Below are 71732 nucleotides of genomic sequence, written 5' to 3'. Positions count from 1 at the left end.
GCTTAATCGATACTTAATCGATGGCATTCGAATGATATCGGAACGCGATTTAAGACATGATAATTGCATGATAATTAAGGCCTAATTGAGTAATAATAGTTACGCAATTAGCCTAATTCATCAGTCAGACCAAATAAATAAATAAAACCGAGTAGGAAATTGATCGAGTTGGGGAATCGAACCAGGGTCTCCGACGAGCACGCTATCCACTCTGTCACGCCAGCTCGGTTGTTTAGAATGAACAAAGGCGCGTCTAGTGAATACGGTGTCTTCGTTCACTCCAATCTTCCTCCCTTCCCGTTACGGCGAGGTTCAGGTGTCAACCGAGATATCCGGTACAGATACATTTCCTTCCCTCAAAAACCGACGAGCACGGTGTACAGCCGAATGGGCGATGGCGTTCTGTGGACTCCCTGGCAGCGTTGCAATACGCGGTCGCGTTCCACTCTTAGAGGCGAAGCTTAACATAACCACACATCAGTGACACAAGCAGCAACACCGCGTTTAAGGCTTTCGCCTCACCGCACTTTAGGTCAGCAAAGTGCCGCTCTGAATTTTTTTTTTTTTTTTAGGATAGAAGTCTCTCTGTTCCAGCCTGCTACACTATAGTGGCGCAGGATAACAATAAATTATTTTTATTTTTTTCTTCTAAGCCTCACCATAACTTCGTGTACAACGACGAATAGGTGCGTTTCCTTCGGCCAATCTCCGCACTCTGGAGCAGGATTCCGCAATATTCGCCGAATCCGTCAGCAATCGATCCAGAGGGAACTCGACCACTCGGCTGTATAAACAAGTGAAACAACTGGACGCGACGGATGTTCCCGCCCTGAGTGCTCAATATGTCGTGCTTTTCCGGGTTCGACTGTCTGTACCTCAAGCCAGCTTGCGATCGATCCCGCACTTACGTCCGCAGCAGTAGAAAGCAAATTAGCGGAGAGCCTTTTTACCTTTGGCTCTGCACGTCACTTACCGACGTGTATAGGCTAATGCGGATCCTCCGTGAGCTGGTCACAGGGCATTGACGTTGAGCTGTGTATTCTGTCGGGGATAACATAAACTCGAATGTCACGGTTCGTGAACGGCGGATTTCGGGAATTTTCGGGTGATACAGTATAGATGGATGAAAATAAATCAACGTCGTTCTTTCGCCGTTTGTCCGCCAGATATTCGTTACAGCTCTTCACAAAATGCATACTCACTTGCTGCCGAGGACGACACGGATCGACGATGTCTGCTTATGCAAATCGGGGCTCGAAAAAGCCTGTACTGCGGCATTCTGTGGAATGGAAAGTTGGCGAGCATTTCTGCAAGTGCAGCATGATGACTTGCAGCATGACGTTTGCAAGATGGACGATTAAATGAATTGCAACGCGAAAAAAAAAAAACATGAACAAAGACCAAGTAGAACAGTAATTGAACATCAGCAGCTTCAAATCAATTCATGTGATCTCATATGATCAGTTACATCTTCCGTATTGTGTAAGGCAGAGTGATAGGTAAGATACTTTTCGTTGCAGTCCGATCGTATCAGAAGCAGAGCGCGATGTTAGACGGAAAGCAGTAAAATGCAACGCGAAAAGAAAAAAACAGGAACAAAGACCAAGTAGAACGTTCTTGGGAGCTAGTTGGTTCATTGCAGAAAAGATTAGAACTGCGCGAATGGGACATGACAGGAGAACGAGGTGTTTGTTTGTGTGTTTGTCGAGGTGTGTTGTTTGAACGAGGTGTGTTTGTCGTCCGTGTTCCTCGTTCTCCTGTCCTGTCCCACTCGCGCAGTTCTTATCTTTTCTGCAAGGAACAAAGACGTTTAGTCTTCCTGTGGCACCGTTTTCTGCTGTGCCGCATACGTTGTCGGTTGCAGCATCGCTGCTATGTACAGTCTTTGTCAAAAGTAATCAGGCTGCGTGGTTTGTTTCTAGCTCGTACAGTGGAGCCCTTATAGCTTCCCTGAAGCTGAAATGGTCGTTAAAGGTAAGGACTGGGGGTCTTCTTACCTTCCAACACCTTTTGATCTTTAGGAAAGCCACAAGGGCTCCACTGTACTAGCTAGAAGCAAACCATGCAGCCTGGTTACTTTTGACAAATACCGTACCTTCTCCACCATCACCCTCGCATCCACCGGTCTGGACGCGGCCGACCAGGCCGACCCACGGGTTACACGAGGCATACTGAATGCACCCGTGCGCAAGAAAAATGAGGGGGTGTTAAAGCGCGTCCAGCGGCGGCAGGAGAGGGAAAAAGAAGAGAGAAGGTAGAGGAGCAGCCGCTCGGACCGCGGGAACCGGTTCTTCTCCGGACGGCCGACTGCTGCTGCGCCCGGGCAACGGGACCGGGGTAGGCCGCCAAGTGGGACAGCGGCGACTGGCGCCCATACCTGCACCGGTCGAGCTTCTCCCCCGTGTGTACTCTAATCATCTCCGTAGCTGCGGGCACGCGTTGTTATGGAACAACACTCTAATCACTCTCTCTATCTCGCCATTTAAAACCGAGCGAAGGACGCGCGGAGGTTAGGGGAGAAGGAGAGGGTACACAAACAGACCCCGTTTGCTTCACCGACCGTGTTCGTCTCTGCGCTGTTTGAAGACGCCCCAAAAAGCACCAACTCGCTCTCATTTCCGCTCTGTCGCCCATCCCGACGTACTATCAGCAAGAAATGAAACGCGAACAAGACAACTGAGACACGAACAGGAGAATGAGAAGTTCCTAACCAGGCTACGCTCAATATTAGCTCGGGTTACAACAAATTCGAAGGCGCGAAGACTCTTCTTCGCAAGAAGTGTTAATCAACCTCCCGTGTATTTCCTCTCCAGGAGCTAATGTGTTGGTGTTTTGTGCTGCAACCTCAGGTTTCTTGTTCGCGTTTCATTCGTTGCTACAGCCACGCACTGTGCAGTGGACAAGCGTATACGGTTGGCTGCAAAAATGCGACACAATAAATGAAGACCAAATACTGAATTACCTCGCGGCCTTGCAGCACGCATTGTGGAATTCTAAGCAGCGTTGGTGGCGCCAGAATGCAGACTGCACGATTCAACTCTCCGGGACGGATGCGTGTAGCCTGAGTGGGCGTGAAGTTTTCTCGCGTGTGGCTTCAACGTTCCGTAAAGTTTCGCAGACGACTGATACTGTATGCATGGGCGTGGCTGGAAGCACGAGACGACGTTAAGTGACGCGGAGGAGTTGAAGTGGTGGCCGTGACCATGTCTCGAATGTGCTACACCGGCTCGACCAGACACAGACAGAAAAAAAAAAAAAGAAGAAGCAATCAGGCATGCACGGCGCGGACCTGCCTACGCGGAGGGCAGGTTTTGGTTGGCTCTGCCCGATCGATTGCGGCTAGGGCTTTCAAGATGGCCTTGCACACGCACTGATCTGGCAACGTGGGTCACCTAAATGCATGACTGCATTCGTGACGATATGAATCCGCGCCGTGCACACATTGTGCATGTTAGCCGACCAGCCGACGAAGAGTTGACGTAAGTGGTAAAAAATGACAGCGAAAAAATGACAGCAGTTGTCAACGCTATAGTTGGTTCGGATGATTGACGCAACGACGTAATGCATAACGAGATTTGTGGCGGTTGCTGGGATGGTGATGATGTGTTCACGGTTAACTATTAAACGACCAGAATGCGTTTTATTGCGTTTTGCCACTATGCGTTCGTTCAATCTGCGCCGTTTATATTTCTGGGACGCATCCGGATTGTACAGTCGGGGACAAAAGTCTCCGGACCACCTGTACCTCTAACGAAGCCGATAGCTCTGCTATTAGTCGGCTGCTGGAGACCACACTTGTGGAGGTAAAAGTTAAATTTTTGTTCTTTCATCTCCACAAGTGCGGTCTCCAGCCGCTGTCTGATAGTAGAGCTATAAGCTTCGTTTGAGGAACACGTGGTCCGGAGACTTTTGTCCCCGACTGTACCTGCTTTGTGGTCAGGGCATCTATCTCCGTGGGTCAGGGTAAAGGCGTGAGTGTAGTCGTAATCGGCTTTGTCCCTACACTTCCTGCTGAACTCCAGATCGACGCACATGTCGACTTCATAGGAAGGGTTTCGGTAGTGAATGGCACCCATTGAAACCGACGGGGAAGTGCTGGATGGATTTCAGGGTGTTTCCCGATAGGCGTTTCGAGGCATCGGACGGCGTATTGTTGAGAGCGCGCGCCCTCGCCGATGTTGACGAAGGTAGCACGAGGCACGCTATGCTTAGGGGACAAACCGACAAATACATAAAACGCTAGAGAACGAAGCTAAGACAGCTAATGTTTTAAAAGTAAAAAACTCTTTCGGGGCTTGCCAGCACTCTATACAAAAGAAAAAGGAAACTCTCTGTAAACAAATTACAGCAATAAGTAAGGAGGAATTTTCAATACAAAGTTAAGCATGCGCATAATTTATTCAAAAGTACCTGTCTGACGGCAAACAGTTTATTTTTTCTTTTCTTTTTCTTTGCCGCCGCGGTGGCTAAGTGGTTATGGTGCTCGGCTGCTGACCCGAAAGACGCAGGTTCGGCCGCGGCGGTTGAATAAATTTCTTTGGAGGAGAAATTCTAGAGGCCCGTGTACTGTGCGATGTCAGCGCACGTTAAAGAACCCCAGGTGGTCGAAATTTCCGGAGCCCTTCACTACGGCGTCCCTCATAGCCTGAGTCGCTTTGGGACATTAAACCCCATAAACCAACCAGTTCGTTTTGGTGTGCGTTCCTTCTTTTTTTCTTTCATCTGTAGGTATAGTAGTTTGAACGAAGAAATCTGCGGCTCCGTCACGTTGCCGAAACTACGCGTGAGAAGCATGAAACGCTTAGCTTCTCTTGATTTGGTTTGGTTAATGGGGGTTTACCGTCCCAAAGCGACTCAGGCTATGAAGGACGCCGTAGTGAAGGGCTCCGGAAATTTCGACCACCTGGGGTTCTTTAACCTACTGACATCGCACAGTACACGGACCACTAGAATTTCGCCTGCATCGAAATTCGACCACCGCGGCCGGGATCAAACCCGTGTCTCTTGGGTCAGCAGTCGAGCGCCATAACCACTGAGCCACCGCGGCGGCCCACTTAGCTTCTCTTCAAAGCGTAGTTGGATGCGCAGTGACGTCACAGCAGCGACGTCCGACGCGGAGCACATGCACCAGGCGGTCGCCGCTCGTAGCTGAACGGGTCATTCACAATAGCTTCCTCTTGAGTTTCTCATCTGGCGCCACAGGGAAAGCGGTGCCGTCTCTGATGGTCTCCGGTTTTCCTGCGCATACGCGTCGCTGTGTATGGGCATGTATACCCCTACGGAGGCTGGGCAAGATGGGCCCAGACCGTCGCACTCGGTGTGTTGAACATTGTCACATACTGAGCTCTCTTTGAAAGCACTTTTGAAAAAAAGAATACGACGTGACCAATTTATTTGTTTATTCGTTTATTAATGCTTGTTTTTTTATTATTGCGTTTCTTTATTCACGTTTGTTTGTTAATTAATAATTTGTCGCAAAGTTCCGCAATGGCAGGGCTAAGGGCGCATATCCCTTCAGCGTTTACCCGCCTTCCCGCTACGGAGCCTTGAGACATGTTTTTTTTATAAGGCCGGCCGACATGGGCGTCGTGGGGTTCGAGAGAAAGAGTTCATGAACTCAGTGTGCAGACATAGAAAAAGCAGAATATTTATACAAGACGAAAATTTACAATTTTAAAATAGCATAATGCTCCGGCGCGAAGGTCAAAGGTTTAGGGGAATCTCCCAAGGTGGAGATCAATTCGCTCTCGCCCTACCATAAGCTTGCCGTCCCGGTTAGCTCAATTGGTAGAGCGACTGCTCCGGTGAAGCGGTGGTCCCGGGTTCGAACCCCGGACCAGGATGAATTTTTCTTTAACTGCGAAGTTTCTGCGCTTGGGTGGATGTCAATGAGTAATTACTCCCTTATAACTCCGGCACGAACTACTAGCACTGAGCACACAGGAATAATTACAATTAACATCACGCATAGATGCGGGCGGATTCAAGTAGTGATGGTATATACAGAGGCGAAAGGGAGAGCAAAACAAAGGTTCAATAAAACTTCGGCGCAAGAAAACTTCACACGTCCCGGCGTCACCGAGGCGATCGGGGTTAACGGCAAGGCGGTTGCAGAGTCGCGCGTATGAAGGGCCGCGGATGACTAGTTCCGCGGGAGACTCCCCGAAGCGCACTGCCTTGACGGGACGGAGCTCGCCTTTTTTTCCCTTTCGTCCGGGTTGCACGAACGCCATGGACGAGCCTCCGGGTCAGTGCTCCGAGGAGCCCGTCGGAACATGCCCAAACATCCGGGTGGCCCTCCCGTATTTTCCGGTGTTTAGGAGGCGGCTTGTGACGACGTTCGTTTATTCCTTCGCTTGTTTATTTTTTTTGTGCGTGTGTTTGTTTGGTTGTTTGACTCTGCCAACGGCATTTTGACGGCGCTGGCAGAGGCGAGTACAGGGATGAAAATCAAATAATTTCCATTATAAAGCAAAAGAAGCAAGAAAAATGCCCGAAACAGGCAGTCACGAAATAATGAGCATTAATACATACCATTGTACCGTGACATCGTGAACACGATAAGCACACAATCATATAAATGCTCAGCAAACAAACAAAAGAAAGGAAATAGCGACGCAAGGAACAACGCGCTTCGTTACAGATAAGCTATTTTTATTCTTTCTTTTATTTTATTTTTCATTTCTTACAAGACACTTATGATACGGCTTGAACACGTTCAGGAGTGAAGTTGCAGACTGAAGTCAGTCTCGAGCATCCGATGAGCGGCCTGACGAAGTAGTTACTCCTGCACTCTATAGGCACGAATATGGTTTGGTTTGGTTTATGGGGTTTAACGTCTCAAAGCGACTGAGGCTATGAGAGACGCCGTAGTGAAGGGCTGCGGAAATTTCGGCCACCTGGGGTTCTTTAACGTGCACTTACATTGCACAAGTAATTTGAATATCCTTGCTAAAGAGAGATAACAGCAGCTAGATAACAAGAGGGAAAAAAAATTAGGCATTTTTATTGCTTATGATATCGAGCACTGTGTCAAAGATACGAATCACAGTTGAACACCGTTTGGTTTAGTTTGGTTTGATTTATGGGGTTTAACGTCCCAAAGCGACTCAGGCTATGAGAGACGCCGTAGCGAAGAGCTTCGGAAATTTGCAGCACCTGGGGTTCTTCAACGTGCACTGACATCGCGCAGCACACGGGCCTCTAGAATTTCGCCTTCATCGAAATTCGGCCGCCGCGGCCGGGATCGAACCCGCGTCTTTCGGGTCAGCAGCCGAGCGCCGTAACCACTGAGCCACCGCGGCGGGAACAAGACTGATAGGGATAGGCGTCTCCAACGCAAGACTGATATGGATAGTGCGATAAACAGAGACGCCTGCTATCGAGGAGTTTTCCTTGCGAGTTAGTTGGTACAAATTCGTTCACCTTCAAAAACTGCGCCATCTATCTTCAGGCATATGGAGGGCAGGGGGTTTCAGTATCGCAAGTGTCCAGTCACCGTACCACTGGACTGTTTTGAAAACAGAATTCAATTTGCGTCTTCAGTCTTAAATCGAACGTGCCCTACGTATCGCTGCTCGTGTGCCAGGCAGGACTGACACAGTGCGAATGGAGGCGACCCGGGGAGTTCCTGCACCCGCTGGAGACAGAGGGCGGTTTCTCGTCGGCCGATGTAAAATTTATTCCTCCGTCGTATAGCGTAGCAACAACGCCTTGAACGGGCGCTCGGTCGACGTGCCCGCTGGCCACAGAGAAGCTGTTAACGGACGAGGCAGCATATCCGCGTATTAAATATAAATGAGGCCAGCGGCAACTCCTGAGGTGTCGCGGGAGAGAAGGAAATTGAGCGCCATGAACGCGGAAAAGGCAATGTAAACACTGTATAAGCCTCCTTCATGAAATATTCAGAGCGAGGAAAAGTAGCAAACAATACTCAGAAAAGATTGGCTATTATACGTTCTCACAAATCACGCAAGCCTTTGGTCAAATATCATAGCATATTAGCTAGACGCAGAAATGATTCAGCCGTCATTATTTGGGGTTCATGACGAGCTCAACTCAAAGCTCATCCTTCGGAGCTTTTATTTGCGCAGGCCTTTAAGAGGCCTGTTTTTAACATCGTTTTTTTTTTAATGCAGGCAGAAAGATATTTAAGATCCTGGTATTGTTTTCATCATAGCGAAGTTTTTGATTACGCTAATAATGGTTCTAAAATTGCCTTTAACTTCAGATTTGAACCCACCTTCTGTAGTTTACATGCCAGCATGCCCCTAAAATGTAGTGCTTTCATTGCACTGAATTTTGGAAAGCAGTAAAGGATTCTGCTTGCTGCGATGTATTGCTAGAAGGAGTGCATTTGCAGCACGCACGCACGCACGCATACACGCACACACACACATGCACGCACGCGCGTACACACACACACACACGCGCGCGCGCGCGCGCGCGCGCACGCACGCACGCACACACATACACACACGCCGCGGTGGCTCAATGGTTACGGTGCTCGGCTGCTTGCCCGAAAGACGCGGGTTCGATCCCGGCCGCGGCGGCCGAATTTCGATGGAGGCGAAATTCTAGAGGCCCGTGTGCTGTGCGATGTCAGTGCACGTTAAAGAACCGCAGGTGGTCGAAATTTCCGGAGCCCTTCACTACGGCGTCCCTCATAGCCTGAGTCACTTTGGGACGTTAAACACCAATAAACCAACACACACACACACACACACACACACACACACACACACACACACACACACACACACACACACACACACACACACACACACACACACACACACACACACACACACACACACACACACACACACACACTTTTTTATGTCATACAAATTCCTTCTGTCCGCCTCAGTGCGCGCGCCTATGGACGCGGCGGATATAAACCCACCATCGGGCACATTCAAGTTCAGGGCATCAACTTGGCAAGTAACAGGCAACAGAGGCTCACGGGATGCCCACTAAGCTGACTCCCTGAAGCGCGAACACGAAGCAGCCCAAATATCTGCCGTTCTGCGAAGGGGGCAGATTCTGAGTAACTGCCCGCGCGGCGAGCGCATGCACGGCCTTTTACGACTCGGATCGATCAACGCTCCCGCATGGTCCCCCCCTCCCCTTCCTTCCCCCCTCCTTCTCCCCTGTTCGAGTGTTTCCCGCTGTCGTCACGAAAGGTGCCCAACATGTACTATCAGCAAGGAATGAAACGCGAACAAGAAAACTGAGGTGGCAGCACAAAAACACCAACATATTAGCTCCTAGAGAGAAACTACAAGCAAGATTGGTTAACATTTCTCAAGAAGACTGTTAGCGCTTTCGAAATTGAAATAACCTGAGCTTGTATTGAGCTTCCCGTGGCTCGGAACTTGTTATTTAGCTGTCCTTGGCTCAGTTGTCTTGTTCGCGTTTCATTTCTTGCTGATGGTACGTGCGCCTTACACAGCCAAAGCTCGGGACGTGATGGTAATTTCTGTGCAAATTTATTGACGCTAACTCTGTACAAAAGGTGATCCTTTTGTTGAAAAAATTAAGCGATAAACGTGTGAGAATGCAAATTACTGGCAAACATTCAAATACTTTATTTTTTTATTTTTTTCCTCTCTCATCTTTATTGCGGGCCTTTGATTTGTATGGGGGAAGGGTCCTGAAGAAACCCGAAGCGTGTTTATAGGGTAGTTTACTTTTCTGAACGAGTTGGTAAAAAAAAGGGGGGGGGGGGGGGGGGATTTTGGGGGAAGGGGGCATGCACACATTTTTTTATGTGTTTTATCCGTGACAAAGAATGGTTTGGTTCATTGGGGTTCTCGAAGCAATTCAGGCTATGAGAGACGCCGTAGTGAAGGGCTCCGGAAATTTCGACCACCTGGGGTTCTTTAACGTGCACTGACATTGCACAGCACACGGGCCTCTAGAATTTCGCCTCCATAGAAATTCGGGCACCGCGGCCGGGATCGAACCCGCGTCTTTCGGGTCAGCAGAGCGCCGTAACCCCTGAGCCACCGCGGCGGGGCTGACAAAAATTGTCTTCTCACTGGGCGTATCCGCATATCGCCCCTCGCAGTGAATCTGTGTCTATGGTGTTTCCCAGCTGAGCTCAAGGTGACGGGTTCTGTCCTGGTCGTCGCAGCTGCGCTTCGATCCAGGCGAAATGCATCAGTGGTCTGTACTTAGACTCCGGTAACCGTTATAAAGATGCATGATGCAGCAATTCGTAGCCCACCACTACGACTTGCTCATACAGTGCTGGTTTGGCACACACGAACAAGTCAATCAACAAACCAGTTTTTTTTTTTTTGGTCTAGCCGACATTTATTTGAAATTTGAAATTTATTTTCTTTCTTTTTCAACAGAAAGAGGGAGCCGGGGCAAAAGGCCAATTGGCCTGACGAGGTCCCGGCACCTGAAGCAGGGGCAGCGGTGCGCAGCACATACAAGCATGATAACATCACGGCAACAAGATACAAAGAATTGGTGACATTGTGTACACAAAACGAGATGGAGAAGCACTGTATTAGAAAATGTGGCCACAGTATATAACACACAGGAGATATAATCTATATATATATATATATTGTTGTGTCCCCTTATTGCTTTTGTGTGTGTGCGCCCCCGCGTCCTCCTCCTAACGACCACTCGCATCCTCCTCCTAACGACCGCTTGCCCCTCGTCGCTCGCTGTCACCGGATGCCCCCCCCACGGTGCGCCCCCGCGCCCTCCTCCTGTTCTGGGAAGCCACTCCCTCCCGTGGACGCTTCTCGGCTCCCCCCTTTCTTCGGGCGGCCAGTTCGGCTCCTGCCTCGGTCGACGCTGGTCGCACCCTCATCGGCTTTAAATAAACGAAGTCTTAAAGTACCGTGTGCGTCTTTCGCTGCATTCAACACAGCGACCGGACACGACATATATATATATATATATATATATATATATATATATATATATATATATATATATATATATATATATATATATATATATATATGCAATGGCATAACAAAAATGCAAGTAAAGAAGCACTGCAAGCATTAGACACAGCGTCAATAGAACACAAGATAGTCAATAATTATACAAAAGAGGTGCACAGGCATTGCACGGGAAATATAAACCGTGTAAACATTGATTTTTTACCAAAGACTAAAAGCGTAGTAATTTAATAAAGCAACATGATGTGCAGTAAAAAAGTAAAAATAACAATATGTACGCCAAGAACGAGACAACCTTAAGAAATTTTCATGTTAATAAAGGGTCAGTTTCACACGGTTACGAAGAAAACTATATTTCGCAATGTGGAAAGCGAGCTTTGTTGCTGAATAGAAACTAAGCTCACTGTCCTGGCTTCGAAGCCGGCACCAGAGCCAGAATGAGGACAGTGAGAACTTGATCGTAACGGGAACATCGGGCTTCCAGTCAATTCAGCGCCAGCGTCACACCAAGCCCAGCTGCAGTCCATCGGATGGTACGTCCGGCGCCAGCAAGTCCCGCAACGTCGGGGGAAGAGGGTAGGGATAATTGGATGACCAAATGACAGACGGCGCTGGAAAGAGCAGGCAGGGGTGAGGAATGTTTCTCTTTTGTTTCCTTAGGTTATTAATGCACTGTATAGATTTATTTCTTTTTTATCATGGTCATATGTTCCCTTTTGTTTTCTCTGGTTTTAATGCACTGTATTATATTTTTTTTTCGCCCCCCTTACACAATGCCCAATGGGCCTGTAAGGTATTTCAAATAAATAAATAAATGTATTTTCATGGAGGCTGTGGTGAACGCGTCCACATCCGCCACCCCGACGCAGTGACACCAACATCATCAGTTGAAGGGATCCCCTACAAGCAAGAAATGAGTTCTCACTACGAACATATTAGAGAACCTCTCCGTATACCTTCCCTGCTCTTGACAAATACCTCTCGAAATCGCGCTCGATATACTAGCGGGGAACGGAGTAAAGGGCAGAAGCAGGCGGAGCGGTCCGAGCCGACATTGATCGGAAACCCGGGGAGTAATAAAAGAGCGCGTATTAGCCAAACGAGTTAGAGGAAATCCGTCTGCGGGGGCCAGATTTTCGCTTCGACGAAACGTTCTCCACCACGCGCTTTTTTCGCCGAATTCATTTCGCCAGGAACACTCAACTTTCTCTCACTGGTAGTTTTTTTGACGATGTTACGCAACACGGGCGAAAGTTACAAGCGCCGCACGCAAAAAACGGCTGCTCGGTCACGACTTCCGTGACGTTGCGCTGGCAGCGCCCTCTATTCCTCGCTTTCTTTTCTTTCCGATCTGTTTTTGTTTTTCTGTCTGGATTACTCGCAACGAAAAGAGCCGCAAAGGGGCTCTTAAACCCAGAAGATATCAAAATCAAATCAAGTTTATCAAGTAAACCATTTACCTTCAACTTACAGCTGTAGCTGATAGCCTCACTATAGAAAAAGGTTGCCACCTTGACAAGGCCAGAAAGGCACTTTGACAACGGCGACGTTATAGAAAGGCAACTCAGATGATGTCAAATGTTTGGCATCCGCATGCGATTTTGATAGTACAGACAAAAAAAAAACTAAAACAATTCTCGTTGACGCTAGGAATTTCTCCTTTACAGATTTGTCAATTAAAGTAATCGATCCATGGTAAGCGCCGCAATCGAAAATAATTCAGTATCATTATAAAATGACATAAAATAAAAGTAGTTTCACACACTACAAGTAATGCAGCGCAAAAATTAACATACAACAGCATACAGAGCGTATGAAATGCCGCAGTGCGCGATAAGCAGAATTAAAATCTCAACTTCATTTAAAGGAAGAAACAGCACGACGAAACACGGACACACGAAGAAACGACACACACACGAGCGCTGACAGAACTGAAATTTTATTCTGGTGGAAAGACCCTTAAATAGAAAACATGAGGGGGTGGGTAACAGGGCTGCTGCAGCGATAACCGGCAGTCAGTGTGGTCGCGTCACAAGATGACAAAAATGCATTACCCACTAGCCCGGAACCTTGCTCTTCTCAACTTCATCCCACATACATACGCTGCTTTGCGCAAGGTGTGCTGCTTGCACAGTGTATCAGATTGCGTGCACATCGCCGAAAGAAGATAACGAGATGCGATTCGATGGGGAGAACATTCGATGCGCGCCGCTCTCTGTCACGCGACCCGAGTCGCCCTCATGTGAGCCGCGGTGGATAAGGTGCGCGGATCCTCGGCTGAGCCGCGCCCACTCCGACCGGTTGCGCAAGGCGACTCTTTCACCATAAAGACGGCGACGCACTCGAAGATGGAACCGTGCCAGAGCTCTCTCTCGCAGAAACAACCTCGCTTTACCTCCCCGATTTCCGTGCCCCAGATACGCGCTCCGGCGGCAGACGGGTGCATGCAACGCTGTGTTGGCGTTTAATGGTCTCAGAGCTGCACATGGTCTTATAAAAAAAAAAAATATACAGCCACCGCGGCTGTTGATGGCGATGAATGGTTGTGCACGTGAGCACTTGAGAAGGATACATCGACGACTGGACCCTCGTGGATATGGCTTCCGAATTATCGCTGAGCGAACTCTTGTCGTCAATACGTACTCCGTCCCTAACACAGTATGACTGGTGAAGTTTCGCTCAGAGAGAGAGAGAGAACTTTATTTACAAAGGAATTCGGGGCACGCCCCAGGGTCCCCGCACGACCCCACTGCACTCAAGTGTTTATGTTCCTGAGGTCCATAACACTGGCAGCACGGCCGGTGGCGATGGTCTGCACGGCCGGGTCCTCCGAATGCAGCAGGGTCTCCCAGTCCTCCCAGGTCTTGAGGTTCTCTAGGTCCCGCGGGGGAGGGTCCGCCGGGCAGAGGGAAAGGATGTGGAGGGAAGAAGCGAAGGGTTCTGGGCATAGGGCGCAAGCAGGAGTGGGGAAGGAGGGATGATAGTGGGTTAGGGTAAGGGGCGAGGGGAGAGTATGTGTTTGTAATCTGCGCCAGAGTGTTGCGTGTCTGTTATCTAGGGAGGGGTGGGGCGGGGGGTAGAGCTGGCGAGAGGCTCTGTATGCCTGGGTCAGCTCACTGAATGAGTGCATGCGATCCTTCGTGAATCCCCGATCCGAGGCCACCTGAGCCCGGTTTAAAGAACCTCGGGCTAAAAGGTTGGCGGCCTCGTTTCCGGGATTCCCGGAGTGCGAAGGCACCCATATCAGCTCCACTTGGCGGGGCGGGGGTGCATCGGGCGAGTCCAGTATGCCAAAAGCAGGGACATGAACTCGGCCTCGAGCAAAATTTAGAATCGCAGTTTTAGAGTCAGTTAAAATATACCGGGCTTCCGTGCGGGTTATAGCAAGTGCAATGGCGGCTTCCTCTGCAGCCTCTGGGGACGTATCTGGAGGGAGAGGTAGTGTGAAGAGGGTGGATGAAGAGGAGTCCACCGCAGCTGCTGTCGCTTCATCACCCGTGCAGGCAGCGTCCACCCATACGGCGTCCGGCTGGGGGCCGTACGCTCGATGGAGTGCCTTCGCACGGGCTCTGCGGCGCTGCTCATGGTGGGACGGGTGCATATTCCTCGGGAGCGGCCTGATGAGAAGCTCTCGGTGAAGGGATCGTGGGATGGCGAGAAGGGTTGGGTCGTTGGCCGGTATTTTGATTCCCAGGGAGTCCAGGATATACCGACCTGTGGAAGTTTTTGTGAGCCTGATGTATTGGGCCTGTCGGTGGGCCTCCACCAGTTCCCCGATCGTGTTGTGGAGGCCCAGGCCTAGTAATCTGTCTGTGGGTGTGTTGAGGGGAAGATGAAGTGCTACCTTGAATGCCTTGCGAATCAAAGCATCCAAAGCGTTTATGTCATGTTTGGATAGGGGTAAGTATGGGGTAGTGTACAGTACACGGCTGAGGACAAAGGCATGAATGAGGCGACATAGGTCGCGCTCCTTCATGCCTCTATGATGTCCCGAAACCCTGCGGATGAGGTGCGATATCGCGCCTGCAACCTGCTTGAGTTTCTTGAGGGTAGTGGTGTTTTTGCCATCGTTCTGGATGTGCAAGCCCAATACACGGAGGGTGCCAACCTCAGGTACCGGGTAACCATTCAATTCAATGGCAATGGGGGAGCGGGGACAGCGGTGGTTCTTAGGCCGGATGAGGAGCAGTTCGGACTTCTCTGGGGAGCAAGACAGTCCGATGGTCCGTGCGTAATTTTGGGTGAGGGTGGCTGCTTCCTGTAAGGTGTTCTCTATGTCGCCGTCACTGCCGTGGGTGGTCCACAGGGTGATATCGTCGGCATAAAGAGTGTGCTTGAGGTGGGGAATAGTTGCCAATTTCCGGGCGAGGGGTATGAGGGTTATGTTAAAGAGAAAGGGGGAAAGGACGGACCCTTGAGGGGTGCCGGTACTCTGAAGTGTGTAGGAGGTGGAAGACAGAGGCCCGAAGTGTATCTCAGCCGTGCGGTCAGTCAGGAATGCTTGAATGTAGGCATACGTGCGCACACCCACATTCAATGGGGATAGAGCAGTCATGATCGCCTGATGTTCAATGCGATCAAAAGCTTTGGAGAGATCCAAAGCTAAGACTGCCTTGGTGTGACCTGGAAGAAGCGGGTCAAAAAGGTCGTGTGTGAGTTGCAGCATGGCATCCTGTGCGGATAGATGAGGGCGGAATCCCACCATGCTATGCGGGTAGAGATTGTTGTCCGCCATGTGACTTGTGAGTCTCGCTAACACAACATGCTCGAGGAGCTTCCCGAGGCATGAGGTTAGCGAAATCGGGCGAAGGTTTTGAATGGTGAGTGGTTTGTTGGGTTTTGGTATAAATATTACCTTCGCGTGGCGCCAGGACTGCGGGAGGTTACCCTCCCTCCAGCACTGGTTGAAGTATTTCGTAATGTGGGTGATCGATTGGTCATCCAGATTACGGAGCATGGAGTTTGTGATTTGGTCTGCACCAGGTGCGGAGTTGGCGCGGAAAGTCAGGAGGGCCGCTCTGACTTCCGTCTCCGTGATGTCGGTGTCGAGTGTTGGATTTGCTTGTCCTGTGTAGTGCGGTAGAGGTATGGGGCCGCCTGGAGATGTGTATATGGTTTGAAGTGTGTCTAGAAGGGTGTCGGGATCGTCAATGTGTTCATGTGTGAGGCGTGTCACGTGGTGCTGTGCTGCTGATTTGGTGCGTGTGGGGTCAATGAGGTGTCGGAGGAGTTGCCATGCACGTTTGCTGGACAGGTTTCCGGCGATGCCGTCACATATCTGTCCCCAGTTGGATCGACAGAGCTCCTCAGAGTGCTGTTGGATTTGTGTCTGCAGCGCGGCCAGCCGCTTTTTAAGCGTTCTCTTGTGTTTGTTGCCTTTCCAGCGTTCCAGGATGCTGTGATAAGCCTCCCAGAGGTGGGCTAGGCGTGTGTCAAGGGTCGGTGTTTCGGTTGTAGTTTCAATGTGTCGTGTGTTGTGGTGAACGTCATGCTTGAGTGATTGCACCCATGCATCGATGTCTGCGATGGGAGTGTCTGGGAGGGCGGTGCGTGCAGCGCGAAAGGCATCCCAGTTAATGAGTTCGTGTGTCATATTTGCGTGACGGGGTGGTTTGTATGGGACAGTGATTTGTATAATGTAATGATCACTGCCCAGTGTATGTTGTGTTCTGTTCCAGGTAACGCCGCGGATACAGCGGCTCAGCGTCAGGTCCGGACTGGTGTCCATGCTGACACTGTTGCCGATCCGCGTAGGCGTCTGAAACGTGTTGTGCACAGTGAGTTGGAGGTTCTGCAGGAGCAGCCAGAGCCTGCGACCTCGATGTGTCGTGGTTGTGTATCCCCAGTCAGTATGCTGACTGTTGAAGTCCCCACCGATGAGTAGGGGATGTTTCCCTGCTAGATGATGTAGGTCTCGCAGAAGTGATTCTAGCGGGGCCATCGGCAGGGACGGGGGGTGGTATATGTATCCTCGTCAGACCCCGCGCACATTACCAGCCTAAGTGCCACTGGCAGTAAGAGAGTATGCTACGTAGTCATCTTTTAGGGAATTGTGTAGAGACAGGGGGCGCTTATTATAGCAGCTTTCCAAGTTGACTGCTTTGTCTAAATCAGCTTCGCACTCCCAGCGAACAAATACTAATATCTAAGCTTCTAACGCTCCGCCTTGAGTTTACCTGTAATTATGATTAGAATATGTATTCTGCCGCCTGTACCTTTAACTAAATTGAATCATAAAACGTTACTGCGCGTCACTGAAGGGCCACTGAAAGAATGAACTGCTGGACCTACGTTTTTTTTGTTTTGTTTTTTTTTTTAACACGATAGGTTTAAGGAGCTCGTGTCGTAGAAAATTCGGCGTTGCCGTCGCGTCGGCGTCTTCGTTGACCGGGATCGAAAAATCCACGAAAAATCCCCAGAGAAGCAACCTAGGAGGCAAATGGGTCACCTAGGTCACGTGCCATGGCGGCGTCATCACAATCTTCCAACCGGATAGCGAGCAAACTGCCCACCATGGCAGGTGAATGTTAAAGTAATGATTGGCCCCTCGGGAGGAGCAACCTGGGTCGTACAAGGTCAACCGGTGGATGCACCTGGCATCGCAGGGCAGTGACGCATCGCTCAACCGCCGCTTCAACAATTCGCCAGGAGGGGTATGAGGACTCCAGGGATATATGAATGTAGAGAAGGACCAGTTCTGCATATATGGGCATTAAACAATTACTGCCTGGGGGAATACCGGCTATACTTCAGGTGGGTTCTTTATGTCACACAGATGCTGACTTAAAAAGAATTACAGGAATCGATGCACAGGAACGGGAGTTATTCAGTGAAGAAATTTCAAAATACAAGCAAACAAAACGCTGCCCTCAACTCGATTTTGGCGGGGCTTCCCACTCCTATTTCGCTCTCCCAATGACGGCACCTGGCGCAACCAATCAAAACAGCCAGCCAGAGCACGTCGCGGAAGTTTGTAATCCATGGTTGCCTGCTCTCTGTGAGACTGGCAGCGTTGTTTCCATGCCAGAGCGCCCCTGGTGGTGTATTTTTATTTTACTTGCTTTGCAGGGCTTTTATCTAAGACAAACAAATTGTTTTTGTTGATCTAATATAAAACGCAGACAAGTGACAAAATGTGTCTCTATTTATTCACACAATTTGCAGGATATTTACTGTTTGTCCGGACATCAAGCTCGCGCCAGGTGATGTCATATCCGCTGCTAAAAACCCGCCACTGTGTGGCGACACCATCAGAGCCATGAAGTTGTTTTTGGGAGGACATTAAAATATTAAAAAAAACGGAATATACGCGGTATTACCGACGTTATTAGCACCATTATAACACACTGTATGCAATCAACAGGCAAAACAGTTAACTAAGATTGTGTTTCTGGGCCCCTTTAAGGTGGAGCCTAGGAGTCCCCTCAATTTTTTTTTTGTACGCGTCTATGGGGACACCCAGACATTGCACAAGGCTGACAAACGAAATTTTTGCTTTGATCTGAACAGGTCACACCAGAGCTGCTTGCCTGGTGCCCAATGTCAGTACAGTTCCACGCAGTGAAATGAAAGCTGACTTACCCACAGCCTCTACGCTGCTCGCTTTCCTATACAACCGGAGGGAATAAAAGCACGCCGGGAGCGAGGAGCATAGAGAAATAATGAACAAGGCACAAAAGACGACGCCCGCGCGGCACACAAAGCCGCGAACGACGTTTCGGCTCCCGCAAAGCGGCCGCTCGCGGGAGCCCCACGCGCGTCGTTGTCTTCGGAGACTTTTTGCTCGGAAGCCCGCCCGCGGCAGCCCAACAGTACTTTTATATTATTACATTGTTCGTCGCGTAAGCTGGAGCTGCCGTTTCTCTCTTCACTTGGAGCTTTGCGGGAGGCGGGACGGTACTTTGTTTTTTTTTTTTACTTTCTGCCACGATCGATCTCCTTACGAGACGAGTTTTTTTCTCGAGCCAGCGGCTCCGTGAAACTAAATGGCTCTCGATGGATGCAGCGTCGGCCGCTTTGTAGCTGTGGACGCGCTTCAAGTAAGCAGGCAGAAGGGAAGAAAGAAGAAGAGGGAGGGAAGGAAGAAATGTAAGAAATAAAAAAAGAACGTGGTGGATGGCGTCTCGAGGACCATTTTCATCCGCTGTTGAGCCCCCCACCCCCTCCGTGCACACACACTATAACAAACTGTAACAAAGTCTTAGCCACATATGAGAGAGCCCCCCTTTCTTTCCTCTCGGATTAGAGAGAGGGAGGCTCTCTAAAACACTGATCCTGGTGTCCGACGCTTCGCCACTCCTTACCAGTACTTTGTCGTTGACGTTTTGGACGAGGAGTTGCCAGAGGATGTGCTCGTGGCCTGTCAGTGTATGACAGTGAGTTAAAACTGCGCGAACGAAAAATTCGACTCATTTTGTGTTCTGAAATAAAAGAAGTCTGTGATCGTCCGTGTTGTAAGTGCGGGCTTATGTTTCGAAAGCGTTTTCTTCTTTTTTCTTTTGCTACGCAGTTGGAACACATTATAGTATGATGCTCGGGAGGTCTTGTAAGAAGGTGCGCAACTCTCCTTCCAGTCAGTTCGCAACGTCTCTTGTGTTGGAGCAGTTTGCGTGGTATGGCAAGAGCGACACCGGGGCAAGAGTGATACCTTTTTTGTCCGAAGAAGCCAGGGGAGCAAAGCACGGTGAGGAGGTTGTGCTATCCCTGTGTGGTGCCATTTTGGTGCCAAGGATACTTGCTCAAAAGGAGGCACAAACTGCTGCAACGGGCGCTGAAATCTGTTCTAGGAATAACTCTGGAGGGAACGCTTAAGTTCCGCCTTAAGGGTATGGACTAGTTTGTATGGGTTAATGATATGTGCGGTATTGGTCACTCTCCACTATACACAACCACCGAACTCTGATACCAGATGTTCGCCCGTTGTAAAGGGTGTGACCGCGACACCACCCTAGCAAAAATTCTGATAGGATAAACTGTTAAGAATCCTATCAGTTCTGTCTATTGCATTATGAAACGATACAACTAATACACTGATAAAATTCCTTTTAGTTCTATTCTGGATGTATCAGCGTTATTCTGCGTATATAAGTCTATCAGTGTATTAGAGTATTCGTATTAGTGTACCAGATCTATGGCGCCTATCAGTACCTATGTGTGTTGTATAGGTGTAGTATGTGCATCGAGGAGAAACAAGCTTTCTCGACAGCCAAGAAAATAAGTAAAAAACAATCTTTCTGTATTATCACAAAAGGCAGTACATATAATTCAAATGATGAAGCAAACAATTTGTGAAGGAATGCATAATAAAAATCTACACAACAAAATTAATGTACCAAGCAGTTCATAAACGACTGATAAATTGATCACATTTAAAACAGCAAAGGTTTTTACATTGAATAACAATGAAACCCACATCATATTCACACCTGCCTTGTCCTGCAGGAAACAAAAAAAAATGCTGTGAAGAAAGTATTAACCCAATAAAAATCAACCACACCAACAGGAGGAGTGACAGAAAGTATTTCAAAACACTGCATATCCTGCAAGTTGTAAACCATAAAACAAACGAAAGGAGCCAAGGGCGTCCGCAGAACTTTTTCCAGGGGGGTGCACCCGATGTCTGGAGATGGGGGAGGCGGTAGGTTTGTAGTTGTTTTCTACTAGGGCATAAATAATGTCCGTAATTCCAAGGGGGGGCAACCGCCCCCCCTTGCCCCCCCTTCCGGACGCCCATGAAAGGAGCCACTGACTAGAAATTCACTGTAAATGAACACATACCTTCTCGTCAAGAACACAACAGGAATAGCAGAAGGGTGATCACATTTAAAACAGGAATAATATTTTCGCATTAAACAGTAAAAGCTTGAGCCCAGAGTAGCAGGCAATAAAAGAAAACAGCTATAAGCAAACTACAAAAAGCAATCAACATCAACCACAGAACAAGTGGAGAAAAAAAATGCAAAATACACACGAAACGGAAGCAAACTTTGACTAGGAATTTACACCAGTCCTTTTCCAATTCGTGAAACATGTACCAACCAGCCCGTATTTGCCCTCTTCTGTAATATTCTACCGGGCTTTATTAGTGTGTCAGTTGGAATTCTATATGTTGTATGAGGATCTCTGTTTTCTGTAAAAGACTGATACATCATCCTATCAGGTCTTGTACATGGCACAGTGAGATCTATCTGCTCCCTACCAGTCTGGTACAGAGTTCTATGGGTCAGGTAGGAATATAAATCAGACTAATAGAAGGACCTGTATGACCTATACATACTTTTAAGAGACTTGTAGAAATTTCTATCAGTTTTTTTGCTAGGGCATCATCATCATCACCAGTGAGGCTTGTGAGACCCAGACTTCCCTTCCCGAGCAACCTCCCGGGATTTTTCGTTGAGGCCGTCGACGATGACTCCGGGTTTTCAACTGAACGGGGCCCTTAACGGTAAAAATGTTTGTCTACTTCCAAGCGCCGTGGCACTAAAATCGATGCAGCATGTGCTGTCTGTGTAAGATTCAATATAATAGAAATAGCGGCCATCATAGAAACGGTTTCACTCGCGTGATCTGCACAGATGGATGTCGCCAGATTAGCACTCCCTGTATCTGGTTTGGAGATTAGCGGCTCAGTATCAGGAGGCGCCACCATAAATGGCTGCTATCATAGTTTGCGAACGGGGTGTGCTTTAGAGTGCGGCCTTTGCTTTCGCTCTAGGGTCAGTATCACTGAAGTCACAAGACATCTCAAGGTCGCCCTGCTTTTACCACGTCTAAATTATAGCGAAGGAGCGTGCAGTCAGTACCGGCTATAGCGTGGTTAAAGCGTTATGGCGAGTCAGAGGAGTCCGCGAGGGAGTTTTTTTCAAACGTGAGCTGGCGCGCTATATGGTACCCTGACTTCCATCTGCGACGCAGGGAGGCGCCACCATCGCCAAAACTCCGATGCGGCGCCATGCAAATGGTTCATCGCAGCGGCCGAAGCGTTTATGTCTCAACCCCCACCCGAGAAGCATGGGAGACTGCCCTCCTCAACTGCTTTACACTGGAGTCCCAAAGGGCTATAGTAAAGCGGGCGCGAGACGGGGCCTCGTCGTACGGTGTCCCGGACTAAGGATACGGACCATGTAGCGGGGTCTTCTGACCCCCAAACTCTCTTTGAGTATATAAAAAACAAGTTTTTCACCACCACCACGTCTCAACCATGTAACCGCGGCTCGTGACGACGTCCGCCCGTTGGACCTATGCGGAGAAATATGGAATTCGACCTCGACCTCTAAAGGCACGTAGAGAGGCGGTTAGGCAGTCGTCGCGCTTCCCCAGTGGGTGTCCCGTCCGCTGAACGGTGCGCCTCCGCGCTCTTCAGAGAGCAGTGCCCGTGCGGACACCCATCTTAGCCCCGCGCCTACGCGCGCCAGCGTAGCCAGCGTAGCGCCAGCGCCAGCGTAGCAGGAACGGCCTCAAACGTGGACATGTGCGTAACCCAGCGGTGCGCAGCGCCACTCAATGTTCATGATGCTATCAAGAAAGAAATAACTGAGAAGAAAAAGAAATAGCAAATGGATGAAATAGACAAAATAACTGAAACAAAGAATGAAACAAAAGAAATAGGCTCACTGGCACAGAAGCTGTTTGTTTGTTTGTTTGTTGGGGTTTAACGTCACAAAGCGACTCGGGCTATGAGGGACGCCGTAGTGAAGGGCTTCGCAAATTTCGACCACCTGGGGTTCTTTAACGTGCACTGACATCGCACAGCACACGGGCCTCTAGAATTTCGCCTTCATCGAAATCCAGCCGCCGCGGCCGGGATCGAACCCGCGTCTTTCGGGCACAGAAGCTATAGCCTGGATTCAGAATGCAGCTCGATCTGTGTCGATATCCTGGGATCCTGGATATCGTCAGCAATAAGTCCACCTTGCACACAGTCAGTTACAAAATACGCCCCCCCCCCCCCCCCCCCCCCCCCCTCCCACACTGCACAGTCTTGCCTTTCTACCGCGAGAAGGGGGATTTAATAAAGCCCGAACAAGGATATACAGCACAGGAGCCTACATGTACCGTGTTAATATGTATACGCTCCCTAATATACAGTCGCTGCCCGCCCCGCATAGTCCTCAACATTCCGTGTGCTTCGTATAGGTGGCCCCATATAGTTCGAATAGCCTCGCCCGTCAAGGTCGGCTCCGAGCCTCTGTCACATTAATGGCTGCACCAAGCTCACCACAGCTGTGGACACGTGCCCCTAGAAAACGTGCCGTCAAACAGCTCGCGTTTGCGGCGTCTCTCCTGTTACTATACTTGGAAAGTAGAATAACACCTGCGGTGCGCCCACACGATGCGAGTCTCGTGTGCACAAACTCTAGCGCCTGCACCAGCGGTCAGGCGTATTCGTAGCCTGATATCGAAGAATAAACCTACAGACGGATACAGCTCAAGTAGCAAGCGACAGATATCCCTCAAAGCAGATCCTCCAGTCATGGTGTCAACCGACTGTCAAGACTCCTCGGTTAATCCGATTAATCCGTGGCTATATTTCAGGTTATAGCAGATTTAAAAGGACCGGTCACGGATGAGAATCGGTCGGCGCCATTGGCTGGAAAGGGCTCCATTGAGGTGCATTTGCCGCTTCGTTCTTTAGTTGTATCCGACTAAAGCTTCTTTGCGTCCACACCACATCGACTGAGGTTCAGCATAATGCCTGCTTTGACACAGAACAGCTAGAGACTCAGGAAGAGGTCCCCCCCTCCCCCCATTCCTCCAGAGGGGCGGCGCAGTCTCCAACTGCTTGCACTCAGATCAGAGCTTTGAAAAACAGCAATTATATTCAATTCTGTTTATGAGCATGATTAGCAGAAGTGGAAAAGACTGTGCCCAATCTTTTATAATGCAGTCGATCACTCCTCGTGTTTAAATCTTTATAGAGCTACCTATCTAAATTTAAGTTTTGTATGCATTAAATGCACCATTGAAAGTGCGAAATAAAGAAAAATATAAACAAAGAAAAAAAGCAACAAATATTTCTATAAAACTTGAAACAAACTGGAAGTCTTCCCCTCCCTCGCCGCTTAGAAAAAAGTTTTGCAGTTCCCACACGGAATCATATACCCAATTTCACGGTAAATGCAAAGACTGCGTTGAAATGAATATTTTTATAAAGATATAAAATGCCCCATAACATATGGGGCTTTCGGCCTTTCCCATGGCGACGAATTGATCACATGTAACAAACGAAAATGTGCGCAGCTATACGGAACTGTATACAATTTGCTGCATAAATATATTAAGCGGTACAAATTGTGCAGGTTTGCAAAACAATACATGATTGTTAGTCAGCGGCCGTCCTGTTTAACGTATACCTATTTAGTTGCCCTTGTTTTAATTGCGCTGTTTTTCGTTTGTCAACTATTTCGAAATGCCTATTTGACAATGCCTGCCAAAGTTCATGAAAGGGACACGGCCCGCTGCGGTGACTCAGTGGTTAGGGCGCTCGTCTACTGAGCTGGAGTTCCCGGGTTCGAACCTGGCCGCAGCGTTTCGACGGAGGCGAAACGCAATGCGCTGTCAGTGCACGTTAAAGATTCCCAGATGGTCTAAATTATTCCGGGGCCCTCCACTACGGCACCTTTTTCTTCTATCACTCTAATCTTCCTCCCTTTCCTTACGGCGCGGTTCGGGTGTGCACCGAAATGTGAGACAATTACTGCGCCATTTCTTTTCCTCAAAAACAAGTTTATAACACAATTTTCAGTTTTTACGCGGACGCGGCAGGACGAACGTTAGCGCTCATCCACACAGGAATATCTTATGCTCTCCGTCCGTGTCATTATTTGCCTTATAGCAATCTACGCCCCTTGCCTAAACCCCCCCCCCCCCCCCCCCCCCCCCCCCCCGCCCTCTTTTGTATAGCATTCCCTTAAGCCCAAGCCGAAGCTGAAGATTCCGACCTGCGACGTGCCATGTTCCGACAGCGGTGGTCCCGTATAACACATCCATCAAGCAGCAGCCGTCGGTACAAAAACGACTCGGGCACGCATGACACTTTCGGGGTTGGTGCGAACGACGCCGCTGAGTCACGCTAATTCTAGGCACCTATTTTAAACCGCCGCGCTGTTCCTCTCCCTCCACCCCCGAACCAGTTCGCACACGAGATAACAATTCCGGAGCGACAACCCGGCTTGTTGGCAGCAACCATCGGAGCTCAAAGCCGAGAAAAACTCCTTGCGTGGCGTTTAATGCGAGACCGAAAATAGCGAGAAAGTGAATAGCTGAAAGCGTACTGCAATAAGGGGTAACGGGGAGGGGCACAGGTGTTCGCCCCGGCCTTCGGTCATCCCAAAGTGTGCTACCGACCTCATGAATACCGTACTTTCCTTCTCACCCGCACTGCCATCGGTCGTACGAAGTGCAGCCAGACTCACACCCATGCGTAAACAATCGTAACTGTAGCACTGCATGAAAGCGCCAGTTTGCCAGGATAGGAGAAACGAAGCGTAATAACACGACCCTACAGACGCAGCAAGTGGGAAACCACGCTCCTTTCTCTGAGGGCTGTACGCTGGGAGGGGTAAACAGCGATACAGGCACACACGACACAGTGCAGTCGGCTCATTTTACTTACCACCACAAACGGCACGCGAGTTACCTAACCAGCCATATTCCGGCCACTGCCGACGCCACGAAAAACAGCGTGGAACGGCAATGCGGATTCATGCGTAGTGCAGTGGCTATGTGGTAAATGTCCACGGCTAAAATATGAAATATTCACGCGAAGTGATCGAGTCGCTCATTTCCCGCCTTCTGCAGAAGCCTCGAGGGCGAGTGCACGGCCACAGCGTTGTGTGCGAGGTTAACAGCAAGAATCTTTTGTGTTGAGTAACATATGCAAGCGCCCCTGGATATTTCTTCCAACGTCAACGAAATCCGCGCATCTGCGGGGCATCAATTGCCGCATAGCACTGCGGGTGACACGTGAGCATGCACGACGCCACTAATGAGGCCAGGGCAAGGACCGAAGGGTCGTAAAGTCCGAATTTGACTGCGGACGTGTGTACCTTATAAACTAGTAACAACGCGGGGTCCGGCCGGGATTATCCACATAACAGCGATATCAACGGCCAGGTAAATCGACCGTGCGATTCCGCGATCTACCTACAGCGGCCATACTTAAATGCTTGCGCGCAAAATAATTATCGCCCCTGTTTCAGAAAGCGCCCACAAAACAACAAGGCCCGGAACCAGAGCGTCGTCTGCGTTAAGTCGCGTAGCTGAACGCTCGATCCGGCGCCCATGACTTTTCTATACTATAAAAAAACAAAAAATGCTGGTACTGTATCTGGTGAAACACGGGTGGTCAGTTGGGACAGCCGGCGCACCCACTCGTAAACAGAAAACTACTGCGACACACATAACCGCGATGCTCCTCTGTTACGCTAGGCAACAGCAGCTGACTGACGCACGTTTTGCCTCGTTCGACAAGCGTTATCATCTCGCTTAACTGTTTTCTCTCTTCCGTCCTCCACCAGCCGCGCCTCTCTTTAGCCTCCACGCAAATACAGAACACCAAGCTGCCTCGGAGAAAAATTCTTGGCTGCGCGAGTGCTTGGGTGCAAGCCAACTCCGACAAATCGTCGTCTGTCTTACCGAGTTCGGTCCGACACGCTTCCGGAAACGCCGCAAATACCTACGTACACGCAACGCACCTCTGCGCTAGTGCAGTCAGCCGAGTGCCACCTAGGAGACCAACAAAACCGAATTTCTCATCGAAGTTCGTTGCCCCCACAACTGTGCACAGCGAGGAGTAATTACGCTAGTTACTTGAACCGTCAACTAATTTTGCGTAGGCCATAAAATGAGAGCAAATGAGAGCCCGCTGGTTTAAATTTCGTTGCCGTGGGCATTTTGGCAAGCGGTCTTATGTTATCTACAAACAACGCTATGCATAGACGATGAGGGCAGAACACGGCGAACAAGCTTACGAAAGTAGCGAACACGCACAAGCGGTCACTAAGCGACAGCATACGTTGCCATTACAGCGGTATTCCGATGTAAGTACAATATTACTCAGCTGTCGTCTAACACTGACCCATAGTTCGGTAAGTCTTGCTCCATGACGATGTTAAACTTCGAGGACGTGGCAACGCAGATATATGATCAATCCTACACCATTGAAAGCTCACCACAGAGCAAGCTAATATAACAGGCATATCTAATGCATTCCGTACGCGACCACCAACCGTTCATATTGGTGCACGCTTTCATCACTGCAAACATCCGGTCCTTCGACACGGTACTAAATCAAGTGGTAGTAAAACTATCCAAGAACGGTGAAATGTTTCATATAGTAATATATAAACGAGACAAGGAGGTGATATTGCCCAACTACTTCACCAGCCCAACGCCACAAAACGGCCAAAAGGCCGGCGCTGCTTGCAATGAAGAGAGATTTGACACACACCTGTAGACAAGGCGCGCGAACGCAAAGATGTTTTATGAAAGCGTCGAAAAGAAGTGTGCATGTTTGTGTGGCAGGTGCGCTATGTACACAGAAGGCAGTGGGAAACACCCACGATCACGACAGTTCGACCGGGCTTGCGTCCAGCGCTTCTCGGAGCGCCCGGTTGTGCGCTCGCACTAGCGCGTTCTCGTCGGCCAACTTGCGGATTTCGTCCCGGAACACGGCCATCTTTTGCTGGGCCTGCTCCTCGGAGTCGGTCGCCGGTCGCGCGTCGGCACCCGTCTGGGTCTGCGCGTCGGCACGAGCATTCCGCGCAGCCCTCAACTTCAGTTCGAGCTCCTCCACACGCTCCTCTAACAACAGGTACTCCTGAACGAGTTCGGCTTTGCTCATCGAGTTGAGCCGCTCGGCGTGCACATCGTCGTAGGCCTCGGAGAACTGCTTCTGCAAGAAGTCCTCTTCGTCCTCAGGCGAGCTGTAGAACTCGTCCGAGGAGTCCACACTGTCGTTGAGGCTGTTCTCGCGGTGCCGGTGGTGGCCGTTCATGCTCTCGTAGTCGGGTTCCTGGACGCAGTGGTCCTCCATAAGGAACTGGGTCGTGTTGTACGGCGCCACAGGCTGCCCGTGCGCAAACATGCGTTGACGGAGGCGGTTGGCGCGCCGCGACTCACGTTCCTCCAGCTCTCGGCGTTCCTCCCACGACAGCTTGTAGTACGGCTTCCACTTGCGTTTCTTGCTTTTCCCGCGACGGTTCTTCTTCTTCCTTCCTCCGCAGGAATTAGAGCGAACGAGCTTCTCGGGACCGATCGCTTCGTCCTCGCGATGCGCCTCGAGATCCACGGCTCCGATGCAGTCCGTCTGCACATCACTGGGTGGAGCCACTGGCGCGGAGCAGCAGCTTCCGGCAATGGGGCCGTTTCCGGTTGTCTGCTCGCCGTCGGTCGACAGGGCGCCCCCAACGACAAGGCCTTCGCAAGGCGTTTGCACTTCGCCCATGACACGCTTAAAATATACTCACATCTAACACATTCAGGTCCAAAAATGAAAAATCCGCTGTCATCTGAACGTATCCGATAAAAGAAAAAAAAAATACCTCGGGAGGAGGCCAAGCTCGCACTGATAGCACGATCTGCACCAGCCGACGCGCGGCGCAGAAATACGCTAGCGCCCCGTTCGTTGTCTAGTTTGGTAGGTTTTGTCACTGCTAAGACGGCGCGACAAAAAGTAGTGCTAGTCAAATGGTGCTCTTTTCTCTATTTTCGCTAAGTTTGTTCGTGTCGATTTAGTCACATTCAAAGCTTATTTAGTCATCTCTGTACTATTCATAAGTGTAACGCCACGTTAACACATTATGTTGCGATGTGGACGCGCAGGAACACAAGCGTGCCACGAGACGAGGAAGCTGCGGATTGTCCGCGTGTGTTGCGGTGGTGGCCATTTAAGCAGCTCTGTATGGTGCGCGGAATTTTCGCTCTGGACGAGTAGTTTCAAGTGCCTCGCCTGCATTTTCGGACTCGGGAAGGACTCCTGCGATCGCGCCAGCGAGCTGCTTTGTTCTGGATTACCGGGGCCCCATCCGCCGGGTAAAGAGACCAGCCGGCCGCCGCAGCACAGCCAAGATGGCAGACATTTTTGCGAGGCGGCGATGGCGGAGGTCGAAAATTTCGATCAGATAAGCCATTCCCGTCTTTAACACGTGCAGTAACGCGAGCTGCTATTCGTGTTTGTGTACCGCGGCGTAGAGTGACGCAAGATGCGCATTCCCAAGTAGAGTTAACTTGCAATTTAACCTGATAAGGCTCAATGTGAACGCGGTTGCAACACTGGGAGAGGGGAAGGGCGATTGTAGTTTCCCTAGCGGAACATGGGAAAGGGCGGTACCGTTGACGCTGGGAGGAAAGAGGGCAATGGGAAAACAAAGCAAAAAAAAAAGGGGGGGGGGGGGGGGACGCGTAGTTACGCGTTTGCTTATTCCTCTTAGCGCTCTTGAGACATAGCGGCGTAACTAGCATGCACTCGTATTTTTCGCTCGACTGCGATTCGATTGAGTTGCGCGTGATTCCGCTTTCACGCGTTTGCCCAGGAACTAACGGCTCTCGCATTTGATTGTGTAACGCCACCCCTCATTTCTAAGGGTGCGAGGAAACGCGGTACTCATCATGTCTCCGCACTACCCTTCCGGGACCATATGTTGATTGTCTTGAATAGCATCGACGCAAAGAAAAAAAAACAGCAAATAAACGACCTACGTTTTGCGGCGCAGGTATATCGCATCGCTCGTCGCAAGCGTACGAAGACAATAAACATCCCTGCTTGTTTTGTATCCCTCTCTCACTCTCGCTGGCCCTCGCCTCCGCTTCGTATGTGGCACGGCCGGGATTATCGGGCGGGGCGAGTGCGAGCTGATCGGCTCCGCTCTCTGGTGTCCTTCGGGCCGCGCTCAACGGGCCTGCCTGGTGGACCGTGGACATGCTGATGTAGTACTGCAACACAAGGCGCCGCTGCCGCCTCCTTTACCGTTCTCTATACGCCCTGAATAGCCGCGACGACTCTTTTCGCGGGGCGCTCACGCGTCTGTCTCGGTTATGCCCACGCGCAGCACTTATCGGCGCTGAACATCACGGTAACGCCTCTGACTGCACCGTGCATTGCGTAGGGCTGCGCAGCTGATATTCCAAAAACGAGTTGCTACGGCGAGCGTCACAATTTCCTACACATCGATGGGATTTCGGGGGGATTTTCATGCGGTTTTCTCTTTGAACCAGTTAAAACGAGGCGTAAGTTGAACCGTACGGATGGCCGCACGGTGTACTTAACTTTGCCTTGAGCAGATGACCTCGTTTGATCATAAGCCGCTGCTTTATTATTTTTTTCTTCCTGTTCGAAGCTCGCAGCCGCACGTTAACTGACCTTAAGGAAAAAAAGTAGCTTAAGGTTAGCTTACAAATCTCAAAGCTTCGCGCCCCTCCCTAGCTTTCGATTTGAACCTGAACAATGTGTAAGACATACTGAAAAACCTGAGCTCAAAAGGCAGACGATGGAGTCCGGTTTACCCTTCGCTGTCCATATTTCGAGTGGTGTTTGTTAGAGCACGATTCATAAAGGGTTTTGAGCGGACCCACCGGTGTTGGACCTTTTTAAGCAGCGATTCTTGAATGAAGCTGCTGAGGACAAAAACAGCCGTTTGCTCCGCCACACACGTCCTCCCGATGAAGTTCACAGCTGCCGCGTATCGTTCTCGTAGCAGACGAAACGTGTTGCGCGATACCCGAGCGCGCGTCGTCTGAAATGCGCAAAAGGGCCGAGGCGCCATCCACGCTGCAAACAAGGCGGGCGCAGCTGGTTGTGTTTTATGTGGAGGGTGCCCGCGCTTCTGATCGGTTTTTCGCGTATAGTGTGGCTCGTTTTTTTTTTTCGTGTTTTGTTGGACGCGTCGCTAGCCGTAACGTATCACATGCGCAACGCGTGCATTCTTTGTTTCGTCTGTAGTGGAATATAACCACGTCGTCTGCGTCCGCGAACCTTGTAATTAGTAGTGCTCTGCATAGTGACCGCACTTGAGGAAGGCAGGGATCCCGAAGGAGCAGCGCTTGTCCGTTGTTGGTTGGAGGTTGGGGGGGGGGGGGGGGGGGTGTTATCGCCGAGACAACGCGCGATTCGGGCGAATGAGCGCGGCGCGCTCGACGCCAGCGAAAGCGGAAGGTCGCTGGAGGGGGAGGGATGGCAGCGTAGCTTGCGAGGCTGCGCTCGGCACGTAGGCCCGCTGCAGGCAGCTTCGCGTGACGCTGCCGCCGACTGACCTTTTTGTCGCGCGCGCGCCTTTTCGGGCTCGTTGTGCGGGCGCTGCTGCAGAAGCGACATTTTTCGCCGTGCTTTCCGCACTGAGAGCGTAAGCGTTACGAAACGAACTGTATTTGACGATGAAGTGGTGGTGGTTATAAAAGTGCAAAACTTCCGCAGCCGATGCGCTTTGTGAAAGGCGTCGCGCAACCAGTACTGACGGCCGCTGTGGTCGGTGATGCGTGTTAACCCGCCTCCACGCCCCAACCTGGCATAATCTCTCTCGCCCCCTATTTTTTTCACGTTTGAAAATCACTTTAACTGTGGACAGTGCAGGTGACTATCATACGTCCTTCGGCCCGCGCAAACATTGGCAGAGAAGTCCCAATTCTTCCGAAACCTGCCTTTGGAGATCGGAATTGGCTGTTGGGACATCAGCCGTTTCTCATCCATCTCACCGTCCTTGTGACTGCATTAATACGTGTTCGCACCGAGCAGAGGTACCTCAGATTATGCCAATTCTGAATAACGCGTTCAAATCAGGTCGTAACATGTGACTGACAAGTGTCCCCATTGTGGTGCTGCGCCAGACCATGCAGTGTGACGAAAAACACTCGCTGTGGACTTGCCCGGCTACAGCCTCCGTGAGACGACGCTTTCTAAGGAAGGGAGGCCTGCGATGGGACGTTGCAGGCAACTATCGCCAGTGGACTCATGATAATCGCTTTATCAAGAACTTTTGCCACTTTTTAAGCGATGCTTGTTTACACACCTTCTTCTAACTTCCTCTACCTTTCTCATTATGCCTAATGGCAAACATCTCGAATAAAAAAAAAATGTGCCCTCGTGGATTGTCGCGCCACTCTCGGCATTCAGATTAACTGCCCAAAAGCTGTTCAAGACAGATGCGGCGAAAAAAAAAAAACTTACTGAGCGCTGTTCAGAGTAGCTGCTTGCCGACGTCTAAATCTCGTAACCTTCACAAACTGGCTGCACGTCCTGGACTTTTATTCGCATTTTCGTAGCAGGTTTAATTACACCACTCTGTTGTTAATGAGCTATATATGAGCTTTCGGTGTCGCTTGCGTTAGCATGGTTTCTATGGTGCATCTGCCTGCCAGGACTTTGCCGGACTTTGCTTTTACTGAACCTGCGCGGTATATTCTGTCGTGCCAGGTTAGGGTTCAAACTATATCAAGCTTGTAGGACGGCCGCTGCTTCAGCTCCTGTGACTAGCGTTCCGAAAACAGTCACTATTAATTCACACGACCACTGAACACTCTCGCTGTCCGCTAAATTTGTGTTTGCTCTCATCGTGTGGAGGAAGTTCGTGGCTTTAGTTTAATACACGCAGCGCGTTGCTCGCGACCATTATGACGAAACACAACGAGAGAGGCGCAGGAAGAAACGCGGCCACTTCGTTTGGTCGCATCTAGTGCAGGACAGACATGCAGTGTTCGGCCGTCACCTGATCCTTTTTTCCTGATTTTTTTTTAAGAGCGTTAGCTCTTTTTAGCTCGTTCCTCAGCTTTGCGCCTTCGGCGTCATCAACACCGCTCGCACCTGCCTCGTTTGGTAGGTGGCAGTGTGGGGAGAGGGAAAACCTCCTTTGCACTTTTAATCTCTAATGACCTAAATTTTTGATCGCAAGAAAAAAAAATGATTCCTTCCTAGAACTACTTGTATTCTGAGAACGTGCAAAAAAATGGCAGTGGTATAGCTCTGGTTAAACCTGGAGGATTGCGAAGGCAACGAGGAGAGAGAGAGAGAGGCGATGGAGAGCGCGAGGCAGCGGCGGCGGCCCCGGAGCGCTAGCTATGAGCCGCTACTGCGCCTGCGCAACTGGCGAGCGCGGCGGCGGCACGTACCTCTGAGCCACCCGCGCAGCGACGGCGGCGGCGCGCCAGCTGTGCGCCGTGTGACGTCCCTGCTTCTCGCGCATGCGCAGTATGGCCTTTCCTCGGCACCGCGAAATGGTTCGGCGACTAGCGTAGTGTTGCTTTCGCAACAAAAATATGCATCTATTCGGTGACTGTAGCTTACCGCAGTGCTTCCTTTTACGTGTACGAGCTGCGTCTCACACCGTGCGGAAAGTTACGAAGCAGTTGTTATTAATGCGAAGGTGACTCTTGCATTTTGCGCAAATGAACCCTGGCTGACTGACCTTTTCATCGTGGCATCTTGAAGCGCTGCCGTTTCTCATTTATGGCTAGCCACTGTCCCACGATCTGCGCTCCTCAGCGCTGGAACCCTTGTGTGAAGACCTCACCCGTCTTCGGCAGTTTTTCTCTATGTCGCTCAATAAATGTTTTCACCTCCGCCGTTTCTGAGACGTCCCGCAATATGCCACCAGCCCACGGGGCAAATCAACCAATTGACACCACCCATAAATGAGTTGTATGTAGCAAGAATTGCTGGCTGAAGAACGTCCTGGATTTTCCTTTTCCTTCCTTCCTCTCGTACCTCTTGTGCTGTCCTATGGGCACAGCACTATCGCTTGTGCTGGCCTGTGTTCCGCCTTGATCGTCGTACCATTTTCGTGTTGTTGGCCTTACAAAAGATGGTACATACCTACACTGGGGGGGGGGGGGGGGGGGGGGGGGGGGGGTCGAATCGACCAGGAATCTGGAGCCATAGAGTGCTATTCACCTGTGCACTTACGTGGGCCAAAGAAAAAATAAAAAATAGTATCAAACAAGCAAATAAATAAATGCAGACGACAGTGCGACGCTGATGGGCCCTAATTCCAGTAGGGCGTGGTCTGAAAAGGAAAAAAAAAGATTAAAAAAAAATAAAAGTTTAGCAACACAAAGTGCAATAATACAAAGAAACAGCAGCACCATCCATTTTGCGACCGTCGCATCTACTCCATCGGCAGTCTTCCTTCTCTTCGTAACTTCCCCATCACCTTTTCTTCATCTCTCTTCACTGGCCGGAATTCTATACCAGGCTGCCCGATGTGACGTCAGCAGCATCCGCTTCGTGATCTGGACTGTATAGGCCGCATTGCTGTCGCTGTCTCTAAGACAGCTGTTCTCGCTCTCGTCTCCGCTGGGCACACTTTTTCTATAAATGTCTTCCGGTCGGTCTAGAAACCTGAGGAAATTACCTGTTAGCTAATATAACGCAATTTCCGGATGTTCATTCGATAACGCGACATACCGTTCCTAAGGCAATTTAGCACCGAAAGTACATGACATTTTTGTTGCAGCTCGTCATCTTACCGCAATTCTGAGAAGAAAGAAAGAAAGAAAGAAAGAAAGAAAGAAAGAAAGCGTGCTCCTGCAGTGTCTCTTCCGTGCGTACAACGGCGCATACAGCTTCGTTTTTGAGACGTGAGTTGACACGTCGCTGTTATGTGGTTGCCGGGCACCTTCAGATATTGTCTTGAACACTTCTTCTGAACAGATATTGTCTTGAAGGGGTACACTTCTTCTTGCGTTCCAGCTCAATGTATAGGAGCTCACAAACGGTGGTTAGTTCGAAACCCGCCGAAACCCTCTGCGGAGTATCACTGCAGTCCCTGGGTAAATGCGGCTTCACCTCCGGGTCTCTGAGTTTGCGAGAAAAAAAAAAGAGAAAAGAACATGTCTGCGAAATTCATTGCTGTATCACCACAGCTAACGTTCAAACATTCGCGCTGCACTCTCGTAACCATGCTGTGATTTTTTTTTTTATGCCATCAGGCACCATGCAGCATACTCCAACCATCGAACGGCTCCATACAATTTTTGTTCTCAATAAAGATCGATTCTTCTGTAGGTGTGTTGATTTTTGTTCTGCGAGAAAAGACGCGTTTATTTCTGTTAAAAATGGAGTTATAAATGGATATATATTTTTTTCCTGCTGCTCGATTCAAGCTCGAGACTGAAAAAGGAACTACTCCGTGATCGCCAGCTTGAAAGTGAATGGCGCTTTGGCCTAGCCTCGGATATCTGCAGGCAACAACAACAACAAAAAGAAATAAACAAAAATAAGCGCAGTTTGCTCGTGAAAGCAGCCGGTGGCGCCGATACCTGCGTTTCATTTTTCGGCTCGGTGAGCCTTGTATAAAGGCTCTATTATCAGTGAAAGTTTCCTAAAGGCTTCGTTCAGATAAAACAGAGCTCTGGGAGGGCTGTTTTTTTTTTTTTTTTTTTACCCAAAGCTACTATGAGGGACGCCGTAGTGAAGGGATGCGGAAATTTGACCACCTGGGGTTCTTTAGCGTGCACTGACGTCGCACAGTACACGGGCCTCTAGAATTTTGCCTCCATCGGAATGCGACCACCGCGGCCGGGTTCGAACCCGCGCCTCTTTCGGTTCGGCAGCCAAGCACCATGACCACAGAGCCATAGCGGCGGCTACTAAAGACAAGGAACTTTGCCGTTAGAGAACGCAGAAATCCGTCGATGCAGGCCAGCTTCAGTTTGCCCTCAGAGCCGCTTTGAACTACAATCAGCATGATTGCTTGGGTTCCGAGCGGTTAGGTGCTTTTAATGCAGCCACAACTTTTAACGTGTTGCCTTGGACGTCGCGGAACTGCGACATCGTAATTTCACCCGAATGACGCAAGGACTATTGCTGCGAGGGCGCTAAGCTTCCAATTTAACGCTACGCGGTTGATGCGAAGCAGTGAAGCAAAGTTTAATCATTTCAGAAACGGAGCTTCGCACGACAAGACAACATGTACCTCGGTGGAAGATTAACGGCATCCGCTACCGTGAAATAATCTTCGTGCCTGTTCACGTGACGGCTAGTTAGTTTCGCTGGCTTTTGTCTGCGATCAGGGGTTCAGTTGCGTGTAAACTTTTCCTCAACTTCCTTTATTGCCTTGGGAGTGTATCTCGAGAGAACTGTTGTAGTGATCGGGAGGCCCAGCCAGCGGTGACAGGCGAGCCAGGCAGGCGCCATCGAGCTACCGTGACCGAAAGCGCTGCTGTTCGGGGAAGACGCAAGAAAGGCTGGCGTGGGTGGGGCGGCTACTGGCGACGGCGTCGCCGTGAACAAAGGCGTCTAATCCCCTTCGCCGGTGATGCTGAATGCGGCGCTTCTCCCGAACTGCGCATTCCCGTGGACCGACGGACTCGACACCGAGTGGCGGCGACGGCGGAGGCGGCGGCGCCAACCCATTGCCTGCGTGCCCCTGAACAGCCCGACAAGCGGGGGTGGTCACGGCTGATTCATCCTTCCCTCGTGAAGAGTCCGCCGGTGCGAGGCATCAGGTCTCGTGTCTCCCAAGGCCAGGATTGCCGCACAGAAGCCGACGACCCTTTGGGCCTGGTCGGCCTGCGAGAAATCACGCAGTCTGCGACTGCAAGGCGCCGGGATTCCTCCTTGCCTGCACGTGTTTCTGTGGTGTGTGCGTGGTCACGTGGGGATGGCGGAGCCTATGAAGAGGCTCAAGGCCCATTGGACACTCGACCACAGATTGGATTCCTTAGCTAGGCTCCTGGGGAATATGAACTGCATTTACGCCGCAAACTGTCGTGTGTCACAGAGCTGCTTTCCTGACTTTTGATTTCTCTGTTTACGGTGTAAATATGTAAAATAAACCTCCAAGTTTGCTGCGACTCGTGAAGACTTCCCTCCGTAGTCTGCCCGCTTCATCCTCGTGCGGTGAAATCCCCGGTCCCGAGACACCGATCACATCACTGTGCACATATAGAGTACAGGGGCTCTGGAGGCGCGGAGAGGAGTGTGGTGTTGAAGCCCATCGGCTTTTCCATATCGTCCAAATTTTTCTCCTGAGAAGTGAGGTCTGCCACGGTCACCGTTGGTTATACTGCATGTTGGACAGCTTGTTCCTGTTGTTGACAAGCAAAGTGACTGTTCGCAGAGAATGTCCGTGCTACATGGGGACCTCAATCACCATGCCTTGCACCTTGGCTGTTGAGTTACGAGGCTTAATGTATCTTCCTAACTGCTCGTCCTAAGTCCAGAGGGGTGTCATGTTCCTTCGTCCCTCATCTGTCTGCCGGCAAGCTCGTGACGTAAAAATGGAAGGACTGCGTGATCACCGGCTTGAAGTGATTGGTGATGTGGCCTAGCCTCTGAGATCCGCAACTAAAAAAAAAAGCGCAGTTTTTGTGTGAACGCAGCCGGCAGCGGCGATAGCTGTAGACGGAAAAAAGCACGAGCGACAGCTTGCGCGTTGTGCATAATCAAAACAGGGCTATGATTTGAATTTATTGAGGAAAGAAACGGAAATGAATAAAAATTCTGACTAAGGAGCCGATGCGATTATAATGGGAAGCTCTTTACCACATAGGAGCAAACATTTCTGCGGCTGTGTCCTCGCATGGTGGCACTTCAGTCTTCACACGGTCATGCACCAACTTGTCCAGACAACGCCTTTAACCAGACGATCGCCTTGCGGCGTCTTTTGCTGCGGAAGTGTTGCCGTTGGTCGTGCCCGTACATCGAAAGGAGTAATGTTGCTATTCCACTGGGATGCTGCCGGGGAGCACACTGCGCTGTTGACTGGCGCAGAGGCTTGGACGTTGCTGGGGGTGTTCAGGTGCTTTCAGTCCTTGGCACGGAGGGCGTGTCTTGCAAACGTACTGGCGAACATTCGCATGCGGTGCTGAGCTGCCTTGAAACTTCTATTATGTTTTTTTTTTGTTATTGTTGCTTACCAGGCGTTCATTGGCACATGTCCGCAATTCGGAATCGGCCAAGGATGGTGGCTAATCAACGGGAAATTAAATCGTCAAGAATAGAAGGCAGAAGGACGGAAGCGCGCGCGGCTGAGCCCGCATGATGTGCCGAATAAAAACAGGGCTACGATTTGAATTCAGTGATGAATGAATGAATAAAAATTTCGGCACGGGACCCGAAGCGATTCCAGTGGGAAGCTCTGTACAATGGAGCCAACATTCCTGCGATTATGTCCGTACAAGGTGGTTCCAAGAAATACCAATACAATACTGCTCAAGCCGACCCCAGCTGACGTAACCATCATTTCAAAACCCTCATCGTCATCATCACCCCAGTCATCATCATCATAATGCATTTTACCCGTAAAAGCCCCTATTAGAGCATTACATAAGGGGTGAGGAGAGGGTGGGGACGGGGAACAAAATAAACGCAATAAAAAGTGAATTAATGGAATGCTAATTGCTAATAATGAGATGCGATACAATAGATACAGTGTGAAATGATGAAATACAATGCAGACTGGCAGAAAAGCTGTATGAGGCCGGAACAACAAGAAAAAGGAGATTTGTTACTAGTCGGTCGGTCGGAGACCGGTATTATTTATTCACTGCACTGGTCGAATAATGCCTATCCAAATTTAGTTATGTTGCTCTTGTTTACAATGTAGTCTGGTAGGTTGTCGCAATTTTATATTCAAGTTGGCAGAGGAGATTTATTAAAGGCTGTTGTTGATCCGTGTAAACGCTGAGCGCTCTGAGAATTGAAGAAGCGGCGCGATGTTCTTGGGAGCTGGAAAGAATGTGTCACGTAGGTCGGGAAATTTCCAGCATAGTAGCAGCGGCAAAAAAACGAAAAATAGATGTTTATACTTCACGGCAAAACAGGCTGAGCAGCGGAAGTCCAAACCAGACCTCCGCATGTGAAAATTCAGGGCGGAACGGATCAGCAGCACAGAGTTGTGAGCGAGACTTGAGTCTGTTCTGTTCGCCTAAACTTCGTGCTCGGAGATGCTGATAACCACGAAAACGTGTGTATGTTTCAGTCATAACTTACGCCTTCCGAACTTGGCTATATAATGAATTAAGCGATGGTCGGCAGGGCTGTTACCACAGGACGCTTGATGCCCTTAGCAGATCATCAAGGCTCTCACTTAAGCATCCAAACTAAACAAACCAGGCGCAGATGGAGAGTAAGCAAAGCACGAAGCGTTCGTAGATGAGGACGCAACGATAATGAGTACTAATGACTACTGCCGATAAGAGAGCAGCTTACTCACGTTTTCGAGATCATTAACTACTGCTATAACTTCCGTCAGTTATGCGCGAGTCACTCAAATTGGAGAGATAATTATAATCCTAGAGGAGGTTGGAATATTTCTGCACTTGCCCTTTTTTTTTTGCATAGTGTGAGGCGTCAGTTTGGATAGGGATGTTTGTAGGAAAACCCATGCAATGGTCCTACAAAACCCGTTTCAAAATGTGGGACCGGATAAGCGGAGGTTGTTTACGAAGAAGTCACCAAATCTAATCTGCACCGAGACCACACTGCTGCTCCCAAAGGACGTCACATACCTGCACATGTAGAGGATCAAGAGTGCTGTGACGAGTGAAAAAAAGAGGCCATATGGAGGAGGGGAGCTGGCAAATAAAAATGCTCTTCGTGAGTGTACAGGGGAGATTCACACATATATGATTAGGTACACTCTAAACAGAAAGTGGTAAAAAAGGGATAAGCTGTCCTCTAGCACACACCCTTTTATAAAAGGGAGTGCGCTAGAGGACAGATTACTCCCTTTTTACTCCCTTATGGGCGTATTCATGTTTCGAGTGTATGTCTGTGTATAATAGTGTATAATAGTATAATAGTGTATAATAGAACAGCATGCGCGCTTCAAGGTAGAGCGCGTTATTTTTCACGAACTTTGACAGCGCTAAGAACAAGCGAAGCGCTCCTCGCAGTAAAACAAGCTTGTAAGCAGGTGAACCAGGGAACAACACAAATTGTTGTGACTCTACCCCCCCCCCCCCCCCTTACTTTTTTTTGTGTTCCTGCCACAGTCAATCTTTAAGTCATTCCCAGAGGCAGTGCGGGGTTGTGCTACAGCAGTGCATTCCCCGAGTACGCGCTCCCATGCGACATCTGCAAAGAACAGTGGCGCCCGACACGACGGACGGAGACTTTGAGTCTAGACGACTCCTTTCTTCCACTGCGGCGTCACTGCCACCCCGCTTTCCCCCAACGCACCAGCAATGGCCCTACGACCATGTATGCACCAACGCCAGGAAGACGGCCTGCCGCCACGCACCGAGACGAGTGGCTGTCAGTCATTCGCGTTACCGCTCTTTTGTCGACGGCACGGGTGGCGCCGCTGCCAGTATTCGCCTTCAGGCGTCTCCTTGAACCTAGAGTTACTGTATATGCTCATATACAGGAACTCTACTTGAACCAAGACATGGGAGCCCCCTGGCCGGCTTCCTGAAGGGTCATCGGCTGACGGCTGCGTTTGGTTAACTGCGCGGCCAGCTGTGGGTGAGGAGGTGACCTCAGGAAAGAACCCCTTCGAGAGTGACTCAGCCGAGGAAGACGCTGGAGAGGGGAGCGCCGTTAATGAGTGCTCGATTTCGACGAAATGGCAAAGCCAGCCCATGAGCGTGATTGGCTTCATCCAAAGGCGGTGCCCAAGACGGAGTCCCAGTGATTGGACGAAAAAGGCGGGAAGTCAACGGGAGGGGCTATTCAAAACGCCCGACATGTTCATCGAGCAGCGATTTCCTGAGACTCTTCTCAGTTTTTACTCTGTTTGTCATTGCTTGTAAATAATGTTGTAAATAATAAGCCTTAGTCGCTTTGGGACGTTAAACCCCATAAACCAACCAACCAGTTTTCCCTTGATTCTCCTACTCCCCGTCTCCGGCCCACGTTCCTTTCTCCATCGGCACAGCGGCGGTGTTCTTCCTGGACCAGGTGCCTTGAGAAACACGCTACTACCGCGGCAAAATATATCAAAGTTCATATTGCAGTATGGGACGGGCATACATGATGGGCGTACATAATCTCTTCACATGCCTCACCGACTGCCGATCAACAGACCAGTAGTCTCTTTACCCCTCTCGCCGATTACTAGCGTGTCCGTCGGAAGTCAGGAGGGGTCGAGAAAAAGCGCGTCGCGCGCTTCGAGTATAGAGGTCTGAGGCTCTATACTTCGGGCGCTCTCCAAGGCCGCGGGAAACAGGGAGCAGACGGCGAACAACCTTGTCAGGGCTGCAGAGGGTCGGCGACCGTTTCACGTTGAAGAGAGATGAGCTATCAAGTGGGGGTGGAGGACAGTAAGCTCGGCGCCTTCTGAAACCACCCGACTGTCGCGTTAAAGGGGTGGAGACACCAAATTTGTGGTTCGCGCGTTCTTAGTTTCAAACGTTTCTTATGGCTCCAGGAAGCATGATACACACTCAAAGATTCATATATTCACAGTGAATAATTTATTATAGCATTTTTAGGTGAACGATTTTCGGTTTCGGAACGCCGAGTTGTACAGTGACGTCACAGAGGGGGAAGATCAACTGCTTCGCTTGGTCACGTGGGCCCACAAAAGTTGTGATGCACCTACTGCTGCATCGTCTGCTTTCCCACACACGTGCTGACCAGCGCATATGAAAACAACTGCACGTCTAGTCCCAGCAGCTCGGATTCTGACAGATCTGATTCCAACGAGTGAGGACATCGACTTTTTTTTTTTGTTCGCACGCTAATATCACCTTCGCGGGTTCGCGTGAGGATGCGAAACACTTTGCAAAATGCCAGTAAGCATCGCTGCGCCGCTCTACCCACGCTGCGCCCACAACCGGTGTCACACTTCGCTGCCGTGCAGCAGTACCTGAGCGCTGCTTGGGATGGAGTACAAATATCACAAGAAAAGACAAGATCGCCTTGTTATCAGAACTGCCAGCTATACTCGAGCAGCGACAAAGCATGTCTGCTTATGTTGGGAGCTTCCCAAGCAGCACACCAACAATGGACCGACGCTGGCATAATGCTGGTCAAAACCGGCTCGAAAGTCGTACCGACGTCGGCATTGGGGCAAAAAGTTACTTTTTCCAACCTTGGCCTGATGTTCGGACCAACACTGAACCGACATTCATGCCACTATCAGACCACTGTTCAGCCGCTCTACCAACACTGAACCGACATTCATGCCACTCTCAGACCACTGTTCAGCCGCTCTACCAACACTGAACCGACATTCATGCCACTCTCAGACCACTGTTCAGCCGCTCTACCAACACTGAACCGACATTCACGCCGCTATTGTACCCACTTTCAGCCACTCTACCAACACTGAACCGACATTCATGCCGCTATTGTACCCACTTTCAACCGCTCTACCAACACTGAACCGACATTCATGCCGCTATTGTACCCACTTTCAGCTGCTCTACCAACACCGGCTTGACATACCACAATTAGGCCACTGTTCAGCCTTTCTGCTAACGCTTGCCCGAAGTTTATGCCATTGCATTTCCAGTTCAGCGAATATTCACATTCCAGTTAATGTTCGCATTGGGAAAGCCATGGGTTTTGGCATTGCAAAGCTGCAATCATCTCTTCTATACACATGCACAACAAAATGAGGCAACGAAAGAATCCAACTGAGAAACTATTTATTAAATAATTAGGCACCGTGGCTGGGGACGCGCGGTTGCGCGAGTCCTGCGAGGCAGCGAGGGCCGCGCAGGAGGCGGGACCTTGGGAAGGAGCCAGGGCCGCGCGGGAGGAGGATTTCTGGGAGGTGGGGGCCGCTTGGGGAAGGGAGGGCACTGTGCTGGGGGCTGAAGCACAGGGGCTCGCAGTGGTTGCCAGGCCGGCAGCGGTACTTGGCAGAAACGCTTCGGCAAAACGCCTTTTGCGTCCGCCGCCACGGTCCACCGAACCTGGCAACCACTTCCTAATAAACCCCTGCGCTTCCACCACATCCGCGCCCGTCTTCTCACAGATGGCATCTGCATAAGATAAGCGTTCATTTTAGGCCAGCAGAAAAAGTTTGCTCGTTAACAGAAATCAAGATTATTTCAGCAACAGAGAAAACAGAAAAGGCCACAAGTACATGTTAACTCAAAGTGCGTGCCAAAATGAAAGGACTACAGTATCCAAATACAACTTGAGGAGAAAATCCACCTGAAAGCTCTTCTAACCAACTGTATAAAGCTGCTGCGACATCACGGTCGACCACTTTGCACTACTAACATATGGGAGCACAAATGGCTGGCAGATACAAGGCACGACTACGATCCATGACAAGAGATGGATGTGACTGATGGGAGGGCTTTCTTTGAAAGGCATCTGCTGACTCATATATCTTCAGATGCACATGGAAGAAAACTGCAGATGACTACCCCCATAAAAACAGTAACAAAATATTCACCTGTAATGAAAAAGAAAACTGGTAAAGTATCAACTGAAAAGAAGAAAAGAAAACAAAGCGCAGCAGAACCTGGTGCATGTTCTTCCACTCATCTTCTAAAATTCAGTTAAAAGCTACTGCAACAACATACCTGTTGCCACCTTGCATAACTTCAGGGCAATAAATGACCACTTGCCCTTGCGGCCATGGAGGCTGTACATCCTCTGTACAGCCACCCCCATGATGGCGGTCATTATGTTGGAGCCCACCTCCCTCAGGCCCTTGCCCCCCAGGCGGACCAGCTGCTTTCGCTGAAAAGAAACACCACAGGTGCACAAGCTATTAGGCACAAACATCAATTATAATTTCATTTAGTTTAGCAGAATCGAATAGCTAAGACAATTGTGTGACTACCTGTCAACAGCCCATGCGAGTACCTACAATCATAATGCATAATTTCTGTATGATACAATAGCTTGACTAGTTGCTACCAGCAGAAAGCACCACCACCAATATGGACATTCTTTTTTTTCCCAGTTTACTAAGAGCAGGGAAACTTTAGCGATTAAGCAAAGGTGGCCAACTCCTACCCATTATGCTTTGCATCTTGGACATTATTATATTATAACTATAATGCTTTTTGCAGATATCTATGTGCTGGATGTGTTTTCTCTGCACAGCCGTTACGCTAAAATTGATTTGGTTTGTAGAACTTAAAGTTCCAAAGTGACTCAGGCTATGATGAGGGACACCATAGTGGAGGGCTCCGGAAGTTTCGACCACGTGGGGTCTTTAACATGCGCCACTGACATCACACTGCACACGGGCGCCTTGCTTTTCGCCTCCATGGAAAACTGGCCATCACGGCTCGGTTTGAACCCGAGTCTTTGGGTTCAGCAGTCGAGTGCCCTAACCACTGAGCCACCATGGCGGGGCTCACTACCCTGAAATTGAGCAGTCTAATTAATGCTATACAAAGGGCGCTTATTTAAATCCCCAAGCACCTGAGTAAAGCTGCGTGCTTAGCAACCACATTTAATTAAACGATGTTGCTTGTTTTTGGCAGCAGATTAAGTAATGAAATGTGCATAATGTGAGCAAAAGACAGGGAAGAGGTGGGTTAAAGCTGCCCCATTATTTGGGAAACCTAGCCGAAATTAAAGACGCACTGAGAGAGGACCAACTTCCAGCTGTGTTCACAGCAGTTCATGCAACAGTATATTAACCGAAAGCTCAGCTTCCTGTAAAACAGACCTTACAACATCCTTAATGTTAGCTACAAAGTCCACTGCTGAACTAAATTAAAACAGCACAACAATAAATGACAAATGTAAGGAAAATGAGGGGCTCGTTATGAGACACATACGAAGAAAGGCAGCCACAGGCAACAAAAGCATAGGGGATTTTTTTTTGCTGTTGATCGATGTAAAAGAATAATGTAATCACAGAAATATTTGACTGAGAAAAAAAATTTGTTGGAACCAAGTCTGTTATGCAACGACCGGCCACCGGCAGAGCTCTGGAAAACTACATCGAATGACATTGAGTGACACCATCTGAGAGCAACTGCCCCAAAAAAGCCTGTGACTGCACCGCCAAATACCAAGCTACTACAAGATGTGATAGGTGCAATGCTTCGCACAGAACCAGCATCAGTAGCTTGGTTTGCTGTTTAGCGCTCCTTCTCGCCTAAACGCTCTGGTGCGACAGCAGTCTCGCAGGTGGCATTTTCTTTGCATTGCGTGGCTGAAACATGATGTGACAACTGGCACTTGCCGTAAGCAATACAGTCGATCCCGGATATATCGAACTCGAAGGGGATCGCGAAAAAGTTCGATATATCAATAATTCGAAATATAAAATATGCCTATTAGACGCTTATTTTAAAATTGCGCAAATCTCGGACAATTTCCCGGGATCGTAGCAAGTGGGAACTTACCGATTTATTCCTCTTAAGTCCACAAAAACGAAAGCACAACTCCACGATTAGCGCGCTTTATTTCGCAAGAAAAGTCAGTGAGCTTTGCTTGCCTCTTCCTCTGCACCATGCAGTTCATTAAGCTGTCCTCAAGCTTGTTGAGAGTATCCAAATGAGAAAGTCCAGTGCCCTCCATTGCGCCACAACAGCGATGAATGACGCTGAATGCGGATGCAAGTTCAGCCGCAGTGCATGGCGGCTGGGCCTCTTCGCACAATCTTCGTCACTGCTCGGGTCCGCTTCCTCGGTATCGATGATGTCAGCCACGATGTGAGCATCAGAAATTAGGGAGCTCCTTATGGCCATTCCCATTTCCTTTCACACCCCCCACAAAGTTCCCATCACGTGACTAAGCGCAGCTGTCCAAGGCCAGCGCCGCGTGAACTCTTAGGAGAAGCCCATTTGCAGGAGCGCGCGCTAGTGGAAGAAGCCCACTTCCAGGGTGGTGCATACTGGGAGAAGCGCACTTGCGGGGGCTCGGCATGGCACGGAGTTCGATATATCAAATATAGGGTGCACAGGAGTTCGATAAACGTAAACAAATTTGCTATAATTTTGCATGAGATTCCCGAGGGGATTCTACATCTGTTCGATATAGGCAATAATTCGATATATCCGGGTTCTATATATCCGGGATCGACTGTATTGCGAGCGCCACATGTTCAGCACTGCTACTGAGCCCAACAAATTGATAGGAGCCAAAGAGCAGATAAAGAGAGTCCCCTAACAGCTGTCCCGACACGTGATGCAGTTTTTGCAAGCTCTGCTACCGGCTGGGCATTGCGTACCACTTTTGCTTCGAACAGTAAATCTCACCACACAAGGAATCGACAGGGCGTTCCAGTGAACACTCTCAAAAATTCCTAAAGAAGCGCAAGTTCGATATGGGAAAACAATTTTTTTTTTGGAGGAACGATCTCTCAGCAGTGGTGGACATAATTTACTGCATAACTGTGCGTGTGTACCTGCAAATATTTCTTCTATTTTGAACTCCCTATTCTTCGGAATTCCTGAAAATGTTCACTGAAACAGCCAGTGTGTATATCAGCAAGCAATTTTCATGAACAAGACATTTACATTAACAAAACACACTGTGACAGCACACTCCAGCACAACAGTAGGAATTATATCTATGAAGAGCATGTTATTCACAGAGCACGGCATGCAAATACTCTTGGAGCTCAAGATTTCTTCACAAACCTCGGAATTACATTATGCATGCAATTCGTTAGTAGGCATTCATTTTTTCCAGACACGAATTATCAGAAACATTAAATCACCAGTCCAGCAGCCACGCTGTCGTCCTGGACGGCAGCTTCCACAGTGTCCAACTCCTCGGGGGAGAATGCGGGCAGTGCAAGGGTGGGAGGCGGTGGCGAGGGGGACACTGGCCGAGTCCTCTGCTCCAGCTGCCGGTCCGACCGCAGCAGCACGTGATCCTCCAGCCTTTGTAACCGCTGCATTAAGTCGCGCTGCTGCTGTCGGACCTCCAGCACCAGGCACATCAGCTTCAGCAGGGTAGCTGAAACTGAAGCAATCAACAATTTCAGTGAGAGCAGGGTTAACCTGGGCGCAATAATATCATTTGCGCACTGAGGTACAATAAAGAACAGTATGAGGCTAACAGTAGGCAGCAACACACTCTGTACTATGCTCCTAAACTTCCCCCAGTTTTTATCCTCCAGGACACTTCTAATTCATGTTCTATTCCTTGCTAGCCTAATTTAAATGCCATAAATGTCACCATGCACTGACAAACACCTAGGTGAAATGGAGCTGCTCTATGTGTGATAGCTAGCACAGAACCTGCAGCCTTGTTGTGTAAAGGACTTCTCAGTCTATGAGCTTCGCCAATTTTTACATTGCTTCATGGGCATTTCCACTGCTATTGCACCATGGCAGAGATGGCAGCAGTTAGTCGCAAATGGATTCTTCCAGTGTCATGAGAAGCATGTGCTAATAGAAGAGAGAAAGCAGAGCAGGCCTGTGCCCTTAATATAGCATTGCACCATTTGGAAAGTATTGCTCACGGCAAAACCCACATTGGCCAAAATGCTGGAGGTAGACATCTGTTCTAACTGCAAGTGCTGGCAGGGATCAATGCATTAAAACTGCAACAAAGATAGCCCTTATGGAATTATAGCCCTTAGCTGACAAGCGAAATGCAACAAAGAGGTGGACCAAATGTTTCTTGCTAGGCACAGGAGGTCCCAAACCGTTGAGAAATAAAACAAGGTCACATTTATCTCTTACCACGCATCCATTTTCTGCAGGCAAGACAAGACTAGGAGCCAGCTGATGTGCTCCACAAGGCAGTTAGGCTGTTCAGTTCTTTCCTAAGCAAGAGGTCCTCCTTCAGAGCATGCCACTATTATTGGCTGCTTATCTCCTTCAGCACCCTTTATGGGAGCTTTGTGATAGCGCAATTAATTTTTTTTCAGCACATTTCGCTGCATCCAAGGCACTGCATTGACTTCCAACCAGTAAACTTTTAAAATACTTTGAAAGACAATGAAAAATTACAATATGGGCCTTGCTGACCAACCGCGACCAAGCGACCAAATTATGCTGGTAAGGAAACAAATGCACAGAACATGGGACTACTGTGTAGAGTGCAATTCGTAGGAGTGGCTTCCTGGTGGTGATGTAGGCCGAGAGAGGCAACAGAAATGCCAGGATCCAAAAGAACCCAACAAAAGCACAACATACAGCTCTTGGGAAGGGCACACAACAACCACTCCACTATGAATCACAAGAGGAGAAAGCAATGGAAGTACTAGGTTGTAAATTCCAGTACCACTTCAGTTCATACAATGGTTTTTGAGAAATACATGTGATGATTTTCAGAGTGACCCCTTTCAAAGCACATAGTTTGAAACTAGAAATGTGCTCCTAGCACCGTTTCAAGAGCCACTGAGGAGAACTCCGTGCAAATATCTTCCTGAATAAGTATATTCTCTAGGTCTTTCTGGGCCTGTTGACTGCTGCTCGGCAGCAGCAGGTACAATGAGAAATTTAAAATTTGCTTTGTTTTTCTTTAAGGCAAAGCAGATCTAGCTTCTATATTTTGTTGTGTCACTTGATACTAGACAAAATAGGAGTGTAATTAAAAGAAAGGAACACAGTGAAAAGACGGGACAAGCAGCATTTGTTCTGTCCTCTCACTGTGTCCCCATGTTTGGCTTGCATTTCTCTTTTTGCACAAAAGTAAACAAAGTGAAAATCTCACCATCAACAGTCCCAGCTGTCGACCCCTCCAGCTTGCTGGGTGGCGCACTGTTTTCGTTCACGCTCTCCCCAGCGTGATTCAGCGGGGCTGGAGATGAACATGCGTCATTGATGGCAATCCAGGAAGTACAGAACACACTACTGTGTACAACCACAATGTCACATTTCTATCCTAATTGAATGTAGAAATGCTACTTCAGGATATTTTTGGAGAAGGGACAGAACAGTTGCATGGCCAGGCTGTTTTTCATACAGGTGATCTTTTTAAAACACAATAGACACAAAATTACGAAGTTCAGATACAAATTCCTGGTTATATAGAGATGCCCCCCAGGCAATAGTAACACTTCCTTTGGCCGAAAAGATATTTTAATTTGGTTTCAATCACAGCCTGTACAAAGACTTCATAATTCAAAACCCACCAAAACCGACACCTCCATGACAAGTAGTTGACGTGACAAACAATGTCACATCATGCAGATACCTATGACACATAAAAGAACGTTGTGATCCGACTGCGGCGGCGCGTTTCGATGGAGGCGAAACGCAAGAGGTGCCCGTGTGCTGTGCGATGTCAGTGCACGTTAAAGATCCCCAGTCGGCTGAAATTATCCCAGGGCGCTACGGCACCTCCTTCTTCCTTTCTTCTCACACTCCCTCCTTTATCCCTTCTCTTATGAATGTCCACCGAAATGCGAGAGAATTACTGCACCACTTTCTTTCCTGAAAAATCAGTTTTCAATTTTTTAAATATGTGTCTATAGTACTTCAATAATTACATTTCTCATGCACCAGCATGGTGCATTGGTACCGTATTTTCCGGTGTATAAGACGCGGCTTTTTTCAAAAATCTTGCTGGTGCGTCCTATACAAGGGTGCGTCTTATATGCGAATTTTTCGTTTTTTTTTTTTAGAGAGTTCAGAAATTACTCAGGTTCATGTTCAAGCCTTTTTTACCGAAAAAATATCACTAGCAATGAAGCGGTTGTAACACGGTTAATACTTCAATACGGGGACCACCGTGTGCAACTTTTTTTAGGTGAACTTTATCATGAAACGACGGGGATGACGACTTCCGGGATCACAAACACACCACCGTTTCGGAGGCCCCAAGCAAAAGTAATGTGAAATGCCAAACGATGACGACAATCACGCTTCTCGCCATTGTCAAGACAAGCCAGGACAAGCCGGCGTTCTTTTTTCAGCCACCCTTTGCCACTTTGTTTGCTCCATGTACGTAGTGCGAAGAGAATATTTCAGTCGCGTTGCCACCAGAAATGGGTGAACTTTTTGATAGCGCATCCGAAGGTGAAGACTTCCAAGGTTTTAAGTAGAAATAAAATGTTCTTATGGACATGTGGGAGAGTTTTTTTTGTTTTTCTTTCTTTTTTCCAAAACGTGGGCAGGAATGGCGCGAGTGTTGCCTTTTTCGACCACTTAGCGTTGCTTAAGAATTTCTCGCAAGTACGGTGAATTTCGTGATGGTCGTGCAAGCGTGTTTAATTGATCCTCACTAGCCCAACTGGGAAAACTGGGGTGCGTCTTATATAGCAACTTTTTCAATTACAGCCTGCATATATGGCGGGTGCGTCTTATACACTGGAAAATACGGTACATTTAAGGACACAAAAGAAACTGTCATGGCGAAACCAAACACAGAGAGCAGAATATATGTCATGTGAATAGAAACCTGTTCGCAGTACTGTTAACGTGGGTAAGAGAGTTTGCCACGAAATGGTTACTGGCAGAATCACTGCTGATCTGAGAGCATGGCAAATGTAAAAAGTTGATGCCAAGTCTGAGCACGTTCCATTTCTCTGCAAGTGCAATTAGCTACGGTGGAGTTTTTTTCCCAGATTTTGCAAGCATACTACCATAAATCCCCAATCAAAACTAACACAATGTCGACCTTACATTAAATAGAAATGAGAAATGGTGTTTTAGTTTTAAGGCGGTTAACATCCAAAGGCAACTCAGGCTATGAGGGACGCCGTAGTGAAGGGCTCCGGAAATTTCGACCACCTGGGGTTCTTCAACGTGCACTGACATCGCACAGCACACGGGCCTCTAGAATTTCGCCTCCATCAAAATTCGACCGCCTTGGCCGGGATCGTACCCGCGTCTTTCGGGTCAGCAGCCGAGCGCCGTAACCACTGAGCCACCGCGGCGGCTTAACAAATGAGAATTCATGTCTTACGTGGTGACGGCAGCTGTACAACATCGTTGTGGCCCTCATTTCCTAAAAAAGAATTGCACATGAACGTCTTGTTGAGTATGCAAAATAATTTCTCATCAATAAAGAAATATGAGAATTTCAATTACCAGAAACTGCCGAGCTTTCTAGGGCTGAAGTGAACTCGTAGCGCCGCACCTTTTTTTCGGCGCTCTTGTAGGATCCTGCAAACATTCTCAATATCTCGACAAAAACCATGTCATCTCCAAGCAACAGTATGGATTTCAAAAAAACAAAACAACTGAGGCCGCCTTACTTGAAATCAAAGAAAAGCTAATTGAAAACATAGAAAATAAACTGCTAACAGTTGGCATATTCCTTGATATGAGGAAAGCGTTTGACTCGGTTAACCATAAGATATTGCTTGAAAAAATGCATTGTTATGGAATACGCGGTGTTCCTTTAACCTTATTTGCTAGCTACCTTGACAACCGATCTCAAACAACTATCATTAACGGTATTTCATCTGGGATCGGTCAGATTGTGTCTGGTGCGCCACAGGGCTCCGTTCTAGGACCAACGTTGTTCTTATTATATATTAATGATATCGTCAACCTTCATCCAGCAGACAACATTATAATCTATGCAGACGATACTAACGTATTTTTTTCAGGACAAGATAGTAATATTTTGCAAGCAGCCTCCAATAGTTGGTTATCCCAATTGTCTGTTTGGTTAAAATCAAATAGGTTAGAACTTAATGTCAGGAAAACAAAGTACATACTGTTTAGAGCCAAAAATAAGGAAGTTCCGAACAACTTCCAAATTCACTTCGAGCAAGCTCCTATAACTCGTGTCAGCTCTACAATGTTCCTTGGAGTCATTTTTGAAGAACATTTACTCTGGACAGATTGTGTAAACTACGTTTGCACTAAAATGGCTCGCTCTGTTGGTATCCTAAATAAATTTCGCACAATACTGCCTCGAAAATTCAAACTACAAATTTATTTCTCTCTAGTCTTTTCGCATGTACAATATTGTTTGTTGATCTGGGGAACGACTACCTCAACCAATTTTGTGAAAGTACTTACTTTACAAAAAAGAGCTGTACGAGCGATTGATAACTTACATTACAGTGAGAGCACGGGTCCTTCCTTCCTCAACCATAGACTGCTAACCATCACGGCCGCTTACCACAAGAAGCTTGCTGTTTATATCAGAAACCTTATGAAAGGAAACTGGCAGACTTTCGAGAGCACATATTTAATTGCCCAAACAGCATACAGTCTTAGGCACCCTCAATACCATGCACCAAAATCTCGTACAAACTATGGGTTCCAAAAACTAACTCACATAATTCCTCATAATTAAACACGTATCCATACTTAACAGAATTGTCGCTACAAAATATGTCCGAGGGCTGCTTTGCTGACTTGATGCCCGTTCAGCTGCCTGTATAGCAACACTCAGGCCAACAGACCATCAGTTTGAAAGCCTGTGAAACACTCATGTGGCAGAGGCATTGTTTTATTTACAATTAAAAGTGTGATTCTGGTTTCTAGGATTTAACAGCTTTAAGCTATGAAGAATGACGTAGCGGAAGACTCCAGATTAATTTAGACCACATGGGGTTGTTTAACATGCACTGATATTACAGAGCACAAGCGCATTCTGCACTGCTCCATTTCACCACAGACAGGATGTAACCTGGGCCCTCGGCTCAGCAGCATGGACCACTCAGCCACTGCGGCAGGCTTACAATTCAAACTGAACTAAATGTAAACAGCTGGATGAGTTGGTTCTGAATTTGCATTATGAAACACTGTCTCAGTGCACAACAAACATGGATGAGGAAAGAGCACACAACGCAAAGCATCAATTGATGTCTGGCATTTGTATTGTGTGCTCTTTCCTTGTCTGTGCTTTTTGTGTGCCAAAAAATGTTTCATAATGCAAAAAAAAAAAATTACCATACTAAACCTTTCTGTACTAAATATTATTAAGCATACTGAGTGCAGCACTAATTCTGGGAACTACAGGTCTTCAAAAACAAAGCACTAATGAGTTTCAGAAGTAGTTCATCAGCTTACAAGTGCAATAGCTAACAGTTCATTCTGCTCCTCTTTTTGACAGCTGGCTAAGCGGTGGTTATCAACATGACTTCTTAGTCGTAATTTAGCCATGCAGAGGTGCAGACTCACAGAATCTAGCAAAGAGGCCTTTACAATCGCTGATGAAGCTACCATCATTATGTCTGCAATAAGACTACTTATGGCAAGTGGTAACGACGACCACTGGGCAACGCATCCACTCCCCTCCGAGAGCTGGCTCGGCCTCAGCTTTTGCGAGCCGCGTCACCTCCGAGCTCCTGGCCACAGGCCAGTAGCACTCTTCTTTTGTCTCTGTGAGCCATCCGACAGGAATGACTGCAAGGCAGTCGTCCTCAAGAGGAAACTTCACCACAGCGAATGGTTTTGACATGCTGCACAGAGGAAACACAACAAAAGATTAATGGGCAAACAAGGATTTTTACCAGACACTCTCTGTGCCATTCTCTACTGGCACTTGCCTGTTTGGGTGCCGAAAACTTACACTACCATGACAACTGACAGGTACTCTTACAACCATCTCGTTCTACTTCGCAACGCACTTCTGAACTTTCATGAGTTGAGAGTTACAAGTGTCACGAGCGCCTGCAATTTGGGACTTATTTAAACAATATTTCTGTGCCTGCTGTCATGTGAAACAAATAACAGCCAGCAATAGTGGCGTGCAACTTCACTGCATTGAACATCAAACTGAGTGCAGTCTACCAGGAGCATAGTGATGAAAAAAGAAACCAGTAAAACGCAAGATTGACCAAATGAGGAAGAGAGAAAACAAGCGCGTTCAATTAGCGAGCTCGAAACTAGCACTCGCTATATGTAGAGTCACACTGATCTAGACTTTGTAATACAAGGCTCTGAGTAGCGGGAAGGGACACACATAAATAAAAAGTACTCTCAATTTTTTTTCTGTAACCGATCACTGGCAGGAGCAGCATTACTTCTGGCAGTACAGAAGAATTGTGTTCATTCATCCTGTTCTTGTCACATTTCTCTCATCGCACGGAGACTCGCAACGCAACAATGTCAACACTGCCATGGAAGCATTTGTCAATCAAGCACAAGGCATGCAGGCTGCGACTCTATGACGTCTGACATGCATGCCTGAACCAAGCGATTAGCCTCACAAAAGCAAAAACTGGCGATGAAAAACACTCAACTGCATCGCACGTGGCAACTGGTTGGTCATGGGGGGCGCCGCAGAGAACGGCTCCGGAAATTTCGACCACCTGGGGTTCTTTAGAGTGCACCGATATCGCGCACAGTACACGGGCCTCTAGAATTTCGCCTCCATCGAAATTCGACCGCCGCAGCCGGGATCGAACCCGCGTATTTCGAGTCAGCAGCCGAGCGCCGTAACCACGTGACGACTGTCATTGCGATCATGATCATATCATCTATACACGTACATAAATGTACGATGTGCCGAGAAACAAACCCTCTCAGAAGCAATGCGCCAACAAGATTTGCCGGGATAGTGCGTTCACCCTGATGAAGGAACACACAAACACACACGACATTTAGAAGCGCTTCCCTTCGTGTACGTGTGTGTTACTTCATATTACCCCAACCCTTACACGCAGTTACACCTTGCAATGCGCCGCTGAGTTAACCAAAAGACAACTGCTGGCAGATGCCTACAGACAAGTTAGATAAAGGGGCGACACACGAGGCGTGCTCATTGTCCTCACTCTTGACAAGTTCACAAGTAAATATTAGCTGACAACTAACATGAAAGGGAAAAAAGGACAGAATGTATACTTACGCAAGCAGTGCCTCCTGGTTCCCCTCGGTGACTCACGCGTGCCGCCACCAAACTTCAAAAAGCTTGAAGAAATAAAAATTCACAAGAGCGCTTTGCTGCCAAACGTCCAAACGAAATGACCACAAGCTATGGATTGGGATTGGCTTGGAACGTACGTGGGAGCGAGAGCGGATGCCTACGTTTATGCGTAAAGCGGTGTTTAGTTTCGAAAAATTTCTTTGAAGCTTAGTGTTGACAACACCGCCAAGAATAATTTTTATCAATTTTTTTACACTTCAATTTATTAATGAGCAAAAGATCTTATTTTACGCGACAGCTAAGATGAAATGGCATGGCTACTTTTGACTACTTTCAGCTCAAGTTTTGGCTCCTTTTAAAATGTTCCCAACGGCAACCCTGCCCGCGAGTCATGCCGCGAGTGCTCGCGCTTGTTTTTCTTTTGTGGTGTGGAGGTGTTGGTCGTACTGCCTGTCTGCTGTCCCTTTGTGCGGCTGTTGCGGTCCTCGTCTTTCACCGCAAAGCTTCTGCATTTCGCCATGAATGCAAAGCAACGCAAGTACCGTATCGTTGAAAAAGAATACCGTGAGATCTTGCAAGATCTCGGTATTTCACAACGGCCGGTCGCATCTACGTCTTCAAGCTTGGATCAAGGCGGCAGGAAACGATCGCACTCCGAAACATCAGTCGACGTACGCACCCCCCAACTCTTGCTACCGTCCGAAGCAACCACGCGACGCAGAAGCGAAGTGCGCGCTGAAGACGCGTGATTGAAATCTATGACCGTAATCAATATGAAGACGATTAACCGATAGCGATTAATACGTCCCTATCGAAAAATCTCGTATATATGTGTCATATGTGTCTGGTTCATACGAGATTATGGAATATCTCGTATGATTATGGAATATCTCGTATGTGTCATATGACACATATGTGTCATATGTGTCTGGTTTGCAATTTTTGGGAAAGGAAAGGGAAGGGCTGGGGTGGAATTATAAGGCAATTAACAATAAAATAGCTTCCATTGAAGTTAGTAAACTAAAGAAAGTAAAAAAAAAATTCGGACGCGAAAAAAAAAACTACGCGCCGTTCCGGATTCGAACCACCGACCTAAATATCTACAGCTCACTACACTACCCACTACACCACTGCTGGCATGGCAAAAACTACTTTACATTTCGATGACATGACTTATGCTATGCTTCCCACTATAGAATTCGACGGTTAGGTGCGAGGACAAATGTTTATTTTTAAGGTATAAGGAGCTGAACTACAGCCGATTGCACTTCCACTGATTTTGTGGATCTTGATGTGCTCTGTGATAAGCACTGAAAGATCTGATATTTGTATGTATTTTAATTTTCACAGCGCCTGCACCATTGATCGTAGTACTCTCATTGCGCACATATTGTTAACTACAGTCGGAGCTCTTGCATGAAAATACCTGGCGTTATTAGCTCAACTAAGCCCAGAAGGCAACATTTGCCTTCTGGCTGAACGTTTGTCCAAGCACATTGGAAACGCCTAACGTCATACTGTTTGGATAGGCGCGGTTTACAACAGGAGGGCACAAGCAGAGAATCAAGGAGAAAAATATTTGAAACAGGCCAAGAGTTTTTTTTATGCGTTGGTTGGGCACTTGTTAATCGCTTGTTCATCCCTTCTTTTCCGCGTGTTTCAAACAGCAAGGCCCACTCTATGAGAGGCACTCATCAGCGGCTATGTGTTTCGCTCGAGATTGATGTAAGCTGATACGGTGCATATCGGAGCTCTTGTGTACGCACGAGTGTCGCGTGTCAGTTAAGGTATGCCACATATGTAATCCATACAAGTCACCTTTCCGTAGCGCGTGAACTACTATATATGCAGCAGATGTGTTCATCTGTGACATTTGTGACGCGTATGAGCTCGTACGCAGCCTATACGCGTTCATACGAGACACATGACACACATGAACTCGTATGAAGTATATGTGCTGATACGAGGCGCATTTGTCGACACATATGGCTCATATGGTGCCCATATGAGTCAAACGAGGCACATATGAACTCGTATGAAGCCTATATGTGTTCATATGAGGCACATATACTGACACATATAACTCATATGGGCTGCATACGAGGCAAAGGGAGAGAACGAGTACCGTGGAGGCGCAATGCCTTCGCATTCTTCCAATTCGAGTTCCCGCAGACGATGTAACGTTTTTTTTCTTAAGCTATATGTATCTCTTATATAAGCGCATGGTCAGCGCTGTCCTATCATGGAGCAAACGCACGTTACTCTTTACCCATTCCTGCTTTAATGGAGTGCTCGACACGTTGCGCCATACATATATGTTTTGGTGCTGTTCTGCAGGTATACCGCATTAACTGCGACGCCCAAGCACATCAAGGTACAGCGTATTTAACGTTAGAGTCGAGAAGTTATTTTTATAAAATGCTATTTATAGTTTTTGAAATTCAGGCCTGAAAATCGGTGCTGCATATATGTTTCTCCGACTCGCATTCTTTCATTGCACGACTGGACTTTTTACATTTACACAGAACGAAGACCACAACCTTAAAGGGGGAAATAACGCACGCATGCATGCAACTTTGCATATTTTAGTTTAAAAAACTGAGATTTAAAAAATCTCACAGGAGGTTATGCGGGTTTTTACGAAGATATCATTATCTACGCCCCAGACTATATATGCTAATAAATAATTAACAATGTGCGAGCTATATATATATATATCGCGCCTATCGCCGCAATTGAGAAAACTAAGAAGTCACAATAGCAACTGCATGATGCTCCATAGCAGTCGGCACTTCAAAGTTGAGTTGCGTATTGCAGGAATTGGCCAGCTTCTAAATATGGCAAAGTCAATGCAGGGGAAACATTCGAGAAAGTGGTCCAATACTGCCAACTTCTAAAAATGGCTGAGCCAAGGCGGGTGAAACGTCCGAGAAATTGGTCCAATACTACCAACTTCTAAAAATGGCTGAGCCAAGGCGGGGAAAACGTCCGAGAAATTGGTCCAATACTACCAACTTCTAAAAATGGCTGAGCCAAGGCGGGGAAAACGTCCGAGAAATTGGTCCAATACTACCAACTTCTAAAAATGGCTGAGCCAAGGCTGGGAGAACGTCCGAGAAAGTGGTCCAATGCTGCCAACTTCTAAAAATGGCTGAGCCAAGGCTGGGAGAACAGAGGCAACGCGGGGCCTTCACAGGGCTGTCGTTTGCCAACTCAGATCCTACATTGGACCGATGTCATGTGCTGCTTGGGTTTCGGCAACGGCACCGCTCGCGGGCGCTCCGGGCGACGAGCTCTGCTGCTGCCTGGCTGCCGTGGTCGTCGCTAGGCCTATAGCCTGTTTAGCGAGCGGCCGGCGCTTCGGAAGTCGCCTGCGCTATAATAAAAGGCCTACTTTTCACAAATAGCTGTAGTGTTAACAGAATCATCTCACAATAAAATAATAGTATGGTCAATCTCCTCGACGCCTTCGGCAGCGGAGCTAGCGGGCGCCAGGCGAGCCGGACCCCGACGTCGCGCCAGCGGCAGCTGCTAGGCGCGGTTGTGAGAAATTTGCTCATATCACAGTTGTTACCTCTACTAGCAGCTCAGTATTGGTCAGCGATCCGCAAAAATGACACTTTTTTCACATTTCTTGTCCCATGGTTTATTACTTACGTCAAGTACACTCTTTAGCTCGCTTTTATGACGTCGGCAGACGGTATCCAGGCTGACCTACCGGCCGGCAGACTCGGCGTACTTCACGTCCGCACAAGAAAATACAAAACAGCCATGCTACCGGAAAGGATGCTTTCTAGATTCGAGATACGACAGCATGACTGTGCTAAAAGTGGATCTTTCGGCAGCGACACTGCCTGCGGCAACGCCGGCCGACGACCTGCGCGCTGGTCCCAGACTGCCCTAGTCGTCGCTAGGCCTAGCTGCTTTCGCATATCGACTCCGCAGCTGAGGGCGCTTCGGGACTGGCCAGCGCTCAGAATCGTGCTCCGCTCGGCACCGCTTTACTGTGAATTCGTCCCATAATAAAATATATGCTCGATTTTCACGACGTCTTCAGCAACAGAGCTAGCAGACGGCAGGCGAACCGCACCAGGTAGCAGCAGCACAAAACCGGCTATGGGATGAAATTTGCTTGCATCGTAGTCATCACTTCTACCAGGAACTCGGTATTTGCCAACGATCGTCACAAACGATGCATTTTTGATATTCATATATCCCAGGGTTTGCTATGAACGTGAACAAACAATACTATCGCGTTCTTCAGATGCCGGCGTTCGGCACGAAGACTGGCGCAGGCCGCCCGGCTCCAAGGAGTGCGCCCTATGTCATCATGACGCTGCCGCTCTCCGCGCTCGCATTGGCTGCCGCTTCCCGTCGTTGTTGCCGCGAGCGGCCCGCCGTTCGTCACTGTACGTCACTGTGTTTTGGTATGACGTCACTAAAACTTTATTTTTCTACACCCCTTGTGACGTCATGGTTGATGGCGCTAGCGAATGGGTCTAGGTCGTGAGAGTGAGCATTTAGGTAATCTTTGGAACCGAATTAAAATATTTTTTAAACGTTTGTTGCGTCCAACACCTGGCTGTGACTGCCCTTGCATACATAGGAATCCCATAGCAGGCTTTTTATAGCTTCAAAATTTGGTGTCTCCACCCCTTTAAGCGGTGGAGTGGACTTTGCTGGCGCTCGGAAAGTGCGAATGTTTCAGGAAAAGTGCGCGGTCCGCCAGAGTCGGGCTCTGGCGAGCACTGGGCTCCGCCCACTTGTATGTACAGAAAGTAGATTGAGGTTGAAAGTAACCTCGCCCGCTCCACTAAAGTACCGCGGGTAGACTTGTATGTACAGTGCCATCGCGGCAGTATTGGTCGAAATTGGGCGCGAGCAGATTTGATAAAGCTCCGCCCAATTACCCAAGGTGTTAAAACCCCGCTGCACACAAAGAGCGGGAGCGCGCCGAGTCTCAGTCTCGGCCGCTTGTCTGCAGCCCTTTTTTAACAGCCTTTCTTTTTTAAACCGCCTTTTTCTCTAAGTTCTTGTTTTCGGTCCCGTCTTCAATAAATAAGTTTTGCTTCTCAAGAAGTTTGGAGTTGCTGCCCCAACCGGCAACGTGTCGCCGGACGAGCGGACGAAGACGCGAAGCGCTTCGTGCCATTGTCATTCGGTCCATTGTGCTACAAGTTAACTAGCGGGTCTACAGCTTGCCGTCATATTGAATCTTCGGACGGCATGGTCGAGTTGCATGGCTTGCATGGACTTGAGCCGGTGACGATGGTGCATACGCCTGGGCGAACTCATCGGCCATGTTTCCAGGCGTCCCGCGTGACTCAATATGTGCTGTTACAGGGGGCGTTTCCTTGAATGAACCCCAGGGGCAGCGAGCGACCAGACGTCGAGCCTCCGCCTCTCGGTAGTCGGAAGGTGGTCGCCGAAAGAAGGACCAGTCGAGATAGCGAAGAAAACATTCCCAGTTTATAAGCATCGTAGGATGAGAACAGTGGAGAACACCAATTTCTTGCTTGCGCGTTTTCTTCGTTTAAATGATGCGATAGACATTGGTGTACTACATGGAGCACCCCGTAGTTTTCGCCTACGACCTCTAAATAGTTTACAATTGAATTTCTTCTCGAGGCTGCTTCGGTTCAGGTTTCATCGAACGAACGATGGCTGCAACGTGTAGTCGAACTTTAGGTCTCGTGAGGCAAGAAAAAAAAACTCCATTATGAGTTCTGATGCGTCGTTTGTTGCAATTCCAGCTCTTGAAGCAGGCTGCGTTAAGTGCTGTAGTGAATTAAAACTACGTATCAGCGTTTATATTGCAGTTTCTCCGTGCCTCGCGTGACCTAAAGTTCGAATACACGTCCTAGCCATCGTTCGCTTGAAACCGAAACGGTATGAGCGCAGAAATTCAATTATAAATGATTTAGCGGTCGTAGGCGTATGCCCCGCGGTTATTCATGTATTCTGATGTCTAACGTATCGTTGGAAACAAGAAAAGATGCAATAAAATTAGATGTCTATAGTCCTTTAAATACATTACACATTGACTTAGTACGCGGAAACAATATACAGGACGAGAGACTATAATAGGGGCACCATTGTTCCCTACCGCTGTGACTCTGTGGCTTTGGCGCTCGACTGCTGGTGTCAGGGTCGCGGGTTCGAGGAAAGCCGTGGCAGTCGCTTTTCAATGGGTGCGAAACACATAAAATAGATGTTTCGCTGTCCTTCCCCACGGAATATTTAGTGAAATATAAGCAATCGATGCAATTGATGCGGCAAAGTGTGCGTCAGCATTAGCGTTTCCCTTGGACACAGCAGCCGCTGGCGCTGACCGGGTTCAGAGCTGGTGGCACGACATCAATCCCCGAGTGAAACGCCGTACTCCCTCTCCACTCTTCTCTCCCTCTCTTTTTTTATACCGTACTCCCTCTCCTTTTTTAATCTCTCCCCTCTCCTCTTGGGGGGAAGAGAGGGAGGGAAGTGGAGAGGGTGGATTTCCCTCTCCACTTTTCGACTAGCCAACCGAGGCTTCAGATGGACGGACGAGCGGATTTGTACAAAATGGGGGTTGTAATGCTAATTAAAGCATTAAAACGCCCGTGTGCTGTGCGACGTTAGCGCACGTTCAGAACCCCAGGGGGTCTAACTAATCCAGAGCCCTCCATTAGTCCTCTGAGGCGCCCCTCAGTCATGGCCCACGTCCTGCTTTATAATTGTATATTTTATTTTCCCTAGGCAGAGAAGTCTGGCCTATAGTTGAGTCCACGTGACACCATGGTGCGGCTACGCTTGATGCCGCGCTTAATCGCGCCCCGATGTCCAACGAATTCTGTCGATGCTGAGGAGAAAAGCCAACTGCATCCATTGGTGCAGAGCGTCAGAAAAACCGCAAATCTGTCCGGGGATCTGCGCACGGCACGCTTTCTTTCTTTAGAAGGAACGGTTTTCGGATTCCCGTCCGTCCCCCGCGGCCAGGAGAAGCTTATAATAAGGGAGTAATTACTCCCTTATTAGAAATCTACTGCACCTTGGGGGATTCCCCTAAACATCTGACCACCTGGAGAGACTTCCAGCTAAAGTTCGGTTGCTGTCTCCTTAGCCGAATGTTACAGTCGAAAAATTACAAAGGGCACTTATCACTAGTTACGTGCTTTAAATGCGAAAGCATTGTTTTTATTTCATTTCCATTTTTTATTGATTAAAAAATTCCTCTTTTTAATGACGCACCTACTCATTAGCATACAGTCGTAAGGCAACACATATGTACTAGGCTCACCCTTGCTTCGCCGAAAAACAACGCAGTTTTTTTGGCCTATGGGATGCGTACTCGACTCGCAATTTGAGACTTGTGTTCAATTCTCCGCATCTTCGGAAGAAGTGTCAGTTTTCTTGGATACCACCGTGACGTCATCTGGAATACTTTGGACCACTGGTGCTGGTCGACGCCGAAGCCGGGTTCCGTTGCCGACGAACCATATAATCCTTGCGCGTAAAAAAAATGGCTGAGGCTTAACTTGGTTAAGCCTGGATACAGTCTGGAGAATGCGAAGCATCATCGTGTCGCGTAATTTGGAGGCGCACAACCACAGCGACGGCGCGAGATGGCCCCCGTTTCTCCACTGTCGTGACGTCATCGTGTCACGTGGTGTGACGTCATGTATCACGTGACTTGGAGGCGCACAACCACAGCGACGGCGCGAGATGGGCCCCCGTTTCTCCACTGTCGTGACGTCATTGTCGTGACGTCATCGTGTCACGTGGTGTGACGTCATGTATCACGTGATTTGGAGGCTCACAACCACAGCGACGGCGCGAGGTGGGCCCCCGTTTCTCTACTGTCGTGACGTCATGTATCACGTGATTTGGAGGCGCATAACCACGGTGAAGGGCTGAAGCGGTAGCTAAAGTAGTATGCTGCGCATAAAAAGTGTCACAACACTGTCGCCGCTGGCCAAAATTCGACTAGCGCATGCTTGCGAGCCTTGCGTCGCTAAGCGGACTCCTTTCATCTTACCGCTGAGCTGCCCGTTTCAGCCAGCCGCGCCCGAGGCGTCCGGTTTGAGTCAGGCGCGCCTCACAGAGGCTGTCGCCCCCCGCCCAGACCGTCTTGAGAGCAGCAGGGGTAAACGTCCCTACACAAAGGCGACCGGGAAAGCGCGTTCCCCCTTCCCGCAGGGAACGGCGGCCTGCTAGCTTTCAAGGGCACTGGGCGAAAAAAGAAAGCTTGTTGGTCCGACTCAACGCCATTCGATGAGAAAAGATTCCCGCGAGTTCTAACAGCATGTGGTGAATTCTCACTCTCCTGCTGCTGCCTCCTATGCGAGATAGTCGGCACGCGATGACTGTCTCCAGGGAGAGGGAGAGAGAGAGAGAGACAGAGGAAAGGAAAGGAAAGGTCGAGAAGTCGACGAAGAAATACGTGTGCTGCACCACACTAGGGAAGAAAAGAAAATTACGAGGAACTTTAGCGGCTAAAGTGGTGAAAGGCGAAAGCCTGAGTGCTGCATTATTCTACGCGATTGTTCACTTCACATTCTATTGGTGCATTAATTAACTGCGAATTAATGACGCTTAATCTTTGCCTTTAGGAGTGGAGCGCGACAGCGTGTTGTAGCGCTGCCAGGGAGTCCACGGAACGCCACCACCCGTTCGGCGCGATGTCTTGCCCTTTGAACGCAACGCTTTTTGAGGAAAGGAAATGGCGCTGTAGTTCTCTGTCATCTCGGTGGACACTTGAACCGCACCGTACAGGAAGGGAGGAAGTGGAGTGAAAGAAGGAAGAGAAAGAGGGACCTTAACGAAGAAAATGAAAATTGTATTTGAGGAAACGCAGAAACTGTCTCGCATACCTCGGTGAACATCAGTAAAAAATTGTATTTGAGGAAAAGAAATTGCGCAGTAACTGTCTCACATATTTGGGCGGACACCCGTCAAAATTCGCGCGCAGTGACGTCACGACTATTTCGACCAATCTGAAACGCGGACAAATTTGCTAAAACGTTGGTATGAGCCATTAAAGGCTTTCGCCTTAATAAAGAGATAGAGTGTGTTGTCATGGTATTGTTCGTGGGATCTCCAAACTAGAGTCAGTGAGGGGAAATGCAAAGGCGCCCGTATGCTGTGTTGTTGTTGTTGTTGTGACTGAGAGAAGGATGAAAAGGAAATTGCACGGGCCTGCTACTGGCTCTAGACAAGCCACCACCGCTGCCACGTGCAGATAGAGGAGAGGTAAGATGCTGTGCGATGTCAGTGCACGTTAAAGATGCCCAGGGGGGTCGAAATTATGCCTGAGCGCTCCACTGCGGCACCTCTTTCTCTTTCTACATTCTTGCACACGCTCGGCCAGCCCATCCCTCACGGCGCGGTTGAGGTGTACACCGAAAAGAGACAGTTAATTACGGCACCCTTCGCTCAAGACGAATTTACTGCGAGTCTGTGACCTGCGGCGTAGCTGCTCGCACGATGGTGGCGATTCATGGTAGTCTCCTTTAAAACACAACGAAAGCAGGGAAGGGAAGCGGCGAACTCCTCCGCCCAATGCGTTTTGGGGAGCCCTTCAACACACAGATAGCTAGTGGCTGAACTGCAGCGCACCTAGGAGCACAGCCATACACTTACAGTGATATTTCTAGTTCACTATACATACACTGCTGCGAAAGAAAGCTGCGCAGCAATTTGTTGCGAAAGCAACACTACGCTAGTCGCCGAGCCCTTTCGCGGAGCTGAGGCAAGGCCATACTGCGCATGCGCGAGGAGCAGTGACGTCATATGGCGCACAGCTGGCGCGCCGTCGCTGCGCGGGTGACTCAGAGGTGCCGCCGCCGCGCTCGCCAGTTGTGCATGCGAAGTAGCGGCGCATAACTATCGTGCCGGGGCCGCCACCGCTGCCGCGCGCTCTCCATCGTCTCTCTCTCTCTCCTCGTTGCTTTCGCAATCCGCCAGGTTTAACCAGAGCTAAACCACTGCCAATTTTCTAATGGCCCCAGTTAAAGACTAAACCTAAGATTCGACGAAATCTCGTCTGGTCCGGCTATGTACTAAGTTTTCAACAAGGCTTCCGTACGGAAGCCGAAACGCCCGTCTTCTTTTGAGCCGAACCATTCTTCGGAGTTTCCTCTTTGATGCGATAGCACTATAGCGTAAACCGTCCGGCGGCGACGGCGTCTATCACCGCATGGACCGAGCAGCTAAAAAGCGATGTCCGATCCGTAACTTGCACTCTACCCGAAGACTGCCCAAGCGACACAATTGACTCCCGCCTCCTGCATTTATGGGAGGCTAAAACAGGCCTAGAGCGCCGCTGGCAAAGGCAGCGATGGAACCGGACACTTAAGCGTCGCCTCGCCCGCCTTAACAAAGAGATAGAAACACACGCAGCGAATCTTTCACGTCAGAACTGGGAATCTATCTGCAACAAGCTTGATGGCAATATGAGTGTGCCTCAGACCTGGAACCTTTTTCGGCACTTAATAGACTCCACTCACTCTAAGACTGCCCAGAGACACGCCCTCACCAAACTCATACATACTTCAGATATACCTCCACCAGACCTCCTCCAAGACCTTCGAAATCAATACTTCCCCACATACCCTCCTGCACACCACCCTGATTATGCAGGCCCCCCTAACGACCAGCTTGATCAACCCATTACAGAAGCAGAGGTCCAGGCTGAACTCCAGACGCTTAACACGTCCTCAGCCCCCGGCCCAGACGGGGTACATAACAAGGCTCTCAGGAATCTCGACGCACAATCCATTGCTGCACTTACAGAATACTTTAATGAGTGCTGGCGACTGGGCACCCTCCCACCACAATGAAAAGAGGCAAGAGTCATTTTCATACCCAAACCTGGCAAACCTCTGCTTACTTCTAACCTCAGACCCATCTCCCTCACATCTTCTGTTGGCAAACTCATGGAGCATGTACTCCAGCGCAGGCTTTGCCAATACCTAGAAAGCAACAATCTCATGCCCACTAGCATGTTTGGATTTCGACCAGGGCTTTCCACACAGGACGTCTTCTTGCAGCTAAAACATCACATTCTCGACTCACAGACCTCCGACACTAAAGCTATCCTAGGGGTGGATCTCACTAAGGCATTTGATAACGTTACGCACTCAGCTATCCTAGAAAACCTTACGACCCTGGGAGTCGGCGCCAGGATGTACAACTACATCCGAGACTTCCTCAGCCACCGCACAGCCACGCTTACCTTTGGCGACCACAGCCTACCAGGGATCACGCTGGGAGCACGAGGTACGCCCCAGGGAGCCGTCCTCTCCCCTATTTTATTCAACATAGCACTTCTTCACCTACCACAACAGCTAGCTCAAATTCCCGACATCCATTTCAGCCTCTACGCCGACGACATCACTGTCTGGGCAAACCATGGCAGCGATGCCGAAATAGAAAAACACCTACAATTGGCACTAACCACCATCGACGCATATGTACGGGAGCGTGGCCTGACCTGCTCCCCTTCAAAATCGGAGCTTTTCCTCTACCGGCCCAAGCAACACGATTCAGTCAATGCACCCATCTCCCTCGCCCTAGGTACCCATCCCATCCCACTAGTTCACAAAATCCGCGTGCTAGGACTGGTTCTCCACTCCCACGGTGCGCGCGGAGAAGTCATAAAGACACTTCAAACACACGCTCAACACACCACTCGACTGATTCGCCGCATAGCGAACCGCAGGGCTGGCCTACGCGAGCGAAACACGACTCGCCTCACCCAGGCTTACATCATAAGCCGCACAACATATGCCCTTCCATACTTACCCCTCAAACAGAAGGAGAGAGACCGGGTTAATGCGCTCCTACGTAGTTGCACGAGAACGGCTCTACGTCTTCCGCCCAGCACATCCAACGACCGACTTCTCAAACTAGGTGTACACAACACCTTTGAGGAGCTAAAATAAGCTACTTTTATGGCACAACTATCCCGTCTATACAGCTCAGAGGCTGGTCGTACTTTATTGTCCCAGTTGAGCCTGACCCCAATTACAGAGCCTACCGAGGGGTCCCCCTTTCTGCTACCCTCCGCTCTAACCTCAACGTAACCCCCATCCCCAAGAACATGCACCCTGAGCGAGACAGGGAACGCAGAGTAGCAAGGGCTCGGGCCCTTCACAAACAGTATAGCGAGGACCATGAGATGGTCTACGTGGACGCAGCGGAATATACGACAGGCTCCCGTATGGCCCTGGCGGTAGCCGTCAATAATGCAAAGCTTCTAACCTCCAGCTCAATCATTACCAATTCGACCACAGAGGCAGAAGAGGCAGCCATCGCGCTTGCTCTCATTTCTACATCTGCCACAAAAATTATCTCCGATTCCAAATCTGCAATTTTAAATTATGCGAAGGGCTACATATCCAGCACCGCTGCTCGTTTATTACGTTTCTGGCAGCCCCGGCGCCTCATCACCCTCATCTGGACGCCAGCACATGCTGGCCTCCCTGGCAACGAGGAGGCTCATTACCTAGCCCGAGGTCTCACATTCCGGGCAGGAGTCGAGCCCCCTCTACGAGCCTCGGAGCGCCTGCTCTCCTTCCGTGATATTCTCTCGTACTACCGAGACAAACGAAGGGAATACGCACCCCCAGCTCCATCCCTCACCATACCGCAGGCTGCACATTGGCGACAACTACAAACCCGAACTGCTCCATACCCAATACTGCTGCATGCCCGATACCCAGACCAATTCCCGTCATCATGCAAACTTTGCGGCAAACCAGGAGACTTCTTACACACCCTCCTCACATGCCCCACCTTCCCTCATCCCCCATCACCAACCGCGGCGGAGTCTTACTGGGAGTCTCTTTTGACCAGCTCGTCCGCTCAAGACCAGCGCCGGATCATCTCCAGCGCTCACAGAAGGATTGCGCTCCAGGGGCTATCCTTCGCGTTGTAAGGGTGCCTCCTCCTCACATTGAGGAGGCATCCAAGTGCCATGTAGGGGGCTTCGCCCCCACGATTTACATCATTGGCAATAAAAGTTTCCACCACCACCACCTGTGAGGCATCCACCCAGACGGTTGGCAGGGAGGTGGAGAGAGGGAAATCCCCCCTCTCCACAGAGGAGAGGAAGGAATCTGTGGCCGGACTAAGAATGGCTCAGCAAAATTAAAGACTGTGAGTGACTCGGCAGTACTGAAGATGACAAAAGAATGCTCCCCAATGCTTCATGTCAACGCTGCGGAATTGCTGCACAGACCTTGCGTTCTACAATGAAGGAGCCAGAGAAGATGTGAAATACATAAGCAGTTACTTTTCTGACCAGAAGGCCAGAAGACCAGAAGACCGCCACCTAGAAAGAAAGTCGATTGTTACTGGAGTTTTGACATGGTCGAAATCGCCTGAAGATATAACATACAATACACAGCATAATAAAGTGGCTACGAAACATCTTAATGTGTCTCTCATTACTACGTAGGCGGAGTTGAAAAGGCGAGGGCTATCGCATTTCATCCGCATCAGTCCAATTGATCACCCCGAAATCTTTTCGTTGTTGGAATGCGGTTGAAGAAAATTTACCCTGAGGCCGTATTTGGTAAGTTTTTTCTACCATTCATTGCTTCGCCTTTTCGCCACCGGCCAGGACCGTTCTTCATTCTGGAGTTGGCGACAGGCACCCAGCAAAAGCGGAAGTAAAACAATTAGTCGGGGAAATAATCGCAAAAGAGTATGGCATCTACTGCAAAGATTAAACCAGTTTCTTTTTTTTTTTCGACCGGAACTCGGCTTTTGTCGGCGCAACATTCCCGCAACTGCGAAGAATGGAGCAAGCCATTCGTTTTCGCTTTGTGGCCTCGTGGCTTCCCCCAGCGGATCGCCTAACGCTGTGGTTGTTGTTTCGTACCGCTATACATGTCTTTTTTTTTATGAGAAAATAAAATCAGTACCTGTCTTACTTCTGGGTGGACACCTGAACCACGCCTGGGGGGGGGGGGGTGATGGTGAGAAATAATGAAGACAGAAGGGGCTGCGAATTCATTTTCGGCCACCTGGAGTTCTTTAACGTGCACTGACTAGAGTCACTGGATTTATCCAAACAACGCGCCAGAGTCTTCTGCACTTCGCCTCCGTCCAAATGCGGCTGCCGCGGTCGGCATTCGCTTACTCCCAATCAGACAATCTGGCCATTACATTCAAACAAATCACCGATTACTACAAGGAGGAGCACCGGCGCTACCCGGCCCCTTGTAAGGGTCTGGATCGCGCTGACGAGCGCCTCCTCATCAAAATTCTTACTAACACTGTACTGTGCCCGGCGGTGCTTAAACATTTCAATACATCCTTTGATGGTGCGTGCCAGTTCTGTGGGGAGGTGGCTGACACCTTCCACATGGTTTGGGCGTGTCAGTCAAACCCATCTATCCCCCCCAACCCCAACCCCAGCAGAGAGGACTGGGAGGCGGCCCTGCTCGGCTGTCAGGACCTAAAGACCCAAAAGGCCTTGGTTCACCGGACGCGGGCGGCGTTGCTTGCCAATGGGGCCCCGGAATAGGGCTCCACCTAGTATTGTTAGGGGAAAGGGCCAATAGGGCCTACCCCAATCACCTCTCTGTAAATATTTATTGTATTATAAATGTTTTTCACCACCACCTTACACGACCTCGCGCATAGCAATCGAATCTTATGACCAGGTAAAATTTTGTTGCTGCTGGGCTATAGTTGTATACAACTCAAGAACGCAGCGGATTTTCCTAGTCAAAGGCCAATGGCGTCGTCCGATTCTCATGACCCTGCTAGCGTGACAATGCAGGGAGCGACGCCACAATGGAGAGATGGATCTATCCTTGACCGTAAAGGGAAGGGATAATCCGCTTTCTTCTACCACTTACTGCTTTGTCACACTAGCAGGGTAGAATCGGCCGATGCCATCGGCGGGAAGGGGTCCTTTGAAGGGGAAAAGCAGTATATCCGACTATGTAGTTGAAGCATATTTCAAAGGAATTATTTAGCGCACTCGTGCCTTGTGCTAACTTAATTATTGCTTAGAATGCCATGACCACTGAGCCGCCTTGGCGAGTGAGAGGGAAGTGCAGGAGGGCAGGCACGTCGGCGGGATCTTTTGTTTTCTTTCTTTTTCTTTTTTTTTGCGGGAGGAGCTCAAGGTGGTTTCTTGTAGAGTTCTGCTCATTGCAAAGATTGCAAAGGGTGGGGGGGGGGGGGGGGGATGACGGTGATTCCCCTTTGATTTCTTGGACACGTGCGTGGGAGAGGATGATGCGATGGTCGGTTCGTCGGACCGGAGCAAACACAGGCGGAAGAGCTCTCCGGCTGCAGGTTCTATGGAGCAGCCAAAACCCGTATGTCGAAGCGAGAAGTGGCCATCGTTCCTCTGCAGTCGCTCCGAAGCGACCAACGCGACGAAGACATCGTTGAACGAGGCCGCGCCCCTGCTCTGTAGTGCATGACATGGATGGCTAGGGTGGCGGCGTCTCGACTTCTATGAATATTATTTTCATTATTTTCACGCCGGGTTGCCTCATGCGCGAGTGATAATGAAAGGAACGGAATGCCTTACTTCAGACCGTGCCGCGAGCTGGAGCCAGCATCCAGCGTCTCCTGCCTGCATCCTCAATTCCTGCACATTCTTCTCCCGTTCTCGGTGCCTTCAAAATTGCTGCACGGTGAACTCGAGCCGCAAGGCCTGATAGCTGAGCCGCTGCGTGCCCTCGGTGTGAATGCGCGCTTATTGGACGAGCGCTCACGAAAGCATGCCCGTAATATATTTTTTTTAAGGTTATTTTGTGCTCCTGGGCGTACTTTCCGTGGTGGTCCAGTGAATGAAAAACGCCATTATGGCATGCCTCACTCTCGTATACGCCACAGTGCAGATATGAAGGTCTAAAATTCATCAATTCTTTTTGAATTTAATGTTGTTGTTGTTTTTTTTAGGAAACTCCTTGCCAAGCATGTGTGAACTTTGTTGTTTCGGGTGAAACGCGAACTTCGTGAGGCGTGCTTCTTTTTTTTATCATAGAATTCAGAGAATTTCTCGGACGTTATCGTCCGAGCAAGGTATACAAGCAATTACTAGAGAATATCCTGCCCAGTCTCAACTGTCGTATGATGAATCGAGGAAAGCCGCATATATTGCTGACCTAGTCGGTGATCTAAGCGTAATAGGACTTGTGGAATTGTAAGGCTGGACAAGCCAATCAGTGCCGCAGGCGTTTCGTTGAACTGGGTGAGCAAAGCATTTTATGGCAATAACAATTACGTGGGTAACTTTCTGTCGGTCAAACGCTCCATCGCCGTTGGCGTATAATGTCAGAATTACTAGCGTGTTCCCTTTTATTTATTTATTTTTTATTAATGCGATAGTGTTACGCTTGTCGGCACACCAAAACCATTCATGGTGTCCGGTGTCACGAAATTCGCTGATTGGTCAGGAGAAGTCATGTGACCTTGTGACAACAACACAACTTGCTCGCCGCATTGTGAGTGACCTAGTTTATAGACAGCAACCTTGATATAGAATCGAAATCAAAAATCAGAAAAGTATGATATACGCAAATGTTCGCACCGTCACAACATAGCGGATGCCTGCTACTGCACCTAGCTGTCCGAATATGGCGGTTGAAGGAACGAAGATTGCAAAGAAACTGGCGCAAACACGCACGAAGTTGCAGCAGAAGCTGCGACAAATGTCCCCGTAGTGTTTTTTTTTTTTTTTTTTTCACACGGCCGGTGTACACGGCTGGCTTTGGGCAGATTAGAAAGACGACAGCGACAGTCGGAAGCACGTGTAACTGGAAGTATGCAAAAAAGCGCAGAGCAGCAGCCATAAACCTTGGAGGATCCATATTTTGCGCAGTCAGGGCAGGGCTGGAAGCGAAAGGGCGTCGCCGCCTCGTTGCTGGTGTGGAGCGGGCCACATGTTGGCGGTGGCGACTGCCTTGAGGGTGCCGCGTGAGGGCTAAAGCTCTGAAAGGCTTTGTCGAGAGCCTTTTGTTCTGCGACGCCAGCCCCTCTGGCGTCCGATCCGAAAGACGCTTCGCGCCATGGCTCTGCTTTGCGCGGATTTTAGGGGCTTTCCAGCGGAAGCGGGAGGGAGCAAAAGGGCAGGGTGAGAACGGAGGGGGGTTTTTCCTCGTCGTGGTGTTGGTTATAGTGCAGTGGCTCGCCATAACGAAGAAATTTATATTGCTTGAGACTTGATGGTGCGCTGTGTAATTCGCGCGCTCAGAATTGGGGTGCGCAAATGTATACTCCGTGCTGCATGTAAAGAAGTAGCTAAAAGTAGTTTTTTC

At 49.1% G+C, this 71732-nt stretch overlaps 2 protein-coding genes across 5 annotated transcripts; both read right to left on the bottom strand.

Moving 5' to 3' along the window:
- Positions 1-27384: 27384 nt before the first annotated feature.
- Hexim (Hexamethylene bisacetamide inducible) lies at positions 27385-28557 on the bottom strand. The gene has a single exon (XM_089547943.1). It carries the CDS (start codon positions 28375-28377, stop codon positions 27496-27498), a length of 882 nt encoding a protein of 293 aa, XP_089404069.1. The 5' UTR covers positions 28378-28557; the 3' UTR covers positions 27385-27495.
- Positions 28558-42172: 13615 nt separating this feature from the next.
- On the bottom strand, positions 42173-55346 carry LOC149339119 (uncharacterized). 4 transcript variants are annotated; one of them, XM_089547940.1, is made up of 8 exons: positions 54448-55343; positions 50727-53059; positions 50602-50643; positions 48406-48492; positions 46457-46704; positions 43350-43509; positions 42770-42797; positions 42442-42636 (listed from the first exon to the last, which is right to left on the bottom strand). In XM_089547940.1, the coding sequence occupies exons 2-8, from the start codon at positions 50833-50835 to the stop codon at positions 42462-42464; spliced, it is 849 nt and encodes a 282-aa protein (XP_089404066.1). In that variant the 5' UTR covers positions 50836-53059; positions 54448-55343; the 3' UTR covers positions 42442-42461. The 4 variants fall into 4 exon arrangements, with proteins under 4 accessions (XP_089404065.1, XP_089404064.1, XP_089404066.1 ...); XM_089547941.1 differs by having other exon boundaries at positions 43395-43509; positions 54448-55342; XM_089547939.1 differs by having other exon boundaries at positions 42173-42797; positions 43395-43509; positions 54448-55346.
- Between the last annotated feature and the right edge of the window lie 16386 nt (positions 55347-71732).

This window comes from Amblyomma mixtum, chromosome 6 (assembly GCF_055824585.1).
Source record: "Amblyomma mixtum isolate Tamu chromosome 6, ASM5582458v1, whole genome shotgun sequence".
In the NCBI taxonomy this organism is placed as follows: domain Eukaryota; kingdom Metazoa; phylum Arthropoda; class Arachnida; order Ixodida; family Ixodidae; genus Amblyomma; species Amblyomma mixtum.
This window is presented reverse-complemented; position numbering and strand designations above follow the sequence as displayed.

Coding starts and splice junctions, on each gene's coding strand:
- Hexim (XM_089547943.1), bottom strand. CDS start 28,377: ATGGGCGAAGTGCAAACGCCTTGCGAAGGCCTTGTCGTTGGGGGCGCC.
- LOC149339119 (XM_089547938.1), bottom strand. CDS start 50,835: ATGGTTTTTGTCGAGATATTGAGAATGTTTGCAGGATCCTACAAGAGC. Junction 50,644..50,726: donor AGAAAGCTCGGCAGTTTCTG/GTAATTGAAATT, acceptor ATTCTTTTTTAG/GAAATGAGGGCCACAACGAT. Junction 43,510..46,456: donor ACAGCGTGGCTGCTGGACTG/GTGATTTAATGT, acceptor GTTTCTTTTCAG/CGAAAGCAGCTGGTCCGCCT.